We start from the raw sequence: 69,825 nt of genomic DNA, 5'->3' as shown, positions 1-69,825 counted from the left end.
TGGGGGAAAGGACACTGCTCCCGGGACGGGCCAAGTCCTCTCCCCGCCCCCCTTTCCTTCCCTTCCCTCCCCGACCCTGGCCTCCGGATGGAATGCAGCGAGCTCTCCCGCCTTTGTTACTCCAAAGCAATGCCTGGGTGGGAGCCCCGCAGCCTCCAAACATCCGCCCTGGAGGTCTCTCCCGAGCCGCTCATCGCCATCTGTCACCCCCCAGGCCTCCTGAGGGCCACCACCATCCTGCAGTTGCCCAAGCTAAGACTCAGCCAAGACCCCTGCTGCTCCTCCTCCTCCCTCGGCCTCCCCCTGTCCGGGGGCTCACAGGCCCTAGTCCTGGGCTGCACTTCCCCAGCGGCTCCCCCATGCACCCCTGCACTCCCACCCTGGTCCAAGCCGCTGGACTCTGGCACCAAAGGTTTCATCAGCCTCCAAGCTTCTCAGTCCCCTAGAGTCTACAGGGCAGACATCAGAGGAAGGGGTCCTAATGCAGGTCCATCCAGTCCAGGGCCCTGCTTAACATCTCACAGAGGGAGGTAGAGGGAAGGAGGGCAGGACGGAGGGAGGGAGGGAGGGAGGGGAAGAAGGAGGGAGTGGAAGGAGGGAGGGAGGGAGGGAGGGAGTCCCGCCTCCCTGAAACCCCGTTTTCTTTTTGCCTCCCCCAGGGCTGCATGCACAGAATTAGGCACACAGTAGGTTCTCATTAAGTGTTTGTGGGATTGAATTGCACCATCTTATCAAGGAATCGATGAGGAAGCATTTGGGGGAATGGGGGGGGAGCCTCGGGGGTCGGAAATGGTCTTTCAAAGCCTGGAAGATTTGCCTCCAGTCTGCAGGCCGGTTTCTTTTCAGCGCCTGCTCCTGCCTCTCTCCGATGGGCCAATTATTTCTGACTGTATTTTACTTAATTCTGTCTTCTCTCCATGAGTGGCGGGCAACAGCCTTTGCTGTCTGTGGCCAGCAACAGGGTCCCATTGATCCAGGCAGGCTGAGGAGGGGACCCTGCAGGCACATTCTCACCCTGGTTGGTTTTTCCCTGTTATCTAGAGAAGATGGGAGGAACAATCTCGCATTTGTTGTTTTCTCTGTATTTTCTCTCCATGAGGCGGGCGCAGGGAGGAGGGAAGGGGCACGGAGGGCGGGTGGCGGGTGAGCTTGGGCAACTGGCTCAGGCTCCCAGGCCTCTGTTTATTCCCCTTGGGGCTGCAGGCTGGCCGGAGGGCCCTGCCCAGCGCTGGCCCTTGGGCAGCATGCTGGGTCACGCGATGGCACCCGGAGGGCGGAGGTGGTACAGAGCCAGAGCCGTCCAGGTGCCTAAACCGGCCCTCTGGCCCGCGCGCCCCAGGCCTGCCGCAGCTTGATCCCACACCCACAGTTCGCTCCTGGCATCTGTGCCCAGGCTTGGTCTCCCCGCTCGACAGCTTGAGTTAACAAGGAGCCATAACCGGAGGGCTGAGGAGGCTCGTGGTGTTCAGGCAGAGGCCCAACAGGGAGCAGATGGCACTTACGAGATGGCTAATTCCGGGGAGAGTCTAATAAAGGGCTATTTACAGAGACGTGGGTGGGGCGTGAGGAACCAGAGGGGCAACAGCAGGCCCAGGCGCCCCATGGGCCCGAGGGGCGAGGGCCGTGTGCTGCCGCCTGAGCCGGAAGCGGAGCGAGCTGGCGGAGAAGCTGTGGCTGAGCCAGCCTTCAGCGGAGGGGGCTCCGGGCCACGGCGACCCTCGTCCCCTGACATCTTGGGGCCTCGCCCAGCTGGGGGCCAAGGGCACGGAGCCAGCTGCTGTGGACGTCTGGGTGGGCCTCCCGGTGCACAGAGCAGGGGCGGAGGACAAAAGAGCCCGCACAGCCTAGGGCATCACCAGACCCCACTGCCCCTTCTCAGTGGGGGACACTGAGCCAAGAAAGCCTCTTTGGGGCAGAGCTGGGGTTAGAACCCAGGTCTCCGGGCTGGAGCCCAGGCCTCGTGCCCCGGGTGGCCCTCCTACTGCTCTGGGGCGTGTACCAGCTCAGAGCAGTGCCCAGCTGATGGCCTCCTGTCCTAGAAGGACCCCACTGGGCCACGAATGTGGGGAGCACCACCATGTGAGCTGAGACACACACGGCACAGATGTCAGCTGGAGCGCGCAGGCAGCTCAGTGGGGGCCTCTGCCACCGGTGGTGGCAGGCCTGGGTGGTGGAGGGTAGAGGGGTGACCCATGCAGAAGGGGGGTCGAGAGAGTCAGTGAGGAACGAAAGCCACCAACAAAGCAGCGGAAGAAGCCGTGAAAGGCGGGAGGGGGCGAGAGGCCGCAGTGTCTTCTCGCCTGGTCACCCCACTGCCCTCCCGCAGTCTCCAGCTCCTTGGCCCCAGCGGCTCCTTCCTGGACACCCCTAGACACTCTCACATTCCTCATCCTTATAAAAGCAGGGAGAAATCCCAGAAGCCAAGGAGACAGGAGAGTGGGAAAGGCAGTGACCGCCGGTCCCAAGGACCGCAGGGACATCACGGTGGAGGAGTCACGGGCTGGGTTCCCTAGAGCCAAGGAGCCAGGCAGCAGAGGGCGGTGGAGAGGAGGTGAGGCGTCGGAGGTGACGAGTCACGGCTGTGAGCAGGGAGAGAGGGGAAAGGGCTTATCGTGCGTGTGTGTGCGTGTGCGTGCGCGTGCGTGCGCGTGTGCGTGTGCGTGCATGTGTGCAGCATGTGCATGTGGCGTACATGTGCATGTGCTGCAGTGTCTGCGTCGCGCATGTGCACGTGTGCTGCACAGTAATACGCGTGTGCTGGCATGTGTGCATAACTGTGTCAGCGATGCACATGGCTGCACAAGACTAATGCGCAGACCATGTGGAATCACATGCAGTGCTGATGCCTGCGTGCACAAATGCTATGTGTGCATGGTAATAGTGTGTATTATTAAATAAATGCGCGGTTGCATGCACGTCTTTGTGTATGCGCGGTAATGCGCACGTGTACGTGTGCATGTGTACGCTGCATGTGCGTACGCAGTGCATGTGCGTGTGCATGCGCTGCGCGATATATGCATGCGTGCTTAAATAGTGTCGTGCATGTGCATGTGTGTGCGTGTGTGTGCGTGAAGATGGGAGATGCTCCAGGGCGTCTACAGGCAGAGAGGCTACAGGCTCTGGGTGAGGCGTAATTGATTAATTGAATTAGGAGAGTGGTCTCTCCTCCCCGAGTTCCTGGTCTGCTGGCGAGACGGGGATTTGAACCAGCACCTCCACTAATGAGACAGACTGTAATTGAATTTCCGGCCCCACAGCCCGTCTGGGGCTTTGTCAGGGCTCTGCGCCCCCGGCCACCACGGGCGAAGGGAAAAGACACCTGGGCGCAGGTACACTCAGTAACTGTGCTTACAGGAGGATCATGCGCTAATTGTGCTTTTAACTTTCAAAGCGGTCTCACATTTAATTTATTTCCTCCTCAGAACCCAGCTTTTGTCACGCTTTGCCTTAAATGCCACTGAGTCACTTGATGTGGCAGGAGGTTGCAGGAAGGTTCCGGAGGCCACAGTGCAATGTCTGGCCCTCCTCTGTGCCCTGGCCGTGTAGGAACTTAGGCCCGGGGAGTGTTTGTTGAGGGAATGTGTGATGGATGATGGATGGATGGGTGGACGAGTGCATGGGCTACTGGATGAATGGAGAGACGGCGCCTCGGAACGTTCCATGGGAAAGCAACCTCTTCCTTCACACAGACACACTGGGGACTGGCCACCAGGGTGATACGTGGCACAGTGCCCAGCATCGGAGGCACTAATCCTTGTCCCCCTACGACAGTGTGGCTTCTGGCAGGCGTCGGTCACCTAGTGTCCCCCAAAGAGGCGTGGGAGCCCTCCTCCTCTTCGCTCCCCCTGAGGAAGATGACGGGGCTGCAGGGCTGGGCTCCGTGTCTCCCACTTGCGGACCTGTTGACTCTGGAACCCTCCTGGGGGCCCAGGAGAGGCGGGGCCCGGTCCTGGCAGGGCACTGAGGGCCGTATGCTCTGGTGCCTCCCCGAGTACTGTCTGTCACCGCCTCGTGCCCGTGGCATGAAGGCCAGTGCCTCATCTTGGCCACAAAGACCTGTCCACGAGCAGGGCACTCATGCGGCATCCACGCTCTCTGACCTCTGCACCCTGGCTCACCTGGGCCTCGCTAGAAACGCCCACCCTGGCCCCGCCCTCAGGCCCATCTCATGCCGAGTGCCACCCCTTCCAGGCAGCTTCTGTGAACACCTGCTAGGCCCTTGCCCTATACGACCCCGATAGCTCCTGTTATTGGGGCTGGCGGCAAGTCGACCGCGTGTTTCGGACACCACACAGAGTCCCCATGGACCGGAAGCTCCTGGAGGGGAGGGCTGGGGTGGGGGCCGCTTCTCACCCCTGCCTGTGCCTTTTCGGCGCCCGGGGGTGTGAAGCCCGGTCTTGCGCTTGGGATGGGCGCAGCTGCGGGTGGCCGCCCACCTCCTCGTGCTGGGCGACAGACAGGACGTGGACAGGGAGGGATCCCTCAGAAGTCTCACTCCAGCTTCCTCGCAGGCCCCTTGGCCTGCACATCCATCTCGCTGACATTTTGAACTTGGCTGGGCGTTTAATAGACCCGCCGTGTACGAGGAGCAGTAAACAATGATTTGAGAACTCGGCTAATTAAAACGCTCTCTGGCAACAGAGAGCAGCCTCCCACCCCGGGCCGGGGCCCTTCCCTCCTGGGGCTGCCTCAGGCGGCCTCCGCTCCGCAACTGCAGGACGCAATGTGTCTGGCCCAGGAACCCCAGGCCAGGGAGTCCACGGCCCCCAGGGGGCTGCAGCGGGGAGCGCCCCCCACCCCTACACCTCTTTGCAGCCTGGCCTTGTCTCAGACCTCACCGCCTCCTCCAGGCAGCCCCTACTGCTCTCCCATGTGCAGTGCCTGGCGGGGTGCGGGGTGCCGATTCTCATCTTCCCCTGTAGCAGCTGCTCATGGCTTCCCCTCTGGGTGCTCAGCCCCTGATCTCAACCGGTCCCTTGCCCCGTCTCTGCTCTCTCTTGGTCCCGTGAGGCCCCAGTCCACCTCCCGTCTCTCCACTCCTTAGCTCGAGGGCACCCTACCCACTCATAGGCCCCGGGGGAAGTAAGCAGGGGCTCTGGCCCTCAGCCTCTCTCTCTACTCCACAGTCTCCTGTCTCTTCTCTGAGTGTGGCCCATCTCTGCGGCCCCCTGGGGGACCTGTCCACACCGCTCTGCTCTCCACTGGACACAGAGAGGAGGCCCCTCCTTCTCCTGCTGTGCCTCCTCTCTCCTGATAATTCAAGCTTCGGCCCGAACCCCCAGGCTCCCAACAGCCTCTGCTGGGCCTCCTCCTGGTCACAGAGCCCTGGCTCTTTCCTGTTTCCCAGCTCCCCTGGGATTTGGACACTCAGGGACCGGCAGTTCCTTGGCACAGGGGATGCTTCTTGGGGACAAGGGTCCTCCCCTTATCTGTGGGAATCTGTGGGGAAGACCCTTCAGTAAGCTGCAGAGGGTCCCACGAAGGCAAACAATAGGAGCTCAGTAAATGTCAGGGAAAAGGTAGCAGCCAGGCCTCCTTGGGCAGGGTTGGTTTTGCAATCTCGGGGCCACCCCCAACCCTAAAAATACCTACTCCCCACTGGACCGACGCTTACGACAAGCTTCACTTCCTCGCTCAGCACCCAGTCCCACCCACCACTGCCCGCCTGGCGCCTGCGAGCTGCTGTCTGGAGCCCCACCGAATTTCAGGGTCCACATCCATGACAGGTGAAGCCAAGGCCCCCTACCCTGAGTGCCCCGTCCCGAGCTCTGGCAAGGCCGCGGGGCGGGGCTCGGCAGGAGAGCTGGGAGCAGTGAGCCAGGCTCAGACACCACTAATACTGATTATCGTTAGCACGTTGGTTAGGAACGCGCCCCGTGACCTCAGGGGTGACGGAGCCTCTCCCAGGGGCACTGAGAGGGGTTCCCCACAGGCGCCTCGCTCCGCAGAGCCCGGCCACCTGCTTGGGAGTGGCCAGGCGTGACTGGCCAGAGGGACAGCGTGTGGGTACCCCGGGCCCCCCGACTGTCACGTGACGAGGACACCGCCTCCAGCAGAGCGCTGGGCGTGTTCCCGTCTTCACAGCCGCCTGCCTCCTCTCAGTCTCCCTTGCTTGTCGAGACAGAAGCTGGCAGGGAGGGGTCTGCGAACACGAGTCGTGGCATTTCTTCATCTGTTCCCTGGCCCCGACTTCATCAGAACATCTGCGGGGACTCTTCCTCGAGAGGAGGGATTCCTCTCCCTCGGAGCTGCAGGGGAAGAAGCAAAACCACGCGCTGGAAAGAGGGTCACGTGACCAAGACGGCCCATCTCTCCTGGCCTGTAGTTACAGGCTATTAGCAAGTCTGAGGACCGTGACAGCAAGGTGGCCCGCATGCTGCTAGGTTCCTTCACGTTGTCCCCACGGCCCAGGGGGCAGGGACACAGGCCGGGGACAGGCCACCAGGAGCCCGCGGGCCGGCCGGCGACGGGCCTGTGCAGATACAGGGTGTACTGAGCCGCAGCGTGCCGGCCCATTCCCGCCCCCCTCCCAGCCCAGGCCTCCGTTTCCCGCTCCGTGCAAAACCCAAAGAGCGTCCGGATCCTGCAGCCCACTCCCCCCGGGGACCCAGTCCTAGCTCCTGCGTCACACCTGCCTCCCGGCTGCCCACACGAAACCCGCCTCCAGGCCTCAGGTTTGCTGTTCCCTCCACCTGAGGCCACTTCCTCAACTCTGTCACATGTCAACAGCACAAGCCCATCCTGCAACACGAGACGCTACACAGACGCAGGGCCGACCCTCTCTCCCCGGCCCCGAGGAGGAGCCGGCCAGCGCGCTCGCGGGCGGAGCAGCGACTGGGGGTCGCGGAGACCACCACCGAACGTGCGTCTGCCCCCAGGAGCCCCGCGTGACAAGCCGGGACCCCACTACCGGTCACACCCCGCTGCGTCTTCCTTCGGTGCAGCCCCCAGGGAGAAGGCCGGGATTTTGGACAGGGAGGGTGGCTGTGGAGAAGACCGCGGACCGACAGAATGGCCGACTGTGGGGTCCGGCCAGCGGTGGACACTGCTAAGCCCCAGAGTCCTGACCTCCAAGCTGGACATGGTGTCAGGAGCCGCCTCCGGGTCCACCGTACCCATGGCAGCCAGCAGTGCTCAGCAGCGGGGGAACAAGCAGGCACTTCTGACCCGAAGGCCCCAGCGCGGCACAGCGCTGAGCTGGACAGGAACCCCTCGCCCCTGGCAGAGCTGCCAGAGCGCCCGAGGCAGCCCAGGCCGGGCCTGAGAGCCTTTGGAAGGCTTCCCAGTGGAGGTGACCTTGAGGATGGGCCTCAAAGGGCACAAATGAGTTTGCCAAATGCAGGGGAGGGGGAGGCCTTGTCGGCAGGACAAGCCCGCGCCAGGGAAGGCCAGGGCGCCGGTATGCCTGGCTATTCTGGGAGCCTTGTCAGAGACCCGCGGAGTGAGGGGAGCAGCTGTCTCTGAGGCTGACGGTCGGAGGGGCTGCCCGGCCGGGGTCCCGAATGCCAGGCGCTGGGCGGTGTCTGGAGGAGCCTCGGACAGGCTCTCAGAAGGGGAAGGACGGGGGTCACAGCTTTCAGAAGCTTCAGTGATCACCCAGCGGCCGTGGGGGAGGAAAGGGTGTGGGGACAGTGGGGACAGCAATGAGGCCACCGCTAGGCCTGGCTGGGAGGCCGGGAGGACAGAGATGGGCCTGGGGCCTGAGGGCCAGGAGGAGGGGGCTGGAGGCAGCAGCCCAGAGTTGGAAGTGGGCGGGAGGTTCAGGCAATTGCCCCCACCTCCCTGCCTTTCTTCTGCTCAAGGTGAAACACACAGGAAGAAGGTCTGCGTTTGGCGGGAGCTCGGCCCCGCCAGGGGGGCCCCAGGAAGTGGCCAGGGCCTGGAAGTCTCCAGACAGCCGCCTCTCCTCCCCGCACGTCCCCCGGCCCCCGGAAGGTCGGGACAACGGCCCTGGCCTGGCCACCGCCCAGCTCTCGGCGAGCCCGCTGCGCCCCCTGCCGGCCCGGCGTGGAGAAGGAGGGGGCCGGGGCCGGGGGTCCGCTCTCCTCCCTGGCTCATGCGCATTTCTTAAAAGAAGGGGACGTGTGGCCGGGAGATAAGCGCCACCGTTACTAATGGCAACAGGTGAAGGGGAGATACTCATTATCGTTCTCGGCCTAATGAAGCCTGTCGAAGGCCCTTTCCGGGGTGATAAATCCTTCCACCTGAGCTCTCCCAGCCATGTCATAACTCATGTCCCAGGGGTCACACCACGTCCCCCGGGTCTCCTCAACTCCCCCTGCCCGGAGGACGAGGGGCGTGGCCAAGAACAACTTTTGGAAACACAGAATTTCACACTCCATTGTGTGAGCATTAAGGTGGCAATGCATTGGGTTATTGCCTCTTGCTTGCCTGTCCCTATCGGCGGTGGCGGATGGGGGAGGCCGGGCCGAGGGGAGACTGGAGGCCAGGGAGGAGCCGATCAGCCCTGTGGGCCCCAGAGTGGGATTGGAGGGTGTGGCCCAGGGCTCGTTAGGCCCCAGCGGTGACCCCGAGGCCCAGGAGGGGGACGGTGACAACACAGGTCTCTGTCTCACGGAGCTGAGCGGTCATGTGCGGCGGGAAGGCGCCCAGCGCCGGCTGAGCTGCTCTCCCCCTACTAGGCCCCATGGAGGCCACAGCCTTCCAGTTACTGCGACCGTTGACCGTCGTTCCCAGCAGCTCAGCCAGGTGGCTGGGTGTTCTCACCCCTCCTGGGAGTGCTCACAGACAGCTGCCTCAGACAAGATCCAGACTTCGGGGCCCGGTCAATAAAACTTCCCATCACGCCCCTGCAGAGCCCAGCCAAGCAGCAACCCTGGCGTCACGACGGCCGAGGCCTGGTCGCTGGGCTGGAGGGCCGCACCGGAGGGGCGCCCAGGCCCGTCTCAGAGGCGCTCGGATGTGTGGGAGGGCAGAGTGGGGGAGACTGGGAGAAGCCAGAGGCCACCCCACTGTGTGAGACAGGGAGGGACGGGAGGCGGAGGGAGTGAGGGACCCCTGCCCAGTGCCCCACACGGTCTGTGGTCAGCCTCACCCTCCCCCCCACCCGCCCCCTCCCCGTGTGTACCTGATCTCCTGCCTTCATCCCGCCCCCCAGGTGACACGTGGCCCAGATCTTTGACTTTCTCTACTCTAAAGTGAGCGTATTAAAAGCATATTTCTGTTCCCAACATCAAGTTTTTGGGATGCACATGGCTTATTCCCCGCCCACCCCCCCATACCTTGACTAGAAGGAGGAGGACCTCCCAGCCTCTCAGCTGCTGCCAGCAGGAGGGACAGACATTCCAAGAAGGAGCCAGCTGGGAGGGGTAAGAAGCAGGGCAGGGACATTTTCCAGCCTAGGGCAGGTGGAGCCACCCAGAGGCCTTGGCCAGTAACTGACGGCCACTCTCACCTGGGGCGGCACCGGACCAGGTGACCAGGTGAGAGCAGAGAAGGGGGCCAGCCTGGGCTCTCCCAGGGGCACTCCTGGGCCCTGAACCTTCCACTGTATCTCTGGGCCTGCCCGGCGTGGTGGTCCCCCGGACCGAAGCTCCCTGAGGGCTTGAAGGATGTTTCCTGACCTCCCCTCCCCCACCCCTGCCCCCATTGTACCTGCAGCAGGACAAGACACATTGGGACAGGAATTAAGGTGTTCTGTGAGGAAGCTCACCTTTTACTGGGCTTCGAAGCCTGAGTAGGATTTTAAAATGAAAGCAACTTGGAGTTGTTTTCTCTTCTGAAAAAATACACGCTGTTTCGAGGAAATGTTAGGGAAGGCTGCAAATTTAAGGAGGAAAAAATCAACTGTGGTTCCTCTCCACAGAAAACCTTGACAGGATGCATTTCCTTCTAGTCTTTTTTCTGGCCATTTTCTTCCGGTTTGTTTTGCACGCAGAGACCCGGCTTCATCTGCAATCTTGTTTCTACTCGGTTCCCAGACAGAAATATTTCCCTCTGTTTATATAAATTCAACGGAGACAAAGTATCCATGGCTACACAATAGCTCATTGAGTGGTTTGCACCACAGTTGGAAGGTAATGTTTATTTAGAACATTTATGATTGAAATCGTACTGTTTTCAGTAGAGGCAGTCTGTACGGTGTCATCGTGTCTAATGGTTTTCTCCTGTTGCAGATGAATTGCTTTCAATTGTTCCTCAGTAGTAGAATCTCTGTATCTAAGATGATGGAAATCTTTTAAAGGGAAAAAATATGGTTTTTCTTCTGGTTGATACGAGTAACATGCATTTATTTTAGACAACTTAGAGATACATATAAGAAGACACAGTCACCGATAACCTCGTGAATATTTATATCCTTATGACCCAGAGGGGAGTGTGCGCGTGTGTGCGTGTGTGTGCGCGTGTGTGTGCATGCCCACACGCATTTATGAGAGGAGAAGACCATCTCCAGCTTCCTCGGCCTGCATCTCATCCGCCATGCGTCCCACGGCTTTCTGGAAGGCTGGGCCCTCTGGGCACCTGTGCCCCCAGCGTGGATGCAGCTCTCTCCCTCCTTAGGCCCTGAGACCTCTCGCCTTTCTTCAGCCTGACAACTCTTCTTAGTTTGGGGGCTGGGGGTTGGGGGTGCAAAGTCCAGTCCTGAGGGCCACTGTCGCCTGGGAAGCAGGAGGTGGACTCGGCCCAGCTCAGCCACCACCGCAACCGTACCACCCCCTGGTCGCTTTCTCAGGCTCACAAGGTGAGTGCCAGCTCCACGCTCCCATCGCTCAGGCCGGTACCCGGGGGCATCCTGGTCACTGTCCTTCTCTCATACCCCACATCAAAGCCATCGGCAAGTCCCGTCGGCTTTATTTTCAAAACGTGCCCAGAATCCAGTCACTTCTCTCCCCTTCTGTGCCACCACCTGTCTGAGCCTTCATGATGACAACCTCCTGGCTGCTCCTCCAGCTTCTCCCCTGCGGGGTGAGCCTATGAAAGCCAAACCACTCCCGCCTTGTGACGGGCCATTAACCACAGCCCGTGTCATCCAGCTCTACCCCCACCTGCTCTGGAGCCCCCGCCTGGCACCTGACAGCCCTCTCTCCTCTCTCCCCCTGCTCCAGCCACACCGGCCCCCTCAAGCTTGCCCAGACACCAGAGGGGCCCCTTTCCCCAGGGCCTGGGCACGGCTGTCTCCTCTGAGAGCGCGCTCTGCCCAGACCCCGCACAACTCGCTGCTTCACCTCCTCGGGTGTCAGTCGAATCCGCCTTGTCCGTGACCTGCCTTGTTTTCCCAAGCACTTCTAGTTTACCAGATGACTGACTCGTTCATTTAGCACTTTACTGCCCATAAAACCTCTCAGCTCATCAGATGCAGGGCAGGAGTTCGCTCCCACCTTCCACAAGGAGGAGGGGACCTGATGTGGCTGGGTGCCCGCCAAGTGCAAAGCCGTGGCTCTCTTGGTCCCCATGCAGCCTCAGAGGAAAGAGATTCCCACTTGGCTCTCCCAGAACCCCAGGAACTCTGGAGGACCGGGGTGGCCACTCCCCGACAGGTTCCGCAGACAATATTCCGAAGCTCCCCCTCGTCCCTCCCCGGGGACAGTGTGGGCCCCTGAGCTCTGGGGACTGACAGAGAGCTAGCAGGCACCTCGGACGCCCTGGGCCCCATCTCGGCCCCTTTACACAGACTCGACCCACCGTGTGGTTTCGCGCTGTGGTGGGGGGATCCCCATGTGGGCGCAGACCCCCGAAACCCACCGGACCACCCTCCTCCATCATGTCGCCCGTCTCGCATCTGCTTCGGGATTTCCGGCTCCTCAGCCCGGGTCGGCGTCCCCATGGGTCGGATCTGCCCGCCTGCCCCCCAGCTCCCCCACACCTGGGCTCCAGGTGGCCCGTGTGCTTGGCGGCCCTGCCCTCTTTGTTTCTTGGAAGTGCATTGGTGGCATCAGAAGAGGGCCACCCACTGCAGGGGACGCCCAGGGGGACAGGTGCCACAGGGCTGGCATCAGCTCCCCGCTGGAGTTCCGTGTCCATCCCCCGACCCTCGGCCTCTGTCCCCGGTGTGGAGTCTGGCTCTGTCAGGTCCTTCTTCTCCCGAAGACCCACGCAGACCCCTTCCCCGCTGTCAACCCAACACCAGACTCTCGTACTTGAAGTTGGTGGCCTCCCAGGCCATGTCCACGGAGCATTCGCCACCCTCTCACTTTGTGCCTGGCAGTAAGTATGTGGGGGCTTCGCCCGCACTGGCGCACATCACCTGACACCTGCCCTCACCACATAGCAGGTCCCACGCGTCCAATGACAAAAGATTCAGAGAGGTCAAGGGCACACAGCCAGTCAGGGGAGCAGCCAGGACTGACGCCCACAGCTATGGGCAGAGTGAGTCCCTCAACAGCTCCTCTTTCAAAGTCACCCCAACAGCCAGAGAGACAGTGGAGCCTCACCAAACCCCAACCCTGAGGCCAGGCCTCCTGGGGTCTTCAGAGCAGCCTTGCAGTCCACTCCTCCAGCCTGGCCTCCCCTGGGCTCTGTGTGCAGTGGTGCATCGAGAGAAATCGACCCAGAACTAGGCAGACGGGACCCTATGTCCAGGCACAGAGCTGGCGGGTGCAAGGGCTGGCCAGGCGGGGAGGGCAGGGGGCAGGAGCAAGGTCCCCGCTGACCCTGCTGACCCCGCCTTGCACCTTGCCCCTCGGAGCGCAGTGCCCTCCTCGCTGAGGGAGCTGAGCAGACTGTGGGCCCCACCCTTGTGGTGACTCATGACTCTCAGAGACCAGACCCCTTATGCCGGGGCTGCTGAAGTCTTGCCATAGTCAACATGGGCCCCAAAGACAGACGGACAGACAGACAGACAGCCTTTATTATCCACCCCCTCCAGACACCTGATTCTACCACTTACCGCCACCAAGGAAGAGGCCACCAGTGCAGGGGCCTGAGACTGCGGCCTCGTTCCAAGTGGCCGGCGTGCAGCTTCCGCCAGCCGCCCGTCAGGCCCCGCACTGCAGGGTCCCTTGTCCGGGCCTCGGCCAGCCGGAGCCATGTTGATCTTGGAGAACCGGTGGGCACTCCAAGGGTTCCAAGCGAGGTGTCCCTCAGCTGCCTATGGAAATTACTTTATGGTCCGTGGAAGACTTGGGCAAGTCCCATCCTGCAAGTATTTCCAGACTCGAAATACCATGGTCACGTTCCACGGCGGAGAACTTTGGGCCCAGTGTGACAGTACGAATCTCAAGCCACGAAGTCAGGCATCCTAGAACTCAGCGCTTCTGAGGATCTGTCCCGTGGGTGGCACAAGGCAGCCCTCAGTTCCCCACCCCTACACTGCCGCACCCGCCCCCCGACGTTGGAAATTCGGGGGGAGGGGGCTGATGTAGCAGACAGTATCCATGCCATGCCCACCTGCCCCCAACTCTCCTTCCAACTTCTTTGGAAATTCAAAAGTCAAGAATTAACTTCTAAACAGTACGATGGTTCCTCAAAAAGTTAAACAGGGAATTACCGTATGATCCAGCAATTCCACTTCTGAATATAGACCCCCCAAAAACTGAAAGCAGCAACTCCAATAAATTTGTTCACCCATGCTCACGACAGCGTTATTCACAAAAGCCAAAAGATGGAACAGCAAGTGTCCATCGGTGGGCCTTAAAAAGGAAGCAGTTTCTTGCACATGCTCCAACGTGGACGAACCTCGAGGACATTACGCTGCGTGAGATGAGCCAGTGACAAATGGACAACTGCGATCCCACGGATCAGGGGTGGCATATTCGTGTGCTGTGCCTGCAGACAGCAGGTTAGACCTGTCATTTAGTAAGTACAGGGCTTCCGTTTGGGAAGATGACGGCGTCCTGGAAATGGGTAACGGTGACCATGGCACATCAACATGAACGTACTTAACGCCCTGACGAGCGCACTCGATAGTGGTTAAGATAGTCAATTTTATGTCGTGTGTATTTTACTATAATAATAAAAAAAAATCACCCCAAATTTTTAACTTCTCTCTTCCCTCTTTTCTTTCTGTCTTCTGGTGTCTGAGCTGGAGACAGTGGGGCTCGACCCAGGCGATCGTGTCCCCTCCCCCACCGAGGGGGACATTGGGCAATGTTTGGAGACATTTCCAGCTGTCATAACTGGGAGTGGGAAAGGATGCTCCCGGCATCCGGTGGGCAGAGACTAGGGGTGCTGCTCAGCACCCTACAATGCGCGGGGCAGTCCCCACAGCAGAGAATGTTCCAGCCCCGACAGAACCAAGGCTGAGAAAGCCTGTTCTGCAGGAAGGACCAAGGGGATCTGAAAACAAAACGCTAGTGCTTCAACAACGTCCAGGTCACCTCCCCTCCTGCGTCCTGCTGAAGAAACTGAACACTTTCTAAGAAAAAACAATTGTATTCTTATTCCTGTGCTGGCTAACCTGACCTGGGGTGACAGGACGAGGGGCATGCGGTATTCTTTTGGGGGCCTCTGGGGACCTTCACCCTGTGGCCTGTGAGGTCTACGGATCAGCACCTGTCTACATTGATCCTTACTACAGCCCCCTCCCCAAAACCCACGCAGGTGGGTCTGACCCATGTGAACACTCGACGGCTTGACGAGGACCACCGTGTCACCCCCATCATCTGTGAAGAGAACCAAGGAGGGACCCCAGACCCCAGGTTCGGGGGGCACAGCTGGCCCCTCCATCGCCCGAAGGCCGCCAGAGGCGTGGATGAGAGAAACAGGAATCAGAGGTCACCTGAAAGTGCCCCCCACACCCCATCCTCATATTTTAGTCTCGTGCGGGCCCGGGTTGTTTCTTCCAATCATGATTTGTGGAAAGCGGTTTGTGAGAACTTTGTCGATCCACTTAACTGAGAGGCCTGGGGAGGACGTCGTGGTGTCAGGCATGGCTGGATCCAGCAGCAGGATGCAGCCGCTGGGCTCTGCTCTATCCCACCGTCTTTCCTCTCCCCGGGCCCTGGCCGGCCCCCTCCCGGGGGTCCTGGAACTCGCGCAGGGCAGTCACCGCCACACAGGACGCCTGCGCACAGCAGCTCCGCTCTCTCCCCGAGTGCGTACAAGCCCAGCCTGGACTCTGACAGGCCTCCCAAGCCACGTCCTCGCCTCTGCGGGCACCACGACTGGCAGAGACAGCCACTCACGGGGACAAAACAGACCATCCTTCCCCATCCAAGGAGCAGATCTGGCCAGCCCAGCAGAGAAAGGGTCCAGCATGAATGCCTTTTTTATCGCAAACATTGCTGTGGCCATATGCCAACGTCCGGCTCGAGGCCCGCTCTGGGCCACAGTCTTAGCCCTCGCTCTGCTTGTATTTCCCACAACCCCGGGACCCTCTTCCTTCTTGCTGCTAGGAAGCTTAGCACGCACCCCACGGCCTGAGCTGGCCTCTGCATGCCCGCTCTGCGCCCACTGCCTACCACCGGCAGCCCAGCCTCCATCTAAGCTAACTTTCTGTGCGGGTGTCACTTTAAGTCACCTTAAGACCATTCAGGAACAAAATGAGGGGAAGAATAAAGCAAGGCCATCAACAGTGACACTGATGTGACAATTGGATTTTCCCTCAATTCCTAAGGTATTAGCTCGGAGGAAAGCCTGAATGCTCCCGGGGTTTGGGGCCGACAGCCTGGAAGGGGTGCTTTCAGGCACCTGGGCCAAGGGCATTAATCAGGAGACTTCTAACAGGGTCAAGGACAGACAGGTCTGAAGAACAAGTTTAGCCCAAGGCCCGTGACCCACAAGAAACCAAGGCCATTGTGGCATCTGAGCAAATATTGAATGAATGAATGAATGAATGAATGTGGCCTCGATTTTCTGCTTCGAATCAGCATGGAGTCTGAGTCCTCTCTGCTCTGCCTGCCCCATCGCCTGCCCTCACCTTGGCCGCTGGCCAGAGCCCCTCTCAGGGCCTGGCCTGGCTCGCACCCAGTCCTCACCAACCGTGTGACCCTGGGCAAATGTGTCCATTTCCTGGAGTGCCATAGCAAAGCACCACAAACCTGGTGGCTGAAAACAATGGAAACTTGTCTCACTTGTTATACTGGAGGCTAGTATAATATCGAGGTGTCAGGAGGAGCTTACTCCCTCCGAAGGCTCTAGGCGAGGGTCCTTCCTGGCCTCTGCCAGCTTCTGGTGGTCCCAGGCATCCCTGACTTATGGCTGTGTCACTCCAATCTCTGCCTATTTCTTCCCACGGGCTTCTCCTTTGTGGGTCTCTTATAAGGACACTGGTGAGAGACCAAACGTACAAAAGGACAATGACCAGAGCGGCCAGGACAACAGAACTCGGGCTCACCGCCCGAGCCCCTGCCCAAGAAGGAGGCCAGCCCCTCGCCTACGGTAACCACGGGAAGCCCGCCGGCTGGGAGTGGGACTCGCAGGGGCCAGGGGCCAGCCCAGGGACAGTCCAGGAAGCTAACAGTGACTCTGCAGCCACTGGCCCCCTGTGGCCAAGCTTGGTCGATGGCCCACAGTGGCCCTAATTTCTGTCCCCGCTTCCAATTTGGGACCAACCAGAGAAACAAAATACACCCTAATGAACCACAGAGACCACCCGCTTCCAGTGGGCAGCCCCTGCCCGCCCCAGCCCCCGGCGCCATCCACGCCCCCTTCCCTCCACGAGGCCGCCCGCCCGCGGGCTCCGCTGGTGGCCGGTGGTGGCGCCGGATCCCCACGCTGGCGGTTCCGCGGAGCCGGCCCTGGCGCTTCTCCATCAGCGGGTGTGCGTTTATTTCCGCCCCTGCCACGGGATTCGGGGCCCACGGGGACAATCGAGGGCGATCTCGTCTCCGGAGCCTTTTCCCAAACGCGGGCACACTCACGGTCCTGGGGGGAAGCCGTGGACAAGCTTTGTGGGGGGCCACCATTCCCCCCGCCACAGCAGGTAGCTCGGCCGCTCTCTGCCTCCGCTTCCCTGGCCGTGAGTGGGAGATGCTAAGGAGACCCGCCCCAGCTGGCAGCCGTGACAGTTAGGTGAGCGGGTCCACGGAAAGCCTTGGAACGGGACGGCAGGGGACGAAGCACTCCCGTGAGTCCCGTGAGTCCCCCGTGATTCTTGGGGCGGGGAGAGCAGCCTCCGGCAGCGAAGATCCGAGAAACCAAATCCAGAGGCACGGGGGCCCTTCTCCCCGATGGGAAGGTTCTAACATTGGATTGTGGCAATGGTCGCGCAGCTCCGCACGCTCATGAAGCACGATCGAATTATAGACTTAAACCGGGGATCGCCATGATGGATAAATTGTCTCAGGGAAGCTGTTGGAGAACAAAGGCAGGCTCCAGACGCTAAAAAGGCTCCGTGTGCCGTCCTAGGCTCCACGCGCCCTCCGCCCGGGCAGGAAGCGCAGTCCGTGGCCGCCGGGCTGCAGGACATACCTTCCGACAGGCACACACGCGAGACTCGTGGGGAGGGAGGCCGTGCACCCCGCTTTCTAAGGGACTGACTCGCAAACGCAGCTACGCTGGTGCCATTTGCTTTTCCATGTCACCCAGTCATGTGCGCTGGCGAAGGCCAGAGGGGTAGGTGACAGCTTCTGTGGGCCGGAGGGCCAGCTCTCGGACTCAGAGACTGCCTAGCCTGCCATAGCTCCAGCTGGGAGCTGGCCTCCTCGTCACACCCCGAGGCTGGCTCGGCTTCTGTTGCCTCTGAAAAATAACTTCGTAATTTGGGGATCTGGGGTGTTTGGGGGCTCTCTCCTTAGATGCCTGGTTCCCACAAGTCCCCTCGATTCCTGCCCAGCTGCCCCGATCCCAGCGTAGGAAATGAGGATGATTTTTAACCATCCACGGTTTCATACCCACCCACCGCCTCCTTTGCTGGGCCTTTCTCCCTGCTCATAGGATGACCCTTCATGTCTCGCTGGGCAAAGTGTCCACCATGAAGGGGCCTGACGTGCCTCCGTCTCCATCACTAACGGTGGACTCCCCGGCCTCCAGCTGGGACAGACACTGGGGCGCAGCCGACGCCTGAGCCCAGGCGTGTGTGGGACAGCCCTGTCACAGCTCCCGCCCTCCCTGCTCAGTCTCCTGGACGCATACGCACATTCCTGTCTGAGGGTCAGGCCGTGGCCCCTGTCACCGAGACGCATAACCGACACAGGAGCAGTGACAAGATGGGATTCGGAGAGTCTGCAAACACCCCTGGTTGACCTTCTAAAGCGCTCAGTCTTTGTGGTGTTTCTACCGGGAACGAAGATCCCGGATTAAAACGGGGAATGAGGAGGGAAGGTTGGTAAGCAGGGGAGCTGTCATGCACGCGATGAGGACGTTCGGACTCATGTGGCCCTGACCCTTCTCCACAGTGACCCCGACACCATGCTCCACGGTCCCATGCAGGCGCGTGAGTCGCCGACCTCCGCGAACTCGGCTTCCTCACCTGTGGAAGGCGGATGATAGGAAATAGCCCCAAAGTAACTTGCGCACCCGTGTTCCCGGCAGCACGCACCACGATCGCCAAAAGCGGGGACAAACCCACTGGCCCTCGACAGGCGGACGGATTCACAGAATGTGGTCTGCCCTCGCGAGGGGATGCCTCAGCCGTGGGAAGGAACGGGGTTCTGACACACGCTGCCCCACGGACGGAGCAAGAGGGGCAGACGGGCGAACGAAGCCGGGCACAAAGGTCACGCAGTGTGTGACCCCGTTTACGTGAAATGCCCAGGATAGGCAAATCCGCAGACAGAAGGTGGCCGCCTGGTCGTCGAGGGGCTGGGGGAGGGGGATGGGAGCGCCTGCTCACGGGGGCTGGGCTTCCCTTGGGGGAGAAAAACGTGTTTTGGGACTAGGTGGAGGAGACGCTGTGTTAACACTGTGAAGGTACTAAATGGCACCGAATCGTTCATTTTAAAATGGCTCGTTTCATGTTATGTGAATTTCACTTCAACAAAAACCACGACCCCTGGCCGATGGGACTCTGGCGACAGCCGGACAAGCCACAGGCGAAGTGCTAGCCCCTGGCCGAGCCGCCGCCCAAGCACAGCCAGAGAGTCAGTCAGCCGCCACCGGAGAGTCCAGCGCCCTCGGACGCTGGTTCAAAATGTGGGTTTCGCCCCTGTGGCAGGAACCCAGCAGCTGGTGAACCCTGGGTGGTTTCTCCGACAAGAAGCCGCGAGGACCCAGCCCCTGGCAGCGGCGTGTTCGAGCCGCTCGGACACGTTCAAAAGAAGCAGCACAGGGCAGAGTGAGCGCCTGGCTCTGATCGGCCCAGCGGACGGCAGGGCCCAACCCGGTCGTCAAGGTCATCAAGGTCGTCAAGGTCGTCAAGGTCGTCCCTGTCACGGCTGGGGAAGATGGCACAACACAGGGGAAGCTTTGAACGTCAGATACGGCCGTTAGTAAGTTAGTTAGTAAGTAAGTAAGTTAGTAAGCTCATTGGTGAGCTAGTTAGTAAGCTAGTTGGTTAGTTAGTAAGCTAGTTAGTAAGGGCAGCCGAGCTGAGAAAGGCTGACCCCATCTCACTCCTACCTGGCGGTCCAGGTGGGATGTCACTGTGGTTCTTGGGGCCTTTCTCTTTGCTCCTTGGATGTTGGTCTCTGGCTGTGTTTATGAAGCCACATGGATTCGAGAGACACGTGGCGGAATTTGGAAGTGTGAGGTTTTTTAAGGGAATGTGGACGGTGTCGTGCTGTGAAAAGGTGAGCCCCTTGCCCTGGCCTCGCCTCCCCGAATCGTCGTTAGCCACTCTGCAGCCACTGTCGGGAAGGGCGCGGGGGCGGGGCGGGGGTGACTAGTCCTGTTGACCTAGAACCCTCATCTTTTAGAAAAGCCCAGAAGGAAGTGGGAAGTAGGGTGGAAAGTCACTCTGCTCTCCAGATGGAAGCTGGGAAGGGGGCGTGGCTCCCTGCCCTTCCACCTCAGGGTCAAGCGGCTATTTTTATTCAGAAACAGTGAGGGGGAACCGCTTTAGAACAAAGGACGAAATATGGATAAGACAAACGAGTTCACTTTTCATCTTAATGATAAAGAGTGACTCACAAAGCCTGTTGACTCGGAGGCCAGTTATTCAAGGCTAAATGCTCTTGCTCAGCAGTTTCCGAGGTCCCCGAAATTCTGCCACAGGCTTTTTTTTTTTCCCCCTTTGGTTTGGAGAACTTTGGGAGACGGAAGAAGAGGGGTGTGGATGGGACACAGTTTCAGCTTCCGGGCCATAGTAGAAAAATCGAGTCTCAGAACAAAGTTCTCGAAGTTTTCCTGGCGACTCTCCGGGCAGACGTGCCTGGGGCTCGGGGCAGACCCGGTGTCCCCCATGCCGAGGCTGGCGGCAGTTCCGTTACTCATCCGTTTCATTCTGCAGAGGCTTTAGGAGGGTTTAGGAAGTGACACCCAGCGCAGCCAGATAAATGAGAAGTGGGCGAGAAAGATGAGCCAGGCTGTGAGTCTGGGCCGAGGGGCGTCTGCGCAGCCCTCCCCGCCCCCTCCCGCCTCCTCCCACCTCCTCCCGCACCCCCTCCCCCGCCACCACCATGAGGTTGAGCTCCAGCCTCCCAAATGGAACAAAGAAGACACATGCCATTTTCCTGCATCAGCTCAGCCAGCCCCATCCTCCTCGCCGTGGGGCCTCAGAGTCACTGGGCCACTCTGTCACCAGGCCGCCTGCTGCCTGCCCTGCTGCCTCTCTAGAGGCCAAACTGCTGACCGGGTGGCAGGGCCCGGACGGGTGAGGTCCGTGTCTGAGTTCTCCCCGAGTCCCCAGGGCCTGGGCGTTCAGTTGGTGTTTGATGAATAAAGGAATGAATGAATGAGTGGGGAGACAAGTATGTGAACAGAGAATTCGCTCCTCCCCGCCGTCAGGCCTATGGGCGAGCCGGGAAGAAGGGAGCCACCTTCCCCGCACCCCAGCACCACGTGCCCAGAGCTCCGTTCTGGTCACCCACCCCCTCGTGCGGGGTCAATTTCACTCATCAAAGCCACAAACACCTGTCGGTCATCTTCTCCCAGGGCCTGGAGCCCTGCTCTTGCATTCCCCGGCTGTGTGACCTTGGCCAGTTTATGGAACCTCTCTGTGCCTTCATTTCCCCACCTGTAACATGGGGAAAATAGCATCTTCCTTCTCCGAGGGGTCCCGGGAGGACTCAGGAGTTTATGGCCATGCAAACGCGCCCGTGGTGAACACAGGGTTGGGGCTGGTCACCCTCGATGTTTTTATGGCTTTGAGCTAAACCCTCTGGGGACGAAGATGAGTGAGGGCTCCCTCCAAGGGCTCCTAGAGCGCATTCAAAATGACGTCCCCATCCTTGGCCCTGCTGTCAGACACGTCTACGTTCCCAGTCCCTCACCCGCACGTGCCCGAGACGCGCTGTATCTGTGCGCTGGGTCCGTGTGGGGCCGGAGGCAGCGGCTGGTGATGGAGAGATTGCTGTGGCTGCTGCCCTGTGGGCCCGGTGAGTTCCAGCTGCCCAGACACCCTCACCCCCACCCAGGAGGTTCTCCGCACCCAGACGCCCTTTCCTGGGCTGTCACAGCGTGGCCACCCGCGAAGTAGACACCGAGCAAGCCTGTTTCTCCTTCCCACCCTCCATCAGAGATGGCCTGTGGCTTGGGGCTCTGGCGTATGGGCCAAGCCTGTCTCCCCTGAGAGGCTGAGGGGAGTCCTGACATCCCTCCAAAGGGGCAGAAGGGGAGACAGGAAAGAGAAGGGAGGAGGGACGGGAAGCAGAGGGGAGGAGGTGAGGGTTCAGAGGAGGAAGAAGGGGAGGTACGGGGCGGGGGGCGGTGACGGAGCAAGGGGCGGGCGGAGTGAGGCGCGTTGGGTAAATGTTTGTTAAGTGGATCAAACTGAATTATATCAACAGGGAAAGCAGGGCACACAGCCTGGAAGCTTCCAGACACGCAGTGCAGGCCCCAAGGCCACAGTGTACTTCTGCTTATCTTAACGGGGTCCCCGAAGTGCATAAGGGATGCCTCATGACTCCCGCAGCACCAGCACGGGCCCCCCTGCCCCACGCTGTGACGCCCGCTGCACCCCACAAGCTCAGTGCCAGCCCTGCCCTCTCCCGCCCAGCACCTGGGAGGGGTGGGTCTGCAGGCTGGACGCACGGGGGCCCCAGATTCCAGGGCGAGGGGCAGAAGGAAGGGGCAAAAGCGTGGCGTGGGGAGGCACTGAGGCTCCCCAGGTTTCCGCCCGGGTCACGGGGTCGGGGCGGATGCTGTCAGAGCAGGCTGGGGGCCGGGGAGAGAGAGGAGATTTTAATGGTGCGTTGCGTTTTCCCAGGAGCAGCTGGGCATTCTTGGGTGTCCAGAGGGCGGGGTGGTTGAAGCGGTGGGGGCATAGTTTCAGGGGGGAAGTGTGGGCAGGGCGGACGTGGCCAAGACGTGGAGGGGGTGGTTGACCGAGACAGTGTCCACGCCCTCCACTATGAGGCCAGAGGCAGCCGCTGGGGCAGGGCAGATGGGGGCCAGCGTCCACCTTGTTGAGAGGGTGTCACCCCCAGCGGAAGAGCCATGACAAGAAGTCCCCCAACAGATCTGGCTCCATGACGAGGGCTGGGGGGAGCGGGCCAGGGCCGGCTCCCTGGGGGGAGAGGCGAGTTTCACTCACCCCCTCATTCATCCGTCCACTGCACACTTCCCGCGTCCCAGGCACCATGTAGGGCAGCGGCCGTGACCACACGGTGACCCCCAACAACACCCTCGCCCCCTGTACATCTTATGTTTTGTTTATAGAGACAGACGGACCGCAGACAAGAGGAACAAGTCAGACGGCTGTTAGGGAGACCACGGAGGGGGAGGCGAGGAGGGAAGCCGCAGGTGGTCCAGGGGAAAAGCAATGGGCAGGGGGCAGGCGCCAAGGCCCTGGGGTGGGAATGTGGCCCGGGTGCAGGTGGTAGCTGCAGGGAAGCCAGGGAGGAAGAGAGTCATGAGGGGCCAGGGAGCCACAGAGGATTTGAGGGGGCTTCATGGGACTTGGGTGGCCCAGGAGCCTTTGGGAGGAGGGAAGGCTTGTGTGGCTCACATGTGCATAGGATTCCGCCAGCTGTCAGGTTGAGACTGGGGGAGGGGCAGGGGTAGAAGCAGGGAGACCAGGCAGGAGGTTCCACAGTCGCCCGGGGACTCTGAGCTTAGGCCAGCCCAGTGCAGCAGTCACAAAGGCCCTGAGACGCTGGCCTCTGGCTGGTCTCAGAGGGCCCCCCATTCTCTGGCCGGAGCGGCCGGAAGAACCTGAGACAGGTCTGGCTGCACTTGGACGTGATGGGTTTACGATGCCCATTTCACATTCCAGTGGACATGGTGAGTGGGCGTTTGGGTAGCAGAGTCTGGGGTTCAGCGGGGAGGGCCTGGCTGCAGCTGCAAAATTCAGGACTCGCCAGGGGGTGAGTGGGGTTTAGGGCCACGTGCAGGGTGAGTGAGCCCAGGCGTTCGTCCCCACATCTCCTCCTCACTCAACTGCGGCCCCTGCAAGCGAGTCCCTGTTTTGGTCGCCCCGTGCCCTTGGCCCCAGCAGGAACCGAGCAGGCCCCCGGTCCTGGCTGGTGTGATAAGTGACTCACTCAAGAGACAAATGCATCAGGAAGTAACTGGGTCTGCGCTGGCCTCAGACCATCAAGGCTCCTCTCCTTCCTGGTGCCCCCTCGCCTGGGCCCTGCCATCCGACCCGAACAGCCTTTATTGCCTGCACCGGTGCTGGGGAAGAGGCCCCTGTGAGGAGCGTGATTATAGAGTTCAAGGAATTGATTGCTTCTTCTGGTGGAGTTGTCTCAGTTAATGAATTTTAAGCAGATCTAGTTTTGAAAGGATGCATTCGAGTCCATCCCTACGGCGACCATATTTCCCAAAGCCAGGGCCAAAGACACTGCCTGACACACGGGCTGATGGATGGCCACGGGATGCGACAGAACATTTGCAGTCGGGGCTGCCTCGCTTCGGTTCCTCCCGCGTGCCGGGCAGGATATTAAGAACTCCCAGGGTCCTGTTATCTCCAGGCGTGTCTGTACTTGTAATGGGTTGACTTCAGTAAACCTGTCTGGGAGGGTGTTATCTCTGGCTTGTGTTTCAGTGGAGGGTGGTGGCAGGCGGGCGGCGGGGGAGGGGGGAGACCGTAGGAAAGTAATATGCTAGTTTCACTAAGTTTTTCAATTTTCTGCCCATCACTCTGTGCCGGAGAGAAAGCTTCTCGGGGAAGGCGAGGTGTCTGCAGAGCGGCAGAGGCTGGCGCCGTAAGGCGGGTGAGCGTGCCCGGGCTGCGTGCCAACGCGGCTGCTCCCCGATCGTCACAGCGAACTCTAATGGAGCACTTTCGAGGTGCCAGGCTCTGCGACGGGCGTCCCCTATGAGCCACCTTGTCAAGACCTCTCAAATTCCCGGGGAAGCGGGGACCACGGTTACCACCGCTTTGCAGACACAGCAGCCAAATCTCAGAAAGGCAGAGCTGCTTGCCCAAAGACACACAGCATATAAGAAAAAAAGCCCGCACAGCGAAGCTTTATCAGGCACTTCCGCCTGCCCGGCCCACCTACTCAGCCTTGGAAGGAGTTACCATGCTCCCTGAAACAGCTCATGCGTGCGGAGAGTAAGGGCCACGTGATAATCAGCTGAGCCGTGATTCCCTCATGCAGGTGGGGAAACCGAGGCACAGAATGTTTGCCCAAAGTCATACAGCGAGCAAAAGGCATATCGCACGCGGCGGCCTGAGCCCAGGGCGTGAGGAATTCATTCTCTGGCCTCGACTGTCTCTGTGGCTTCCCGTCCTGAGGTCAAGTGAGCCAAGGCGTGGGAGGAGGTGGCCGTGGTCCCTCTTCCTGCGGCTCTGGTCAGCCTGAGAAGCTACCCAAGAGGATGCTTGATGCTTTGCCCCAAGCAAGTGGGCAGCCTCGTCCGTGCTACGGGTGGACAATGCCCCCTAGAAAACATGTCTGACGAGAAAGCAAGCTGGAGGGGAGAGGTGGACGGTCCGAAGCAGCTGCCCTGAGGAGACGCGTTGCTCAATCCACACGCACACAGTCCCCTTGTGACGCTGTCCCTCACCTCTCCCCAGTTCGTGCCCGAGTGCCAGTTGGTCGATTTCGGAGGCGTGTCCTGAATCTGAGCATGTCTCGCCCTCCTCGGCCACCACCTGCCTCAGGCCACCTTCTGCTCTCAACCTCCCCTTGTGTTCAGATTTGATGTCTCATCTCCCATAGGACGAAGATCAAAGTAACCCCTCATCTGAAGAGGCCCGGCCCTGTCCGCCTCTGATTCAGGGTGGTGGCCTCGATTAGGAAGGCTGACTGCAGCCAACAGCCTGGGTTGGCTTCCGCACATAGCTGTGCCACCTCAGATGAGTTACCTAACTTCTCTGTGCCTTTAGCCGTCTGTCTGTAAAATGGAGAGATAACCCTCATACAATAAGCCCCATCGTGTGGGAGGAATGCACCCCCTCTTTGCAGCCCCACCCCACAAGAGCAGTGGCGTAGCACAGGTGGACGTGCCAGGAGCCACCTGGGTCTGCAGACCCCCAGCTGGGGCCTCGGTCTGTGTCCCACCCAACGTGCGCGTCTGTGCCACGGGAGAGCCTTTTGGGGATCTATTCTACTAGGTGCTGTCCCCGCTGTCCCAAGGAGGTTAGACTAGCTTAGGTCACAAGGCTGGTGAGAGCTAAGCCGAGACTTGCCACAGTTCCAACCGCGGCTGCCACAGGTGAGCAGATGAAATACTTTTTTTTTTTTTTTTGTTACCGTAAACAGAGACAGTGGCAAAGCCTCTTCCCCTGCAGAAGGAAAGGTCTAGAACAAGGAATAAAATCTCCATCGCTGAGTTTTTAAGATTCACTGAACCTTCTCACTTGCAGCAAAAACAGCTTACTTTCAAATTAGTCAACCAGCGTGTGAGTCATCTCTTTGCAAGCGCCTGTGCGGGGAATACAAATGTGGGCTGCCCGGCGGGTGGGTCTCTGCACAGGCGTCCCCGGGACCCTGCGGGAGCTGGGCAGGGGGCGCCTGCGGCAGTTAGCACCACCCCACTGCCCCGACGCAGCCCCCCTCCCCACGTGCCCCCAGGGTCTTGGGGAAGCAAACGCCTGCTCTTGTCGCCCACCCGTTGGTGCTCGCCAGCCGCCAGCCTCAGCTTCCTCCAGCGAGAGGGTAATTAATCCCGGAGGCAGCGCCCACATAAGTCATGCCCACGCTGACGGGAGGGGGAGACGGCCCGGCCGCCGCCTCGACTGCGTCCATAGATCTGTTTCCGCTGGGAAGAGGGGCCGAAGTGACTCAGACAGGAGGGGCAGTGGCTACAGGCCTTGGGGTGGGAGAGGGGGCAGCCTGCCGGGCCCTCCCACACACCCACATACTCGTTCACGCATTCGTTCGTTCGTTCATTCACTCGTTCGTTCATTCATTTACTTATCGGTCCTTCATTGCTGCTCCTCTGAACTAAACCCGTTTAGACCGGGGAGAGGGTGGCAGCCACATGGGGAGACTTAGCCCACCGTGGATGAGAAATTCTATGAGGAGGTCAGCAGGGAAGGCTTCCTGGAGGAGACGGCAGTAAGCTGAGCCTCAGTAGAGATAGAGGTAGCCAGGCGGGGGAGGCCAGGGAGGGGCTGTGAGGGCCTGAGTAAGCGGGCGGCATGGGGAGCTGCTGGTGCGGCGGGAGGGGTGCGGGCCCGGGTCAAGGGCGCCATGGGGTGGGGCCTGAGGGCCAGAGCCCGAGGCTGCTGGCTGTGTGCAGGGCATAAGCGCGGTCAGAGCAGAGGTCCAGGCAGCTTGCCCGGGCTCAGAGGGGACGTGAGAGGAGGACCAGAGCTTGCTGGCTACCTGGCAGGTGGTACGGTCCAGGCGGGAGAGGATATGGCCTCAACTGGGGCCACGTCCCAAACTCACCTCCCTGCTCTGCGGTCCTCGCATGCACAGTGCAGCCGCCACCTCCCGGGGCCAGGGCGTCCCCACCTGGAGGCAGGGTGACTTGAGTCCCTTGAGACTATGCTTGCAGCGAGTCGGGGGTTTCCTCCTGGGGTCCCCAAAGACACGGGAGAGCTGAGGTCAGCAGAGACAGCCTCTGCCTCTCACCGCCATCCTTAGCAGCCTCCCGGGAAGCGGCCCCGGGTCTCGTCCGTCTCTCTTAGAATTGAAAAGGTGCCACATGTCAGATCCAGGAGGCAGGCCCGACAGAGGGCTCCTGCCTGAGCTCCCCTGTGTGCCAGGGCGAAAGGCATCAGGAGAAATGGGGGGCCTGGGACCCCAGGGCCAGGAGGAGGTAGCTGCCAGCTGGAGGTCCCTTCAGGCCCAGAAAGAGGCACCCAAACCCGCCTCCTGGCAAAGAGCTTGCAGATGTGGGGAGGACAGCGTGGGGGATGTCGATGCCATTGGCATGGCGGGGAGATTGTGGGCGCAGTCAGTCGGGGTGAACCCTGAGCCCCGGAGCAGCCCCCGGCCCCTCCAGCTGGCCGGCTCTTCCTTGCACGGAGATTCCCTGGCTCCTGCCACCCCTCTGCCTCCCTCACATGCTTGATGGGGCCACGGCAGTGAGAGGGTGCTGGGGGCGGGGGGGCGGGCAGCAGGGTTTGGTCCCCTCCAGGCTCTGGGAGGTTCCGGGAGGGATGGGAAGTATGAGCCAACCCCACAAGTCTGAGCACAGACTTCGTGCAACTTTCTTGGTTTTTCACCTTAAAAAGAAGTTATCAGAGCATTAAGCATGAAAGCCAGTTTGGACAAGAGGGAGAAGCCCAGAGCCACGCCCCAGCCACCTCCCCCTTCCCGGCTCCGCCCCGCCTGTCGCCTCTCCGCCGCCGCAGTCAAAGGGAAGCCACGTCTGCTCTCTGCTTTTTGATCTTGTCATGTTTCATGAGCTGTCTCCATTTTCCACTTTCAAAGAAAGTGCACACACACAGGCACACGCAGCTCCGAGCCCCACGTCGCCACTCCGGAGAGGTGCAGGCGACACGTTTCAACAACAGCGCCAACAAGTCCACCTCGCTCTCCCAGGAAACCGTCCCGCGTCAGAGCCACCACGGGTGGCCTTTCGCCAGGGGGCCTGGGCACTGCCTCGCTGCGGGGCGCCTGGCACAGCCCCTCACGTCTGCTCCCTGCGGCTCCTTACCAGTTCCGTGCCACCCCCAGCCCCCCGCCACCCCGTCATTAGGCTCTGGCCGATGCCACGTTCCCAGCGTCTCATCCTACAGCGAGGAGCGGCCGCGTGCAGACACCTTTCTGCTTTTCCTGGGTAATTTTCTGAGGAGCACATTTCCAGAAGCAGGACTGCTTGACTAAAGGGCGCCAACACTTTTATACTCTTCATATGAATTTTCACCTCCGTCTCAAAGGGACCGTATTGTTGCCGAGTCCCCCAGCGCCCTTGTGCCTGTCTCACCGCGGTGCTGGAGATGTCATTAAAAGTGTCTATTCTTCTCGTGCATTAGGTACAAAATGATCTGATGCGATTCTCGCTGATATCATTTCCCCAGAAAATAGATGGCAGGTTTTTTTTTTTTTCCCCCTCCGATATGGTATTTTCACAGTTATTTTGATTAGACAGAACCATATGAAAGCGTCGAGATTTTGGCATATCTGCCCCTGCGGAGCTGGCAATTCCACATGGCTCAACCCAGAACCGAAGGTTTGAGGGGTGGGCTGCGACGGGCCGGCGAGGCAGCCGGGTCCAAATGACCATTTCACCTCCCGCCCTGGCAAGAGATCCTGAGGTCACCGTTCAACATGACAGTCAATTTTAGGAGATTAATTCTATCCCCGATCTGCTGGTTTCTTACAGGCTGGTGTCAGCCAAGCACGGGGGCAGTGGAGGTCTGCAGAGCGTCCGCTGTCGCAGGGGCCAGGAGGGCTGTGACGCTGGCATCTCCAGTAATTTGCCTGTTCTTCTCGAGCCCAGCCGGGTGGGCCCTGTCACAACTTCCCGTGGTTTTCCTGCTGGAAGGGTGTCACCGAGACACCTACCTTCTGCCATCTCTTCCCGAGCCAGGCCCTGCGACCCTCGGGGAGGGTTCTGGCCAGGTCTGGCCAGGTGGCCAGGCTTTGCTCTCAGACCAGCCCCTGTGTGGGGGTGACATGAGGATGGGAGTGAAAAGCAGAGAAGAAAAATGACGGGCGGGCGGCTGGCCAGAGCCCAGCCCGGGGCCGTGAGGCGTGCTGGGTTCTTTTTGGACCACTCCGGTTTAACGAACCCTTGGTGACACACCAATCTTGATTTGTTTTCTAAACGGCCTTAAAACACACACAACGTCACAGAATTTACCGTCACAAAATTTACCGTCGGAACCACTTTCAAGCGCCCACTTCAGCGGCACTCAGCACATCCTCATCGTCGTCTCCGTCATCGCCGTCTGTCCCCAGGACGTTTTCACCGTTCCAAACTGAACCTCTGTCCCCGTTAAATAAGAACACCACGTCCCCCGTCCCCTCGGCCCCTGGCAACCCCACTCCATCGCTGTCCCTATGGGTGTGACCGCTCTAGGACCTCGAGCGAGGGGAATCGCACGGCGTTTGTCCTTTTGCGGCTGGCTCACCTCGTCCGCAGGCCGCCCTCCAGATTCGGTCACGGAGCAGCAAGTGTCCGCATGGCTCTCCTCTCTAAGGCTGAGGATGTTCCCTGGTACAAATGGACCACATCTTGTCCGTCCGTCCATCCATCCATCTATCCAGCCGTGGACGCTGGGCCGCTGTGAATGTGCAAATATGAAGCTCATTTTAAAAATACGCATGACGTTGAGAGCACACTCCAGTCTCTCTCACACCGACCCCTGTCTTTGACCCCAGAGAGAGGTTTCCAGAGGAGAAACTGAGGCACAGTGGGCCGTGACATGCAGAGATGGGGGTGGGGCGTTCTGGCTCTTGCATTTCCCTCCCTCGGGCCGGTTATGCCGGGTCCCGGAGACCATCTCTGAGGCCAGCTGAAGGGAGGCCATCGCATGGGACAAGAGCCGCTGGTGGGCTAAGCATCAGGCAACACACTGCACATCCGTGTAGGCCCCTCCCTCCACAGCCAAGCACCCCAGACCCTTTGACCAAGGTTGGGGGTGCGGACCTCCAGTCCCACTTTCGTGTGGCCAGAGCCCCCCATTTACAGACGGGGCGCTGAGGCAGGTGGCCCCCCTGGAGGCTGGGTCAGCGCCTCCCCGCTCGGCCACTCTGTGAGTGAGAGGCAGGATGCGGCAACCAGCCCCTCGGGGGGTACCAACCACGAGCACGGGGACAGCTGCCAAGAGACTCTGATAATTGATGATCCCTCTGACTTCCGGTGCTTTTAATTTGATTGACCTGGCGCTTAGAGACGGGCTGGATCTGCGTGCGCGAGGGATCGGCCCACAAATCGGGCTCCCGCAGCTGCTCCCCAACCCCAGGAGCACTGAGTCTCCACCCAGGGCTATGAGGGGCCATCGGGGCCCTTCCTGCGGGTACGGGAAAACCCGAGGGGGGTGCTCTCCCATTCTGCAGGGGACAGCAGCACCCCCCTCCGCCGCCCGTATGGCCCCAGCTGCCTCTCAGAAGCTGAAGGAGGCCCTTCTGAGACTCGGACCCCTCACAGACCACCCCTGGCAGTGGGCTTAGGGTCAGGGAGGGGCCAGAGTGACCCCTCCATCCTCAGGCGCTCATGCGAGTACCAGGTTAGGGGGCAGGGGCAATTACCTGCCCCCCCACCCATCCCGTCCCTCTGTACACCCCTGTTGCCACTGCCCTGCCCCCAAGTCTTCTGCCTCCACCCACGGGAGGACACCAACGACCCCAGGTCACTAAATCTGACGGGCAGCCCTCTCACCCCTGTCCTCAGCCATCCTAGGCAGCTGACTGACCCCTCCCCTCCCTGGGCTTCATGCTGTCCTCCAGCCTCTTTGGGACCCTCCCAGACTTTTTCCGTAGGCCTTGCCTCCCGAGGGTCGGCCTGGGCGCCAGGCCCTCTCTTCCTCGCCATGCCCGCTTCGACCATGCTCGCCCTGCATTTAAACCTCACCTGCGTACCTGCGGCTCTCACGCCCCACCTGCTGCCCAGGCCTGAGCCCACACTCAGGGGCCCACCTGCCTCGTGGACCCCCCCCGCCCCCAAATACCGCCAGAATGACGTGTTCAGCACCTGCATCTCCGTATCCCCGACTCTGCGATCGGGGACCAAACCAGGAAGCGCCCACCAGCCTTCACTTACTGCCTCCTCCTCTCCGTGTCCAGGTAACCTCTAGTCTGGGAAATTCTGCACCCGCTCCTGCGGCCCCCTGGTGCCCTCAGCAGCCCCAGCCTCTCCCTCAGATTGCTCCCCAGGGCACTCGGGACCAAATCTTCTGGGCCCTGCGGGCTCCGCCCTGCCTCCCTGCTGGCCCCATAGCCTTCTTCCTGATGCGGAGGACACCGGGGCAGACGTGGGTCAAGAGCTGCTTCCAGACACAGCCTGCAACGCCCAGTGGTCAGGTCCTGTCGTTACCTCTGCATCTCTGATGAAGGATTAGGAAAGGCATTGTGGGAAGAAGGAGCGGCACCCACAAAGGCCTGTGCTCAGCAGGGGAGATCAGGGTGGGTGACAGGCAGCTCCCTGCGGGGAGGCCAGAGGGCCCAGGGGGGCTGGGGAAGGGCGGCTAGTGCTGAGGGCCTCGTTGAGTCACGTGAGCGGGGCAGCCTTTATCTGGACAGCCACAGGGGCTGTGCCAGGTCTGAAGCCTGAGGAAAGATGCCCAAGAGAGACAGGAAGTGGCTTCTGGCCGAGGTCGCCTGTGCCCGGCCTCAGTGCCTTCCGCTTTCCCACAAGGCTGCTGGCCAAGGTTGCTCAGGCCACTGTGCACTTTTTTACGAGCCTGGAGGTTTGTAAAAATTATTAGTTGGTGGAAACTCGAGGGCTGCTGGCCAGCCCTCTGTGGTGGCGGTGGCAGCTTGCCCACGGGACACCCGCATGGCCTCTGGAAGTGGCAGGGATGGGAGCTTCAGGTCCAGAGGCTCCCTATCATGGGACATTTACCTCTGGATGGAGACGCAGTCCCCACGACACTGAGACCTCCAGGGCAGGGACCAGGCTGGTGGCCTTGCAGGAAGGGGCCGCTTCAAAACAGCATGGCCCTTGCCATGGAGACACTGGTGTGACTCGTGGACGCAGGTTTGACTCCCAGGCATGCAAGTACCTAGCCACGTGGCTGGGGACAGTAACAGTGAGACCCAGTGAACACCCGCTGGCCCTGGGCTCTGAGCTGGGCCCTTCCATGAACTAAGTCGCTTGTCAGCAGTGCTGGAAGGCGGGAGCCATGATCATCTGCTGCATCTAGTCACCCCCTCCCCGATGGCGAGAGGAGGGGACGGGGCGCCCACTTCCTCGTGTGGCATAAGAGCAGCGCCCGCCCAGCGCCCTGGCAGGTCAGCGGCCGAGGAAGCCGCGCCGTCTTGCCTCTCCCACCGCGAGCCCCCGGGGCGGGCCGGCTCCTCTCCAGCCTGCCGCCTTCTCTCAGCAGAAAGGAATGTGCAGGCACAGCCATCTCTGGAAACACCCGGGGTCTGCAGAGCGAGCGGGCCGGGGTCAGCTGTGCGGAGCTGTGGCCCCCGGGCCCCCGGGCGCGGCTGGCTCCCTGGAACAGCTAGCAGCACGGGCCGGGGTCCCCTCCCTCTGTGCTCACCCCTGCACCAGTGAGCACGGATCCGAGGGCCAGGGGCCTCATCTTCTCTGGCTTCGCTGAGAGGTTCTCAGGAAATGAGGGAGGATGCAGGGAGGGCGGGGGGAGGGGGATGGAAGTCCATGTCTCTGTCCAGATGGCGGGACCACGTGCAAGGGGGCACGCGGGAGTCGGGAGGCCTCGCTCCCCTCTCGGCCTTGCCACTGACGCCCCTGAGACCTGAGACGGGGCCCCCCCCCTGGGCCTCAGTTTCTCCAAGCCGGATGTGCTGTCCTCCTGCTTCATCCGCCAGAATGACCAACGTCACTCTGTGCGACGGGGCCCTCAGAAAAGGGTGCTGGTGGCCAGGGTTCCCTAGCTCGGTTCAGTGAGAGGTCGACGACAGAGGTCAGAGGGTCAGCTCGCCTCCTCTGGATGCCCTGGGCCCCAACAGTAGTTCTAGAAAGTTCTTTCCCACGGGCTCCCAGTGCGGTAGTGAGCTCTCTAGCCCTGGAGGCGAGCGAGCTTCTGTGTCGACAGACTCTGGGGTTCTGTGTGTGCCCTGCAGCCTGGGCGGCCCTCGGAGGGGCTGAAGGGAGTGAGGTGGCCCTTACGGGGTCGTGAGGCCTGCGCCGTCCACTTGGAGCAGGGACTTTCATGCTCCTGGCGATGGGCCACTCCCCTGACCTCCAGGCTGTGAATGCGGGGGCCTCAGGCCCCTGGTCTTTCCTGCTCCAGCTCGGCCTGTGCCCGAGACCCAGCGTCACCCGCACTCCTCAGAGCGGCCCTCGAGACCTCGACCTTCAGACACCCCCTCAGCATTCCTGCCTCAGTTTCCCTCTTGTACCTGCAACGCCCTCTCCACTCACCCCTTCCCACGTGGCCCGAGTTCTCCCACTGTCCTCAGAGCCACCCCAGGATTCATCAGAACGAGCCCCTCTTTCCCGGCACCGGGATGAGGGTTTGTCAGGCTGTCACCGCCACCTCCAGGACCCCCCGGACGGGCAGGAGGGACCCTCCCCCTTTGCAGACAGGATCCCCCAGGCCCAGAGGCCTGCAGCGCCCTGCCGGAGGCCACGTGGCAAGGCTGAGGCAGAGGGAAGCCAAGCACGCTGGCCCGGGCCCCAGCCCTGGGCCCCAGCTCCCCGGGCCCCGCCCCCGCCCAGCTGCCGGGGCCTAATCCAGGCCTGTGGGAAGAGGACGTGGCTGGCGGGGACGGGAGGCCCCCAGTGCCTCTGGGACGCCTTGATGCTGCAGATGCGGCCCTGGGCCCCTGCCTTGGGCGGGTTCGACGAACTTGCTAAATTGCAATTCTCCGCGGCTTAGGGAGCTGGGCTCCTGCCAGCGCCTGCATTAAACTCAGCAGCTGCAGGCCTCGAGAGCCAAGGGGTGGAGGCCTGGCCAGGCAGGGGGCTCGGGGGCCTCCAGACTTCCAGGCCCTCCGCCCTGGGGCCCAGGAGCTCAGGAAGGGCCTGCAGTTCCTTGGGGGTGCTGATCAGAGCCACATGGGAGGGAGGGGCCCACAGGCCCAGCCAAGTAAGGCCATCCATCCAGAGAATAAACGTCCCCAGGATTCTGTAGACCGGAGTGGGGAGCGAACGCTGTGCGCTCGCCCTGTGTCGAGGGCGGGCAGTGGGGTTTGCCTCCCGCCCCAGGCAGGGGCTATGCCCACCACACTCTGGGCTGGGCTGCCTAGACCCACGTTCCTCCCAGCTGGACACAGCACCTCCTCCACGCCGCCTGTGGGTCCAGCTCGAGGGCGAGGGGCTCCCTTCAGGCAGCAGGCCATGAAGGGGCCTGGGCATGAGACCCCGGCTCTGAGAGGATGGGCCTGTGCTGAGCTCCCCCGGGGACACTCAGCACGGGGCGCTGTGCCAGGCTGAAGGCACACGGGGTCCACAGTTTCGAAGGCCTGCAAACTTCACTTTGCAAACTGAGGGGTCACCGCTCCGTCAACACAGTTGTCCCTGGCATGGGGCAGACAGACCCTGTGGATGTCACTGTCACTGGGCTGCTGGGTGACTTTGGAAAAGTTAGTCCCCCTAAAAGAGCAGAGGCAGTATGAGGGTCGGTGAGGAAGTACGGGGTGTGCTGGACGCACAGTAGGCCTGCGACAGGGGAAGGCTTCTGGGTCGGAGTCTTCCCGCCCCCAGGAGAAGCAGCAGATGTTTCTGGCACAGGAACCTCAGGCCGAATCCTGTGCTCCAGACAATAAATTTCCACACACGTACACAGAGAGCAGTGTCTCTGCTTCCGGCTGCCTCGGCTCCTAGAATAGCTGCCTTTTAATTACATGGAAAGGTCACCAGAAAAAAAAGGAAGAAATGAAAAGCCAGTGTCTTGCTAGAAACTTCTTCCCCAAGCCTAGAACTTTGCAACAAAGTAACAGAGAGCCGAGGAGAGGGTGGAGGCGGGGTGCCACCGGGTGGGATTCGTGGGTGCCCAGGCCTCCGGTTCTCCACCCCTCAAGTGGGTTGGCAGGTCCTGGAGCCTACGGAAGCCTTCCTCCACCGAGGGCGGCCACCGGCTGGCAGCGGGCTGGGCACTGGGGACAGTGAGCAAAGCGGCTCCAGTCCCACGGGCTTACAGTCTAGTGCGGGGGGTGGGTGACACATATGAACCAATAAACACACGGATTTGGCATCTCAGCAGTGGTGAGTGTTGCCGGCCTGGAGCTGCCTCCGTCGGAGAAACCAAGGAAGGCTTCTCGAAGGAAGCTGCACAGGAGCTTAGAGATAGAGTGGGCAGGAGCAGAGGAGAGGAAGGCGTCTGAGCTGGGCACGATGGAAAGCCCAGAAGAACAGCAAACTGTTCCCAACCAGCCGAACCAAGGGCAGCTCGCCCCCCGCCCCTCCTCTGCGGTCCTGCCTCCCACCTTTGCTACGCTGTTCCCCTACCCAGAATGCCTTTCCAGGACAGAGCCGTCACAAGCCCTGGGTCTTTCTCTGCTTTTCCAAGCCACAGAGAACCACAGTCGGAAGGGCGCTTCCTCCTCCAGGGGCTCCGCCCGCCCACTCGGAAGCCCCGGGACCCTCAGCTTCCCCAGAATTGCTGGTGGCGTCATCGGCAACTCCTTCATCCTCAACCGCGCCCCCAGCATCGACCTCAGGTGTGCGTGGAACACATGGTCGCACAGTCCCACGGTCCCACGGCCGATCTCACGAGATTTGGGGAGATGAGTCTATAACGATTTCATCAGAGCCGGATAGACTCCTTTCTCCTCTCTGAAATGGATTTACTGATCCAATTGACCGAATTAATATCATCCCTTCACCCCCACAGCTGAGACTAGTCTCTTACTTAAAAAACACACATTAAAAAGTCACCAAGTCATCTCCGCGGTGGACAAGACCGCCACCCAAACACGTGTGCACAGGCCGGGGCAGGACGGCCCCAGCACAGTCCCAGAGTCTCCGGGCAAGGGCTCGGGGACTTCAGTGTCCTTCTTGGAGCTCTTGCATGTTTCTGCCGATTCCACTGTGAAATGATTTCTCCTACGATCAGGAAAAAAAGATAACATTTTTAATAAAAAGATGATGCATCGATATCACTAATTACAGCTTGGAATTTTAAAAAGCCCCTAGCGTCCCCTCCCGTTCCCACTCCGCAAGTGACAGGGTCCCTGGCCACCCTGGTTCCAGGCGGACCTGTCCGCACACGGCCATGCACGCCTGGGCAGGGCAGCGGGTCTCCTGGTCAGTTCACTTAACGTTACTGATAAGCGTCTCTTTCTTAAGATTTCATAAGGATGGTGGCCGAGGGCCGCGGCATCTTCCTGCAAGCGGCCCTCATTCTTGCTTTAAATGTGGGCAGGGAGCCGCAGCCCGCCGAGCTGTTAGGGGGCCGTGACTGACGGGTCTCTCAGCCTGGCCAGTGTGGCAGCTCGCCCCTGGAGAGCGTATTGGCCTTATTAATCCCGAGTACCTGTCCAGCCTGAGAACTGACTGTGCCCTGTACCCAGAGCTGGCCTCTCCGCCGCTCCTGCTGCTCTCCAAACCCAGTGGGGTGCAGCGCGGAGCCCAGCCAGGGGCCTTGGGTCACGTCCGGGCCCGAGTCCCCCTGGCACTCGGAGTCCTCTCAGCTTGGTCTGCTGCCCACCTCAGGCTGCGTCTACCGTTTTCCCCGTTGGCCTTAGGGGACACCCTCACGGCACGACCCGGGCCCCTGTGCACACGGATGTGCCAGCAGCTCTCTGACCAGCCTCTTCCTCGTTTCCCCAGGACTCCCCTCCCAGGCCAATGGCAGGCCACGCCTTATGCAAGGGACCCCTTGGCCCTGGGACAGAGCCTCCCAAAGAGCTGGAGGCAGGAAGAGACTAGGGCCAACAGGCCAGTTTCTCTTCTTTCCCCAGACCTCGCTCCTCCACCATTTTGTCCCGTCTTATAATAATAGGGCACCAGCATCTATCCTGCGGCCGAGCCGGGTGCCGCGCCTGCACCCCGGCCCCCCCTTGCCTGCTGTGGACGTGAGCCAGCAGCGCAGCAAATGCTTCCTGCATCCTCCACCCTCCCTCCGCCAGGATGGGACCCGCAGCCCGCCTGCTCCCTCATCTCTGCGCTCAGGGGAAGCATGTTAAAATGCCAGCGTGATCACGCCCCACTTCAAAATAAATAGCTTAACATCGCCCTTGGGACAAGGCCCAAGGCCCTCACCACGTCAAACCTGTCCACCCTCTGGCCCTCACCCTCCAGCCTCCATCTCAGAGGTCCGGACGCCCAGTTTCCCCTGCCCAGTGGGCTCCCCCCAGCCAGGCTTTTTCCTGTGAGTCTCAGTGGAGACAGCTCTTCCTTCCTCCAGGAAGCCTGTCCCAGTGCCTTTCCCAGGGCTAGGAGAGGGACCCTCATCAAAATAGGAGCGTTCACAGTGTCATTTCCCAGGGACAGGACCGTCTGCCCTCCAGACCAGCAGCTTCTTAAAAGTCAGTGACCTCCACCAGGGTCCGAGCACCAGTGGGTCCTCAGGACACATCCGAGAAAAGTTGGACAGAGAGAGGGGACGAGGAAGGGAGAGACGGCTTGCCCTGGCTCACAAGGACTAATTGTCAAGCAAGCCTGTGAGTTGGCTGTTGAACCTCGGGCAGCTCGAATCCAGCCGTGGTGGGAGTATTTACACCAGGGAAATTGGCAGATGCTGCAAATCAGGCGTTTTATTTCCCAGAGAACCCGTTTACTAGCTCGCCACCGACTGAATTACCAATTGTGCCCACGCCGGCCCCAATTTCAACGAGGAGTCATGAACTCACAGACTGGAAAGGATCCTGAGGCATCAGCCTCCCCTGCCACCCATCCACGCACCTCACTCAGCCATTCAACAAACAGCGTCTGACCGCCTCCCAGCTCGGGCTCCGTGCTGGGCTGGAGCTTGCAGTCTGACGGGGGGTGCTTTGACCAAGGGATGGCCAAGGTCAAGGGTGGGGCATGGAGGAGGGAGTGTCACTTCTGGGGCACTTCCTGAGGACAGGGAGGGGGAAACCCTGCAATGTTGTTAACATGTTCAGATTTCTCTGTGGACCAGTCCGTGGCCCACACTCAGCCCTTATAAATTAGGACTGAGCCTGCAGGTCAGTTACAGCAAACCCAGCTGACATCGGCTTCCACAAACGAAGCTTTTTCCTCACTTAGCAAGGAGCCTGGAGGCCGGCGGTGCTGGTGTTACATCCTCCTAGGCCTGAGGTCTTTCCATCCCTCTCAGCCCATCAGAGCCTGCGGGAGGGAGTGGAGAGGGGCAGGTGAGCCTGTCTTGTCACCTGTTATTAAGGGTCTTGACTGGGGACGAGCTGCTTCTGAGCCCCAGCCCACCCCTGGGCCAGGCACAGAGTGTTCGTGTGAACTGAACAAATGGCATAGTTATCAGTGGAGCCAGGCGGGGGGGTGCCTGGCAGGGGGAGCCGCGGCTGCCTCTCCGCCTGAGGAGCGAGATAATGCTGCGTCCTCACCTCTCTGCTGCCTAATGAGCTACATCCTTGCTGCCCGAGCTGCTACCTGGCAGTTGGTCGGGAGCTACAGAAGCCCATTAACCTTTTCAGTTCTCTCAAAGAGCACGTTTGCCAGAGGATGAGCGATCTCTGCTCCGGGCAGGCTGGCCCGGGCCCCTTTCTTCATCTCTCGGGCTCTGTTCAGATTCCGCTTCCTCTCGGAGGCTGTCAGGATCGCTCCCTCCGGTTTTACCTCGCTCCGGCCACCCCTTACTACATCATCCTGTCTTACTTTCTCCAAGGCACTGCTCCCCTCACTCTGCGGAGTGACCTTGGGTGTCAACACGCGTATTCTCTGTCTTCTTCTAGAAGAGAAGCTTGAGGAGAGCCAGCTCCTTACCTCCCTTGCTCTACAGCATGCCCTCAGTGCTTGTAAGCGCACAGTAGGGCCTCAAGAAACACTCGTTAAACAAATCGTTGATGGACCTGTCTCTCAGGGTGTCGTGGCTTTCTTGTGACAGTGCACGCTAAGGGCGCCCGGCACATAGTAGGTGCTCAACACAACGCCCGCTCACATGAGGGTGCGTGCAGCATCATTTTCTTGTCCAGCCCCTCCCCCTATTTTCTGAGTAAGGCGACGGCAGCCCAGAGAGGAGCAGGAAGAAGGTCGCACAGCACCCCCTGGCCGGGAGAACCCGGCCTCCTCCGTCTTCATTTCTCCAGCCGTAGCTCACGGCCTGGAAGAGCCAGCCTGGCGGTTTCGAAATAACAGAGGGAGAAGTTACAGCTCTCCTGTCCCTCGGGAAACATTCATTCCAACGCCAGGCACCTGTCCCCAAAGCTTCAGGATCTGGGGATCAAATCACGGTCCCGTCTTCGCCGTCGCCACGCTTCGCTGTCTCAGAGGCAGGTTCTCAGGTAAAGTATTGCCATCGCCATGCACAGCGGCACCCGAGTCATCGCGCTCGACACAGCACAAGCGGGACACGGCGTCGCCCATCAGGGTTTTAAATGAGGACGTTAAGGAAACAAAACGCAGAGCCAGGAAGCGGTCCTGGTGACGGGAGCTCAAAGTAATTGCTTTGCCTCCGAAAGCCAGGCCGCTCCGCCGCTGCGGGGGTGGGGGCGGGGGCAGCCTCCCCACCCCCCTCCCTCATCCCAACACGCGGACTTTTGAATATTAAGTAAAGTTTTATTTATGGTTCTTCTTGCAGGCTTATGACTCTCCAGCGAGACGGGAATAATAACAAACCCTCTCACACCAAAGTTAGGCTATAAAAAAATAATTAAGGAAAAATTTCCCTGCAGTACGGGCGGCTGGGAGGCCAGCCCTCTGCAAACTCTGTGTGGCCTTTCTGATGAAAGCAAATTGCTCCTGGGCTGGAAGGGGCGGCGTGCTGGGCCCCGAAGAGTCAATCTGCTTCTCCCCTTTCTGCCACCGTCCCAAAATGGGCCCCGGGGAGGTGGCAGGGCCGGCTACACCCCAGGAGAGGCCCGGCCCTGGCTGGGTCCTGCCCGCCTCCTTGCCTGTGAGTGAGCCGAAGAGATGGATTTCTTCTCTGCAGAAAGTGAGAAATGAACTTATAACTGATGGCGAGAGGATCACGAGCTGCTCGTGAGCAAGTGGCAGACTGTTCGATCGGCCGCGTTCTGCCAGGCGAGGAACTGGGACAGATCGGTTCCACGCAGCCGAAGAGCAAGATCGGGGTGCCAGGTGCGGGCGGAGCTCTGACTTGGGCCCAGGACCTGAGGCCGGGGTGGCGGAACTGTCGAGGGGCCCGTCGGAGGTCTGCCACCGTCCCAGGAGGAGGCGCGTGTTTGTGCTTCCAGGTGGGTACACTCCGACCTCGACAGGCAGCACCGCTTCCCGGGCCCCGCCCCGTGCCAGGCACCAGGCAAAGCGAATGCCTGCCTGAGTCATCACCACTCATCCTCACAATGACCCTCTCGGGTCGTCGCTGTCCCCACGCAGGCAGCCGAGGCTCAGAGAACCGCAGGGCTCCTCACGAAGCTGTTGTGGGTTACAAGGCTGACCAGGAGCCGCGCTCTGAATTTCTCAGTGAGAAACGGGGTGCTCGACAGAAACGAGGCATTCCCCCTAGATTTCCTCCCTCTCTGATGGCTGTCACGCAATCTTCTGACATCGGCCAGGGTCTCTGTGGATATTCACACTCCTACACGTTCCTAAAATTTCATTTCCTAGATGGTATTGCGCATCTACTTCTGGGTACCGGGTAAATAAATTCAGGCAATAAATATTTACCAGCAGACAGCCCTATGCTCGGCAAGGGGGACGTGCCAGGAGCAAGACAGACACGGTGCACTGCGAAGGACGGCGGCAGAAGTGGGCGTGGAACAGTGTGACAGGCAGAGGGAACAACGCACGCAGAGATCCTGCGTCCGGAAGGAATAGCCCCCCGCGGCTCCTCTTGCACTGGGTAGCGGCCAGCACTTAACATTCTATTTTTGCACGAGTATGTTGTGTGTATGGGGGTGGGGATAACACATTAATATATTCGACTGACATTTATTGAGCCCCATTCCACGCCAGCCTCTGTGCTCGGTGGGAGAAGGCAGCAGTGAACACACCGGAAGCCAGCCCTCCGGAATCACAGCCCTTATCAGACTTAAAAGCCCTCGGTGGGCCTCCCGGATGAAGGCTGCATTCCCAGAGTTCCAGAACTGTGGGTCTGGCTTCCTCCTCACCCTAACATGCAGTTTCCTCCGTGAGGAATGCTCTTTCTCATCTTATTCGACCGTCAGACTTCCCTCTACCCATCCGAAACAAACTCCAACGTACACACAACCCACACAAGAGACACACTCAAGTGACCAGGGAGACTGGGCCCCACAGGGCACCTACTTGCTAAGGCCACGCTACTAAGACCGGGAGATACAGCAGCCCTGCTAACAAATAAGCACAGGGAGGCAGCCAAAATGGGGAGACAAAGAGACATGTCCCAGATGAAGAACAGAATAAAGCTCCAGAAAAAGAACTAAACAAGATGGAGACGAGAGATCTACCGGATGCGGAGTTCAAAACGCCGGTTCTAAGGATGCTCAGTGGACTTAGGGGAAGAGTAGAGGAACTCAGTGAGAACTTTACCAAAGAACTAGAAAACATCAAAAAAAAAAACGGTTGGAAATGAAGAATACGATAACTAAAATGATGAATACATTAGTGGGAATCAACAGTAGCTTAGATGAAGCAGAAGATCAAATCAGGTAGTAGAAAACACCCAGCCAGAGCAGCAACAAGAAAAAATAATCCAAAAAAATGAGGACAGTTTAGAGGGCCTCTGGGACGACATCAGGCGTACCAATATCTGCATCACAGGGTACCAGAAGGAGGAGAGAGAGCGAGGAATTAAAAACCTATTTGAAGAAATAATGACGAAAAACTTCCCTAATCTGATGAAAGGAGTAGACATACAAGCCCTTTACAGCAGCACAGAGTCCCAAACAAGATGAACCCAAAGAGGCCCGCGCCGAGACTCATCATAATTAAAATGCCAAAGGCTAAAGACAAGGAGAGACTATTAAAAACAGCAAGAGAAAAGCAGTTAGCTACCTATGAGAGAGCTCCCATAAGACTGTCAGCTGATTTCTCAACAGAAACTTTGCAGGCCAGAAGGGATTGGCATGAAATATTCGAAGCAGTGAAAATCGAGGACCTACAACCAAGATTACTCTACCCAGCAAAGCTATCATTTAGAATCGAAGGAGGGATAGTTTCCCAGACAGGAAAAAGCTAAAGGAGTTCATCACCACCAAACCAGTATTACAGGAAATGTTGGAGGAACTTCTTTAAGAAGAAGAATTTTAAAAAAAAAGATAAAAAAATGAGAATAATAAAATGGTAGTAACCACGTATCTATCGATAATTACTTTAATGTGAATGGATGAAACGCTCCAATCAAAAGACCTAGAGTGGCTAAATGGATAAGAAAACAAGACCTTACATCTGCTGCCTACGAGAGACCCGCTTCAGATCGAAGGACACGCACAGACTGCAAGCGAAGGAATGGGAAAAGATGCTTCATGAAAACGGAAATGCATGAAGCTGGGAAGCAATACTTACGCCGGACAAAATACTTTCAAACAAAGGCCATAACAAGAGGCAAAGGAGAACCCAGTCATCCCACTTCTGGATATTCATTCGAAGAAACCCAAAATACTACTTCAAAAGGACATATGCACCCACGTGTTCATTCACAGTAGCCACAATGTGGGGGCTACCTGGGTGTCCGGCAATGGACGATGGATAAAGAAGAGGTGGCACAGATATACGATATTCGATAGAATGTTCTTCAGTCATAAAAAAGAATGAAATCTTGCCATGTGCAACCACATAGATAGACCTAGAGGGCACTGTGCTGACTGAAGTTAAGTCAGACCGAGAAAGACAAATTCCATATGATTTCGCTACAAAAGAAACGAACAAACCAGAAACAAACTCACAGATCCTGAGAACGTTTTGATGATCGCCAGACGGGAGTGGGTAAAAAAGGTAAAGGGATTACGAAGTTCAAATTAGTAGTTACAATATAGTCACAGGGATGTAAAGTACAGCACAGGGAACATAGTCGATAATATTGTCATATAGTCGATAATATGGTGTCAACTGGATTCTGGGCTTCAGGGCGATCACTTCATAAGTTATATAAATGCCTAATCACTATGTTGTACACCTGAAACTAATATAATATTGCACATCAAATGTAATCGAAAAATGAAAAAATTCTTTTAAAAAATAGATTAAAAAAAACCCAACGTCACCTCCTCCGGGAAGCCTCCCTTCAATTACTCAGACTAAGCAGTTGCCCCTGCTTCGTCCTCTCCATCTAGCTGAGATGTTTCCATGGCTTCCTCCCCAGGACTGTAGGATAAAGCTGTTTGTAGGTAGAAAAAGAAGACTAAGAATTTGAAGCGGGGACGGAGCCGGAGTCAGGGCAAGGGGGCGCCGTCAGAGGGGCCGGTGTCCCCCAGCAGTGAGCTTGCTCTTGCATCCGCACAGAGCCTGGCGCCTGGCAGGTGTAAATAACTGTTGCTGGGGGTGGGGTAGCTGCATGAGCGAAGACCCCAGAAAGACACCTTTCTCCCAAATGCTTCGCTTTCGGTCACGGACCTCCTGCTGGAAAAACGTTCTTTCACAGGGGACTTTGTGACAAGTCTGGACCTCCGCAGAGGAAAGCCATTAAAGCAGACACAGCCATGGAGGCCTCAGCCCCGGTCTGTGCAGCCCATGACGTAGGGCCAGTTTACGAGACTGAAATTCCAGGAACCAGGCATAGACAGGAAGCTGGCGTGGAGTGACAAGCGGGCTTGGGGCAGCGGTCCCACGCTCGATGACCAGGTCATCTCTCCCTCCTCTCAGGCCCGAGCAAACCGCTGGGACACAGCCAGACCCCTCGGCCAAGACCCCCGCTCACCTGACTCACACGAGGAGTGAGAGCTAGCTCCTCAGAGGCCCTGCAGCCGCCCTACAGTGCCCCCCACAAAGTGCACCGCCCAACAGAGGGAGCTCGGGGGTCAGGGGTGAATTCTGCATGTGCACAACACCCACATGCAAAGTCAGCCTTCTGGAAAAGCTCTCGGCCTGTGGTGGCGGCACCCACTCAGAATCCTCAGGGACGGGCCCACGGGGCACTGGGCCTCCCCAGACCCTCTGCCTGGGTTCTGCCCAGAGCACCCTAGCTTCCCAGGGGTACAGCTGGCACCCGAAAATGCAGCTGAAGGCTCCCACACAGACAGACACCAGGGGCCCGGGGCATCTGGGGATATGAGCAGAGGTCTGAACCCACAGCCCGGGATTGTAGGGTTGAGGAGCCAGGGCAGGACTCTGCAACCCGCACCAACCACCAGCATCTATGGGACTTGGTCCCCAATAGAAGGGGCACCTCCAGGGTCTAGCAAGGAAGTGCGGGGGCTTCTGCCTATGGCTGAGACAATCTTTCCTGCTGGAGGCCACTCCAAGGGGCAGAGAATTCCAGGCCTGGATGTGCAGGGGTGCAGGGCACCCTAGGGGTGTTACGACACTGGGGTCAGGAGACCTGGTGCGCACTAACCGGGCCAAGCGTGGGAGCTGGCACCACGTTGGCCAGCTGGTCGCAGTCTGCATTGTGCTGGAGGGAGGGGAAGGGGCCTGCCAGAGTTCCAGCCCAGATCAGGCAGCCTGGTGACAGGCTTCGTGCCAAGTGGCCATTTCACCTCCCCTTTACGTGACTGAGGTGTCCCCACCCACCATGGCTTTGGACACAGGGCCAAGCCCGTTCCTCCCGGTCATGATCCATGTGTGTGCGAGGGGCAGGAAGGCAGAGCGAGAGGGGGTGCCTGTCAGTGCGAGGGCGTGGAGCGCCCCGTCCCAGCAGGGTGCCGTGAAGAGCTGGTCGTCGCCTGGGGGGCCTCCCCCTCCGAAGCCTGCCTCTAGCAGTCTTTCTCACACCCACTGTCGCCTGCTCCCTTTCGAGCAACCCCCACCCCAGTGACAGCGCTCTCACACGCCTTGCCCTGGAGCCTGCATCGGGGCAGCCAGGAGCCCCCGCCCCCCGCCCAACCCTGCGCCAGGCCCATTGCGGGTGACACCCAGTTGTGGACACAACGGGCCAGGTGTTCAGGGCAGGCTGGATGGGACACGGGAAGATCCGGCAGAGGCACTTCAGGTCCTGAGGGCCAAGGGACCCCACCCGGGGGGGGCCCGGCTGCCTGGCGCTGCCAGCGGTAGAGTTTCTGCGATATGAGACCAGGCATCAGTTTTGGGGCAACAAGGGAGCACTAATCCCAGCCAGGGAACATTCGATCCTTTGGCGAGGAGTGTGGGTACACTTCCTGCCTGCTGGGCATGCCGCGGCTCCCCATCTGCCCGTGGCTAATGGATGCGCCTCGGGAAGGCATGGAGAATCTGGTCTCTGGGCCATGGGTAGGTGACCGGGGACATCTCGGGCAGGGTACCAGGCCACCCCTTCTTAAGAACCATGTGGATGTCCGTGTCCAGCTCAGACCAGGACGGTGAGCCCCGCCCTCCTCATTTCCCACATGGGCCAGGCTCGCCTCTCCCCCCGCCCCGGCTGCTGAACCAATGAGTCTGACTTTAAACCTGGTGGCTTTAAAGCATAATCCTTCGAACATGCTCTCACACACGTGCCTAAAACCCACAAAACAGACCAAAATGGCCCAGGTGGTCTGGGGCCATCCAGGTGACCAGGCGACGTGGAGCCCTGGGTGGGTGCTGGGGATCAGGGCGTTTGCCATCGTCCTTAGATATGTCACTGCATCTCTCAGAGCCTCAGTTTCTTTATCCAGGAAATGGAAATGACATCTTCTTCCTGGTGCAGGTGACATCAATGTCACGCGCACATGCACTTCTCCAGTGTCTCACAAGCGTGACTGTGTCCTTGGCCTCCCCGAGCTTGCTTTTCTCGTCTGTGAGAGCTGCTGGAGAGCTGCTATGCTGTTCGGATCGGTGACGGTGACGGTGACGGTGACAGTGGTCGCTGTCCTTGCAGGCTGCTGGGGGCGGGGGGCACGAGGGGGTAGAGGTGGAGGAGGCGGCCTGGGGCGGCGTGAGAGCACCCTCAGCACCTTCCAGCAGCCCGGCTCTCCTCACGCCCCCTCAGAGCCCTTGAGACCCAGGCCGCGGCGGTCTGTTAGCCGTTGGCACAGTCTCCACTTACTCCCCCAGTTCCTTCCTGTGTCTCACGATGGGAGGCTCAACCCAAGAAAGAGCTTCATACGCCCAAGGCCGCGTCATGGATGGGGGCCATTCTGACCTCGAGCTCTTTTTCTCCAGCAATAACATAAGGAGGACGCCAGCCTGTCTGACCCCAGAATCTATCACCCTGCGATGCCCGCCTGGGTGGCCGTTCTCTTCACCCCAAAACCCAGAGCTGTTGAGATAACGAGACCAACTTGTTAGAGAGAGGCGGGGGAGGGGGAGGCACAGGAATTCTCCATGGCAGGAGCTTGTGGGGAGCATTCTGGTCTCTGGATGGGGGCCAGGGGCACAGCAATTCTCCCCAAGCCTCAGGTCCCCCGTGTGCAGTGGGAGTCCCCGAGGCCCCTAGGAGAAGGCAGAGGAAGGGCTGGGGGCCTCGGGGACTCCCACTGCACACAGTGGGGGCCTCGGCCAAACTGGTTTTATCATGCTCCTTCCCTCCCTCACTGGCTTTGCCCAGCTTGACGGGATCCGAGAGCTTGTGTCACTAAAGCACAAATATTTACAGTCATTTATGAGATGGATGGTCTACACCCGTTGCCCCTGTGTTCCCAGGCATGAGAATCGCCTGGGCAGCTTGTCCCAGACACAGAGGCAGGGTCCTTCCTGCCTCTGCTGCACCAGAATTCCCAGGGCTGGGGCTGGAGCTGGAGCTGGAGGGCGGGAGTCTTTTTTAGTTTCCCAGATGATTCTTCTACAGCCAGTGGGAAGACCCACCCACACACACATACACAGGACCCCCAAGTCTACACTCTACCATAAACCCGGGGAAGAGTAGCAGGGAAACCACAGGCATGGGATCCGGTGTCCTGGACAAGCCCTGGCTGCCCCACAACTTCCTCTCTGGGAGGATTTGGTCGGTCACCTCTCCAGGCCTGGTCCCTCTGCCTCGAGAGCCAGCCCCGTACCACCAGACTACGATGGGACCATCCTTTCTCCCACCTTCCCGCTCTTCCCCTATAGCTCTTTGTCTCTGTACCACGTCAAGGCACTCGGCACCCAGAGGGCTGCTTCCCACGGAACATGAGCCACCGACCGCCACCACCACCAGCTCGCACCTCATCTGCCCCGGATGAGTCTGTAACCTCATTTGATTCCCACTGAACCAGCGCTGAGGCCATCCATCACCCTGCCCACTTTCCCGGTCACTAAACCGAGCCTCACAGGGCCGAAACCTGGCGGAGTTTGCAACTCTGCTCCCCAGACTCCGACAATGTCACCCGCCTGAAGGCAGGTCCCTGACCTCACCGCTCGCCCTCCCTCCACCCTCTCTTCCTCCCACAAACAGTTGTTCAAGGCCGTCTGTGTGCCAGGCATTGTCCCCGGTGCCAGGGGCGTGCAGATGAATCGGACACGGCCTGCCAGGGGAGACAGATGCCGAAGCAAATGCTCGCGGGATAGGGTGGCAGGAGAACAGAAGCAAATTCAGGATATGATTCAGAAGGGGCCGCACAGAGGGACGGGGCACCGCTCCGGCAGTGGGGGCCGGGAGATGCCACGGGAAAGGAAGGAAGGCCGGCTTCCTGCGGCCCCCGGCGCACAGCGGAGCCGCGCGCGGCCCGGAGGACAATGCAAGCTCTCGGAGCCTGTTCCTTTCTCATCTCGCTTTGCTGAAACCCCATAACCCCACGACTCCACCGGGCGCATCTGTTTATGTGCTCATGGAATCTGCACTGACAATATACTTGTTTAATTTCCAGCGAGAGGGGGGAGATTCGTCAGCGTCAGGGCTACGTCTTGCATAAAACATTTTGATTAAACTCCGCTGGCCAGAGAGTTCCGTGCCCCGTCACACTTAGAGAAAGCTCGATGACTCCTAATTGGAGTCACTCTGTCGCAGGCGTGTTCGCCATTTACCGTTCGTTTCTTGCCAGATGTTGCCGGATGTAAATTTCTCCCCCAGAAGAGAACCCAGGGTGTCCCGGGAGAGGCGTTAACTCGCGTGGGCCACGGGAGACCCCTGCACGCACGGCTGGAGGGGAGCCAGTGTCCTACAGGGAGGCCGGGAAGAGACCGTCCTGTCTACAGTGTCCTGGAGGGAATAATTAAAAACATGGGACTGGCAGAGTGCCTCAGCTCCCTCGGCCGCCCCATAGGTGTGGAGGCCCCACTTGGAGCCAGCGACAGCATGCCTGCCAGCAGAGCCTGAGACGCTGAGGTTATTGTGCTAGCCTGCTGAGGGCTGAGGCCATCCTTGGCCTTGCAGGAGGGGCCGGCGGAGGGGACATGGCTAGGAGTGAGCGCGAGGCCTCGCTCAGCCTGTAGATGGGGCAGCAAAATCGCTGGGCGGGCCCGGGATGGAGCTGTGTGCCTCCCGAGAGGGTTTTGGGTGGGAACAGACTTTGCCTGCGTCCTGAGTGGAATGGAAGCGGAGGGCGGGGGCGGGGGTGGGCGCGGCATGGAAAGAGCAGGGAGCCACCTCTTGCTCCACACGTGCTCGCGTCAGCCCCTAACGCACTGCGTCTTTAATCCTCACCAAGTCTGCTACGTACAGGTTATTATGCCCACCTTCCAGATGCGGAAACCGAGGCTCAGACAAGTGCGATGGCTTATCTGGAGTCAGGCAGCCAGAAAGTGGAGGTGCAGGGATCTGGGCCCGGAACCGGGCCGTGTACACGGAGCCTGGCCCAACGCAGGGGGTGAAAAGTGCAGGCGAGCGGAGGAGGGGGAGCTCGCGCAGGGACCCCCGGACGCCCGCCCGCGCGGCTCCCTGTGCCCACCCACGGGGCTGCGGAGGCCGGCGCGGGACCCTGTCCGTCCGCAGACCCGGCCCAGGCCGGTCCGCAGCCCCCTTCCAGGTCGTGGCAGGCATTGCTAATCGATCGCACACCCCGCGCACCGGATCCAGACACTGGCTCTGGGCAGCCGGTGCGCGGTCAGGGCTGAGCCACCAGGTGGGCCGGTCTGCCCTCCCGGGCTACTTCTTTGCTGTTTTGCGTTTCCAGGTGCTAGGGCCGCACTGTCCGAGCCAGCAGCCGCCAGCCGCGGGGGCCACCAGCGCCTGACATGCTCGGAAAGTATGAACGAGGTGCCGGATTTCAAAGACGACCACGAAAAGAAGAAAGTAGAATACGCTCATTAATCGTCCTCATGTTAATTACGAGTCAGAGTGACGTTATTTCGGACAGACTTTTCTTTTTTTCACTTTTTGGGAGCCCGGCTGCATCGGCGGGCGGCGCCGGCCGGGCTCCGGGCCGCTGCGCCGAGCGCCCCTGGCGGCCGGGGCGCGTCAGTGCGCCCCGCCGAGGTGGGTCTTGCTGGCTGTGGCCCAGCGCGCGGCGCCGAGGGGCTCTGCGCCTCGGTGTCCCCACCTGCGAAACGGGAATGTTGACAGTTATCATGTCATAGGACGGTGACTGAGGAATAGACGAACTAACGCACTCAGAGCCCCGGGGCCGCGCCCGGCACCGCGGTTAGTGCTAGGCAACGCCGACTGTATTTTTAACATCTTTCTGCCTGGGAGGCGGAGCCGGGGCCCTTTTCCCTCCTGGGCCTCCCGACCTTGGCCCCGCTCCAGCGCAGCCTCCACGCTCTGCAGGAGTGATGGACGCGATCCAAGGCCCAGCTGGCCCCCAGCAGGAAGAGGGCAGCTTCCTGTCGTGCACCCCCCAAAGGCCCCCCGGTGAGGCCAAAGTCCTCGCTGGATGGAGCCACTTCCTGTGTCACGCCAACCAACCTCCCTGCGACCCCTCGTTTGGGTTCCTGCCTGCCAGGGCCTTGAGCTCTCAAACCCTGAGTCCCAGTTCTCACCCTTGGCTTCCTCAAAGCTCCCCCGACCCCCCATTCTTTTCCCGTTCCCTGACCCTGTTCTCACTACACAGTTGGTGACACTGTCACTTCCAGGGAAGCTGCTTAGCTCAGTTCTACTTCCCAAAGAGCCCTGGATGCATTAAAAACAGTAGCAGCCATGCTTTTTCTGATATAAAGCAAGAGTGGCTAGTTTGGAAGCAAAATGTAGAAAATACAGGAAAAGTATAAGCGGGGAGAGGTGAAAATCCTCTAATTCCACCGCCGAGAGACAGCCATTGTCAGCATCTTCCTAGGCTCCATCCTAAAGCAGTGCTCTCCAGTGGAAATATAACTCAAGCCACAAATGCGAGCCACATGGGTAATTTCAAATTTTCTAGCGGCCACGTATGAAAAGTAAAGCAAGCATGTGAAATTAATTTTAATAGTATATTTTATTTAACCCAATGTACCCCAAATATTATCATCTCAACATGTGATCCGTACAAAAAGTTAGCAGTGAGAGAGTTTACGACCTTCTTTGAAACGCAGTGTGCAGTTAAGCTCACGGCCCGTCTCAGTTCGGACTGACCACATTTCAAGGGCTCCACAGTCCCATGAGGCTCATGGCTGCTGGATCAGACAGCACGGGTCTAAGGTGCTGTTTAAAGCAAATGGGCATGAATGAGTTTGACAGCGTCGGACTGACATGACCTGCAAGGTTTGGGACCCTGCTGGCCCCCCCTTGACCCCAAGCAGCTTTGCAATCACAAAATCTTCTCCTCCCTCAGGGCAGGAGGCTGCTCCAGGCACCCCACATAGAACCCACATATCCTTCTTCAAGAGCTTCACACATCATTCCGGACGTGTGGGATGCCAGGACGAGCCGATGCCAGCAAAGAGCAAAATGGGCTCCCTGGGCTCCGGGTCCACGATGGGGAACCAGGCCTCTGGCAGACCTCCAAGGTTAAGAACCAGGGGGTCCCCAGAACCCCTCGACCGTCCTCACTAGCACTGCCACCACCCCACGTCCACACTTCCTCAAGTCTCCCCGGGTTTGCTCTCTAGGAAGAAGCTCAGGAGATGCCCAGCGCCTTCGCCCTGGCATCCTGCCAACTCGGGCTCCGGGCAGTGGGCTCCCGGTGCTCTCCCAAGATGAAAGACTGTAAAAGAAGATAAAAATAGTCTCAAGGAAAGGGACCGCTTCAGCTGGCCCCGTTTAGAGAGTCCCTGTTTCATCTCTGATGTGAATAATTCATCCCTCCTTAAAATGTTGCCGTTAAGTTAGAAACATCATTATTGCATTTTCTTTGATGAGGCCCTTAAAAAAATCATAAACACCCAGCACGTTAGGAGGAGAGCCTGACGAGCCCTGTTATAAATCATTTGATCCTGCGGCAGCCGTGACCGTGATCCACTGTGACCGGCTCGTTCTCCGAGTCGACATATCAAAGCTGCCTTTGGTTTCCTCCCCAGGTCACACAGGGGTACGACCCCATCTCCCTTGAAGGGTTTGCGAGGTGGACCCCGGAAGGGAAACAACTCGGACTAGAAAGCTGGCAACCGGACGACCGGCTTCGACTCCACCACCAGTGAGGGGGCGGAGGGGGGACCTCCCCTCTTCGGGCCTCTCGTTCTCAATTTCCTCATGAAGATGAGCCCGAGCCCGAGCCCGTGTGCATAACTCCGCAGTGAGGCCGGCTCAGTGTGTGTTCTTGGAGCAGCAGAAGGATGTCCCTCGGGGCCGTGAGGATATTAGCAATGATGTGAATAATGGCAGCCGCCACCACTACCATTAACTGAGTGCTTGCTACACACTCAGCCACCACCCTGAGAACTTAAGATGCATTGTTTCATTTCATCCTTGTGCCTCTGCGAGGAGGTACTCTTAGCTTACCCCGTTTCAGATGAGGAAACCGAGGCCTCTGCAGGGCCGTCTGACCTGCCTGTCCTCCATCTTTTAGGAAAGGGCTACTCGACCCTCATCTCTGACAGTTCCCAGAATCCTAGCTGGAGCCCAGAGATTATAAGTCTGCAAGGAGGTGGGTGACAGCAGACTAAGGGACATCCTAAAACCAGCCATTTCCTACGAAGCCCGGCCACCCGGCCCCATGCAAGCTGCTGGACTCCTGCCCAGATAGTAGATTGGTGCGGGAGGGCTGTGGGTGGCCGCCCTGTGTGGGCACCTGGCCCAGGATTCCAGTACTTTCTTATTCAGAAGCCCAAGACATAGAATAGATTTTCAGGGAGCTGCCTGGTTGAAGAGGGTGAGAGAGGCCCAGAGACCCCCACAGCAGCCCCTGGGCACCCAGAAAACCCTGCCCTGGGCAACTCGGTCCTTTGACGAGCTGGGTGAATCGGGTCTCTGAGCGCCTGCTGTCTGCCCACGGTGCAGAGGCTACGCCATCTGTCCCTCACACCCCTGCGGCTCGGGCTCCCCCAGTTCATCACGCCTGGATTTTGGGGAGCAGAGTGCTGCTGTGGGACGTGAGCGGGGTCACATCCCCAGGCCCACACCCTGGCCACTTGTCGACCTTACTTTCCTCAGCCAGGGGGCCCCTGCCCCCCAATTCTCGCTGACAGCTGATGGGTTCCAGATTTTCTGTTTGAGTTTTGCAGGAAAATGGAGCCCAGAGCTTCGGTTTGGCTCTTCACATGGAAAATCCACCCTGCCTTCGGCCGGCGACGCGCGGGCTGACCTCGGGCCTCCTTTCCAGGACAGGGGAGGCGGGGCGGAGGGGGCCCCGCTGGAGCGGGCTTGGCAGGGCCCACCGTGAGGGGGTCAGCGTGGCAGCTGCCCCCAGCTGCGGCCCGGGGGTGGACTGGACCCAGCTCAGGCCCCATGAGAGGGGGGTGGGGACGGTGGCCCCAGATGAGCTCACTTCCGCTGCCTGCTGGGAGGCGGGGAGCTGTCTCCATCCCCCTAAGTGGAGCCCGGGGCCTGGGGCTGGGCCCCAAGGCTGTGGAATCTCTGTCTTGGCCACACTCCCCCCTCCCTCCCTCTGGGTTGGCCGTCTTCCTCTGAAGGGGCGTCAGCTCTTCCTGCCTCTGGATGGGGCCCTAACCAAGGGGCTGGCTCCTGCTCCCCTCGTGACCCACACCGCAGCAGCCCCAGACTTTCCAGGGGCGCCTGGGGCTCCAGAAGCCTGCCCCCCACCCCGCACTGGCCTCGTGGGGTCCTTCCACCAGGACCTCACCCGCAGCCGGTGAGTGTAACTGCTCCTGGGACAGCTAATCCCTCGGGGACTCCGTTCAGAACCAGAGTGACCACCCCCCCTGATCCATCAAGCTGGAGCCCCCACTGCTTTGGGGTTTGCCTCAAGCAGGGTCCCCGGAAGCTGTGCATGGGGTGAATTTGCTGACAAATCCCCAGGCAAGAAGCTGCCCTGCCACCCGCACTGCCCAGGCCCAGGGACACTGCCCCCACCTGGCCCACCACCCTCCAAGCTTGGACTGAGGCAGGGCAGGCTCCTCCCTGCGCGTGTCGGTTAAGTCCACATGGCGGCCGGTTGCCCTGTGGTCTGATAGGTCCGCAGCCAAGACAGAACAGAGAGTAAAATCCGAGCTGCCTGGACTCAGGGGGGCCCTGCTCCGTGCCCTCTCACCCCTGCAGGGAGCTGCCTGGGGCTCGGGCCTGGGAAGGGGCACACGGGCTGGCTCCAGAGGAAGTCACGAGGGCTGCAGGGGAGGGAAGTTGAAGCAGCCCCCCTGCTCCTAGGCTGCTGTCCAGGGACAAAGACCTTCTGCGGCAGCTGCTGACGGGGAGGGAGGAGGAAGGAGGATGGCGGGCAAAAGGAAGGAGGGGAGGAGGGAGGGGAGAGAGGGGAGCAGGGCGGGGAGGCGGGAAGAGGCAGAAAACCCCCAGAAGCTGTGCTGGGGTCAGAGCAGAGGTGCGAGTTCAGAGCCGGCACTGAGCCTCCCCCCTCTCTCTCCTCCACGACCCACCTACCCCTTCCGGCCTCCGCTCCCTCCTCCCCCTGTACCTGAGCCACGTCTCAAATGGAACCTCGTCACCCCCAAAAGACCCGTCGGCAGCTCCCCACTGCCCGTGGGATCAGCCCCAGCTCGTCCCACAGCGACCCCGCTGGCCATCCTGCTCCCAGGCACTCGGGTGCCCCTGCCACACAGAGCTTGGTGCCAGGGGCTCCCCACTCACCTCCAAGCCTCTGCTAGGTCACGCCCTCTGGAAGTTTCCTCCTCTCGCCTGCTGCCTGGAGGTGGCCCGGCTCAGGCACCTCTCCGTCCCCGGCCTGCCTGCAGCACCCCCCCCACCCCCCGTTCTGTGTCCAGGCCCCACCCTGACCTGAACTTCAGTTGGTCACAAGTCAGCTTAAGCCCCTTCATGGGGCAGTGACAGCCCTGGTTACTTTTCCTGAGGCCAGCACAGGACGTGGCTCAGTGCGTGTTTGTCAAATGAATAAATGACTTAGCACGGGGAGTGGGTTCATCCTTTCACACTAAGAGCAGAAGCATCTGCCCCCTCGGGGGCCATTTTGGTACAATAGCCACCATTGCTGTCCTCTCTCCCGCCCTCACCTCCTGCTCCACCCCCCCCACCCAGTGTCTACCTTGGAAACAGCCTCACCCCAATAAAGCGAACCCCCAGTCAAAGAGGGGCTCATCAGATCCTTGGCTTCTGACCCCTCGCTGCTCCCACAGCTCCCCCGAGAGCCGGGGCACCCCAGGTCCCCTGCCGGCCGCTGGCACAGGGCCCACCTGAGCCAGGATCTGCCAGGGTTCCCGCGAGTGTGGCCTCCGGCGTCTCCCGTGGGGGCTTCAGAGCACAGCCCGGGCCTCATGAGCTGCTTTCCTCTGCTCCTGGCAGGGAACCCCAGAGTCCCCACCTCATGGCTGCATCTGCTTCTCAGGATGTTTCCCCAAATGCTTCAGCATAGTTCTCACTTTTTTCATGAAAACATGATCCCTCTTCCCGGCCCCCCCGCCTGCCTCCGTGGCCACGAGTGCCGCCTTCTGATTAGGGCGCGTGCACCCTCTCCACGCCCCACTTGCCTTCCTCCGTGACGCGGGCCATTCAAGGCCATTCCCTCCGAGTGACTTGCATGCCGCAGACCCCATTAAGCGTTTATCTGCCCGGGGCGGCCGTGCCTCCAGGAACCGGGCAGGGAGGCGGCTTCTGAACACGGTGCCCAGAGGAAATATGTAAATGGCACGGAACCAGGAGACTGCCTCGTCCCCCCCAATTCCGCCCACCCTGCTGCCAAGAGAGAACGTCCCTGTGCCACCCCCACAGGGGCGCTGTGGAGCAGGCAGGGCAGAACCATTTCGAGATGCTCATCCACATCTTTGGTTCATTCCAGTGGCAAAGGAACCCCTTTCCAGGAAACAAGGTGCCTTCAAGGGAGCCGCTTTGCCGGGAAGAGCACTGGAGGAGGAGTCAGACCGCGGGGCTGGGGTCGCTGCCGGGGCCCGGCCACACTGGCATCTGCAGCTCTCGTCAGACTTCACACCTGGGGCATTGGTCATCATTTCTCTTCTGACTATTCATTCCTGACTTGACTTTCAGGGCCCCCAAAATTGTACAAATTGCAATGCCACCTTGCCAGGCCCATCCGGTACGAGCTGCAGCCTCTTGCCACGTGGCCTTGGGCCAGCCACCTCTTTCTGCGAGCCTCAGTTCCTCACCTCTACTTCCTTCAGGGTGTCGAGAGGGTCGAGTCACATCACAAAAGCCACGCCTTCTGTTCCAATGGGGGTGCCTCCGTCTCTGGACACGTTCGCCCCATCCTTGATGTGAACTCCCGTGAGGGCGCTCTGAGATTGGCTGTCTCCCCGTTTCACCAAGATGAGCTGGGGGTGTCAGCACCTGACTGGGACGAGCACCTGGGCGCTGCTTCTCAGAGCAGTCCGTGGCTGGCGAGCGGCCCCGGGTGCCAAGGACGGCCAGCCCCCGCTGCTTCCCTGTGGCCACACCCCCACACCCACCAGGCGGCCGCTCTCCTCCGAGGCCCCAGTGAGGGGAGGACAAGGCCCCATCTCCTTTTGCTGCCTCCAAGCTGGGGAAACTGATCCCTGAGCTGACTGCTCCCAGACACACTCACCTTTCACCCTCCCGGAGGCCCTCACCAGAGCCCCGTTTCACAGGTGGAGAAACCGAGGCCCAGAGAGGCGAGGCATCTTTCCCAGGGCGCACAGCAGCTGGGGTCTTGGCCATCTGGTGGCGAGCTCTCGCTTGGTGACCTGGGGCATGCCTCTCCCGCTCCGCCATTTCGCCTGGGCTGTGTCTGACTAAAGGCTGCTTGCTCTGCTTCGGGGCAGAGGGCTGGCTGGACCACGTGGACTCTGGTTCTGCCCCCCGTCCTCTGCCCCATGCCAACGGACGACTTCGGGTGGGGGTGATGACCCTCCAGTAGGCAGGGGATTCCACTACACACCGGCAGATGTGGCACCACCCTCGGAACCCCTAGAGGGCGCGACCCACCTTCTGCATTCCAGCCCCCTCTCTCTGTCTCACCTGCACCCTCAGTGGGGTCCCCGCCGCCTCTCTTGAAGGAGACAGTCGCCCAGCAACCAGGCGCCCCGCTGAGTGGTGGGGGGTTCCGGAAGCCTCCTGAGGGCGAGGCACTCCAGAAGTGGGCCAAGGGCAGACGCTCCTGCCTCCCAAAAGGCCACCATCCAGTGGAGTCAACATCTTTTACTCAGGGAGGTGCGTTTCTTGGAAAGCAAAGACACGCAGAGGCCCGCGGCAGCTCGTGGCCCCTCCCTCCCGCTCGCTCGGCCAGTCCCAGCACAGTATTCACCTCACAGTTAAATGAGAGGGGTAAACGAAGACACCCCGACTCCTGCGAGGATGACACCGTGCCTCGCAGGCCTCAGAACGCCCAGATGCCTTGGTCACTGCAGCCGGGGCCTCGGGTCAGACAGAGCAGCAGGGCCTGCCGGCGGGGAGGTCGTGAAATGCCGGCCCCTCTCAACCTCAGCGTCCCTTCCTGCGTTGTGGGGGCACACGGGGGCCTCTGGGCGGCTCCCTGGCGGCTCTCGCTGTCACTTCCTGTCTCCCGAGCCAGACCCGGACAGGCAGGCCGGTGTCAGGGTGATCCTGGAGTCTGTCCAACCCCCAGGCCCCAGGGCCAGCCCCTGGGGGAGCCCTGGGCCAGGGCGCCGCCATGGAGGGCCGGGGGCAGGTGGGTGCTGCGGTGCCCTCGGGCCACCAGGGGGCAGAGGCGCCCAGGCGCTGCTCCCTCCTTCGGCTCCAGGGAGCCGGGCCGGCCACCACCAGATGTGTTGGAAGAGGGGACTGGGCGGTGGGCCCCGGCCAGCCGGACTTTGCCGCAGCCTGAAAGGCCCTCAGGCCTCTGCCCCAGTTGCTTCTGGAAAGTTCGTTAGAACTCAGCAGCCCCCCGCCTGCGAACCCCAGCAGAGGGCCCAGGAATGGGGGGTTCCGTACCAGCCCCCGCATTCTGGCGCACGTGAAGTTTAACCACCACTGTTCTAACCCGGTCCCCTCCCGCCCCGTTTCACAAGTGGGGAGCCCAGGCCCAGAGGGGGCCGGGGCTGGGGCGGGGGCTCGGCCGAGACCCTCCCCTGGAGCAGGCCTCCCAGCCCCGGGCAACTTTGCCTTTTGTTGTAATGGGAAAGGCTTCTGCGAATTTCTTAATTCTCTTTTCGCAAAAAGACAGGTTCTGCTTTGTGCAGAAATCGTTATTCAAAAATTACAGACTCCAGTTGTTTCTATGGAAACATTTTTCACCTTATGCAAATGAAGCGAGAAGCATGAAAACAACGCCTTCCTGTTCTGCCCCCCTCCTCCCTGATTTCTCTCTGGAACCCTGAAAAGCAGCCGCTGAAAGTTTAATCCTGGGAAGTGTGGGTGCGAGGCAGCCTCTGACCCCACTAGGGTGCATCGGCTTCATGCACGAGGGGTCTTTGCCCCCCTGAGCTGAGCTGCATCTCGGAGCCCCCAGCCGGTTACCCAGAGGTCCCGCCTCACTCGCTCCCACTCTGGTCATCGGTGAGTGGTGAGTAACAAAGGTCGCTCCAGAGCGTCCCTCCTGCACTTTGAAGTGGACCCCCGCTGCCCACCACACCCCGGCGGCTTCGCCCAAACGCAGCTGACTCCCACCTCCCCACCCCCTCCCGGCTCCCTTGAGCACCTGTGCTTTCCCCACCAAACTGGCATTCTTTTGAGGGGCTTTCCCTTGGCACCCCCTTCAGCACCCAGCTCTGCCTGCGGAAGGAGACTGGGTGCTTGTGGGCTCCCGACCGTGTGGCCTGGAGCGAGTCTCATTCCCTCTCTAAGCCTCGCCTTCTCTCCGGGGGCCCCGCCTCACCCGCCTTGCAGGGCGGGGCAGCGGCACCCACCTTGCAGAGTTGAGGGGAGTGTGAAAGGAAAGCGCCATTGTCAGTACTTAGCACACAGTGGGGACACAATCCGCAGGGTCCCAGTTGCTCCTTGGGAAGGGGGTGCTCGGGGAGCACAGACTCATGAGGATGTGCTGTGTGGGGCGTGAGCTCCCCAGGGAAGCTCACTTTTCGTCACCTGAGAACGCCCCCAGCTGCTCCTGACAGCGGTGGCCACTAGGAGGCAGTGTCTCAGGGAGCAAAGGCACTGAGTTTGGAACCCAGAGACCTGGGTTCAAGTTCTGCCTCAGAGGTGCCCTCACTGCACGATCTGGACACCCAAGCCTCAGTGTCCCCGCCCATCAGGACGCCGTCACCTCCCTGCCCGCCCCACAGGGCCGTATGGGGACCCAATGACTGAAGGCCGTGGGAGGTGGGTGGGCGAGTCAGTGGCTTGGAGGGTCCAGAGGCCGGATGTGACCGCCCGATCTGGGTACGAGCCAGTCCCCCAAGGCTCTGGCTCTGGGGACCCTCGGGACACCCAGCTCTCTCGCTCTGCTGGCTTCTCCCCAAGCCCCTCTTCCGACAGGCCAGCCCAGAACCTCTCTGGCACGCGCTGGACGCCGTTCTGTGTGGTCCACGCACGTCACCCACTTAATACGTAAGTGAGCGTGATGCGTAGGTGCCATAATGCTCCTGCTCCACAGGTGAGAGGTCTGAGGCAGAGAGGCTGAGCAGCTCGCTCACGTCCCACAGCAGGCGAGGGCTGACTGGGATTCGGAGGAGGTGACCGGACACCCAGGGCCACGTGCTGGGCCACCTTGATCCTGTGTGCATTTGGGAGTCTTGTTGGTGTCACACTGGGTGGCTTAAACAGCCACAACGCATCGTCTCGCAGTCTGCCGCCTGGAAGTCCGAGGTCGAGGCGGTCGGCAGGGCTGATTCCTTCCGAGGGTTAAGAGAGAGCCTGTCTCCTTGGCCTGCAGACAACTCTCTTCCTGTCCACGTGGCGATTTCCCCTGTGCGTGTCTCCGTGTTCAGTGTCCACTTCTCATGAGGACATCAGATTAGACCCCACCCTGGTAACTTCATTTTAACTTATTACTTCTGTAAAGACTGTCACAAAATACGATCACAGGCTGAAGTGACCAGACTAGGGGCTAGGACACCAGCATATGAATCTAAGGGGGTGGCAGGGACACAATTCAACCCCAAACAGGAATTCAGAGACCATCGAAGGTACAAGACACAGAGGTTTCAGGGTGGGTGAGGATGGCGAAGAGGCCTTTTCTCTCCTCTCTGAATAAGACCCTAATCTATGGCCATGGTACCCTGAACAAGCCCGATCCCATCTGATCTCGGAAGCTAAGCAGGGTTGGGCCTGGTTAGTACTTGGATGAGAGACCACCTACAAAGACCAGGTGCTGTAGGCGTAAAAAATAAAAAATAAGGGATCGTAAGCTGACAAGGTCCTTGCAATCTGTGAGGTCAACCAAGGGTTGCCTCACCTTAAAAAATAAACAAACAAACAAACAAATAAATAAAAGAATAAGATCTTATCCCACGAAGGCAAAGCAATTAGCCTGAGAGCCTCCGTTTTCTAAGGAAGCCCCCAGAACCAGCCCCACAGGATCCCACCGAGCTGCACGAGTCCACGCATAGGAAAACGCCACAGCTCCCTGAGTGCCGCCCACTGAGCCCAGCCGACCGAGACCCCACCTCTGAGAACATTGTTTAAAGTAAGTAAACCGATAGGAAGAATGAAAAATCATAATACAGTGAACAGAACTCGGGAACGAGGGCAAAGGTGTCGCTGAGCAGACGGCCCGTTTTCAGAGCGGGCCTCACGAGACTCTCTGTGCCAATTACCACCGCGCCGCTGCTCGGCTCCGAGGCCACCCCTTCCTGCCTGCTCCTCGTGCAAGATGAGCATCTTTCCTGGGCCCACTGGCCCTGCTCAGAGCTTCGTCAGCAGAAAGCACTGGAGGACAGTGTGTGCGTGCGTGCGTGTGTGTGTGTATATGTATGTGTAATGTGTGTGTGTGTGTGTCGGGGGATAGTCCTCCACGGTCCTGGCAGGCAGCCTGGGCAGACCCCGCAGGTCGCCTCTCTGGAGTCAGCCCCTGCCACACAGCGCGTGCAGCCAAAAGCTCATCCCAGCGCCCACTCAGGCAGTTTCACAGTGGGCTGTCTCCGACGGGGCACTTCCCCATGGGTGGCTTTCCCCAGTGCCCCAGAGGGCAGATTTCCAGCAAGTTCCCTCTGGTGGTCGGCCAGCAGGGTCTGTCGGCCTGACGCCACAGTGGCCTCTTTGCTGTCCAGTGAAGTACGCCCGCCCCCCATGCGACGACGTCCAGATCTCTGTCCGGGACGAGGGGCATCCTCCTTGGGGCTCCATCTGAGCCCCAGGGCCAGTGGTTGCGCCTCGCATCTGCCACTCCTGCATTTTTTAGAGTTCTCCATACTTCTGATGAGCCGGTCCCTCGTTAATCCAACCCCGTCATAGGCGATACCTCTGCATAAGACTTTCCCTGTTCAAATGGCTGCGTTGTGTCTGTCCCCTGATCGGACCCTGGCTGATGCAAACTCGGTACCAACAGTGGTCTCAGGTGGGAGGTGGGATTTGGGGGTTGACCCTGTCATGCCTCTGGGCTCCCCACTGTCGGAAATGGGGTGTTGGTAAGTAAATCTGTCGTAGCAGTAGCTTCACGACTATCCCCTGCTGTTGACTGTGATTCAGAGGAGGCTAAACTTGACCATCATGGCAGTTGTGATGACCACAAGGCTTTGGGCGAGCTCTGGGTTCTTTTGAGCACACTTGAGAATCTACCCAGAGCAAATGGCAGGCTGGGTTCTGTTAGCTCTCAGCTCGACAGCGGGCTTCCACGCCGCTCTGAGAGAAGGTCTGCATTCTTTTAGCTGCAGGGCCGATATTGCTGAAAATCAAACACCACATTTAATTGTGCAGGTTGCTGAAATACAACAATTGAATGCACAGTCTCAATGAGTTTCTCACGAGACGGTTAAGGCATCGATTGGTCAGGGTGGGGCCCTGAAACTAGCAGAGGAGCCATCAGATCGGACCCGAAGGAGCGGTCAGCCTTGAATTACTCTGAGCCTCCCTTACCGGGCGAAGTCGCTTTCCATCTCATGTGGAAGCAACTAGCCTGCCTCTGCCTGAGAGCAGGTGAACACCCACCTGGGGCCTGAAAGGGGTGCCCGTTCTCCTCAGGACCCAGCACGGCCATCCCTGCAGCCCTCGGACAGACAGCAAGGGTCCGTTCTCCACATACGCCAGCTGGACAGGTGCATGGTTCAACCGTCAAAAGCTTAACCACCAAGAGAATTGCAAGGCTTTGCTAATATAGACGGGCAGAAACCTGGGGAACAGGTGGGAGTAGAGTCTGAGGGTATTAGACCAGGGAGGGAGGAACGCAACGTTCCATCGGGCCAAATGTGACTGGCATAGCTGCGCTCTCTAGAGAGTCTGGATTTAATGTGTTAGCTTATATAACTCTGTATTCATTATGTAACCAATTACTATAAACTTAGAGACTCAAAGTAACACCCTTTCATTATCTCGCAGTTTAGATGGATCAGTAATCTGGACGTGGTCCAGCTGGGTCCTCTGCTTCAAGGTTTCTCACAGGCTACAATCGAGGTGTCCGCCAGCATTGGGGGTCACATTGGAGGCTGGACTGGGGAAGGGTCCGCTTCTGAGCTCCCATGGTTGATGGCAGAATTCAGTTCCCCGCAGGCTGTGGGACTGAGGGCCTCAGCAATAGCTGGCTGCTGGTTGGAGGATGTCCTCATGGACCTCTCCAGTGGGGTCTCTGGCTTCATCAGAGTCTACAAGCTAAGGAGCAATAGAGAGAGTCTGGAGCAAGACAGGAATCTCAATCTTGTGTGACCTAATCACAAAAGCGACATTCTACTGGCTTTGTGATATTCTACTGCTTAGAAGTACGCCACAGGTCCTTCTCATGCTCAAGGAGAGGGAATTATCCCGAAGGGCAGGGTCCCTGAAGGACGCCCTCGAGTCTGCCCACCAGCGGCCGGAAGGGCCTCCGACGGCTCATTTGGTTGGTTGCCTGGAACTTGGACCCGATGGTGGCCAAGATGCCAGGGCGTCCACGGCATGATGCAGAGGAGGGACTGCAAAGTCTCAAGTGGGTGGGAGGGTTGGACTGGATGTAAAATGTGACACCCGCACACCCAGCCCTCAACTCTGCTCTGCCCGGAAGCCCGGAAGGCATCCGCTCGCTAAGCATGGGGACACGTGCCGGTGAGCAGAGCGTCTGCATCCTGGGACACCTCTGTGGTCACTCTGCTTTTTAAGCCAGGCATTGAGCATAGAGGATACTGCCACTGAGGTCAAGCCCTGACGGTGGTGGGTGGACAGGCGGCAAATGGACTCTTAGCTCCGGTCTGACTCACAGCAGGCCCAGCTGGTCCTTGGCCCCACGCTGTGGTGACTTCCCAGTTCTTAAATGTCTAATTGAAACAGACGTGTTTAGCGACTGTCAGGATGCCACACGGGCTCTCTGAGCCACGAGGCGAGGGCCGTCATGGGGGTGGTGCCCTTAGTGGAAGCCCCCAGAACTTCCGTTCCCCCCCCACCCCCGAGATAGTGCACCAGAAGCAGCAGGTCGTCCCCGGGAGAGCTGCAGAGAGGAATGTCACATACAGGAGCAGGGGTGGCGAGACCTGCCACACCCGCGCTTACCCAGCCGTCTGTCCCCTGCGGACGGCAGATGCAACGCTCCCACCAGCAGGCGTCACAGTGGTTTCACTGATTGGGAGATGAGATTACCACCTGGCCAGTCTGAAGCCACTGAACTAACGTGGAGGAAAACCACTCTGCTGGCTGGAGACATCGACCCTGATTGCCAAGGGGAAACTGAGCTGCTGCTACCCAATGGTGACACACAGGACTCCATCCTGGCCCCAGAGGGTTCTCCAGGGCACCTCTTAGCACCGTTACGCCCGACAGTAACGGTCGATGGGAAACTATACCAGCCCAAGAAACGAAGGACGATGGAGGACTCAGAGCCTTCAGGAAGGAAGGTTGGGGTCTCTCCTCTGGTTGAAGACCCCCCTGAGCTTCAGCCGAGGGCAGGGGAAGCGTGGACCGGGCAGTGGAAGGGGGAAGCCACGGATCTCGAGTGCGGCCTCGTGGTCAGACAGAGACACACCCCGCACCGGCTCAGCCGGTTGTGCACCTGCTCAGCCGGTTGTGCACCTGCTGCTCATGCTGACGTGCTGTTTGCTCGGGCTGTTTCCTTCCCTCTCTTTCCTATTTTTATTTTTATACGAGTTTGTGGAAGTGAGCTCTACACGTCAGCCTGTAGGTGAGAAAATTCTCGCCGGGGCTGCTCTGAATTGGGGGAGTAGCTAACACAGTCAGCGATGGCCACAGAGATGGGTGGGACCGCATGTCTTCTCGTTTTGGTCAGAGGGTAAGGACTTTGTCACTTGGAAGATGTGTGGCTGGACCTTGCTAGGTGGAAACACCAGGCTGTTCTATCGTTACGTGGAGGATGAAATGTGTGTAGAAGTGCACAGAGGGACGATGAGGAGCCAAAGGGGACAGTGTGCCAGCTGTCAACTTACTGTCCCTTTACTGCCTGCTGTATGGAAATCGGGCAAGGCCCTTTCAACGTTTTTCCTCCGCCTCTGGGCACCGCGCTAGGCTTTGTCAGCCGGGGCCCTGGAGAGACAGAAGCAGGGTTGTCCTTCCCGTGCCCGGCACGCTGCCGGGCGGGCTCCTGCGTCATGTCGGCTTCGCCTGCACCAGGCTCCTCGCAGTGTGGTTGGCCTCTCCAGCGTCCAGGTGCTCCAGAGCCACGGCCCGCAGCGCCCAGTGGTCAGCAGCTTCCCTTGCCTCCCTCTAGGTGGCTCTGTCGCCCACTGCCTCCGGCGAGATACTATCTCCCCACCGCAGCCTCCTCCAGCCCCCTAAAGGGGGCGTTTCCAGCAGGTTCTGCGGGTGCAGCCCCACAGCCACGCCCTCTGCCAGGAGGTCTGGACCTCAGCCCTGGGTCGTGGCAGGTGGGGAGTGGGGGCGTCTTCTTTGGATGCCCTCAGGGTACTGGCTACCCCTTGTATCTGCCACCCCGATGTCTAAATTTCCCTTCCCTTCTTACTATCTAGTGCCTCGCTACTCCAAACCCCTTTTTACGATCAATCTTTATACTAAACATTCCCTGTTCAAACTACTATGACTTCTACCTCCTGACGAATCCGGCTGACACACTGAATTGAACACTGAGAAGTGACTGTCACAATGATTTCGCCTGCAGCAAGTCCTCATTGAGAGGCTGCCGTGGGCCAGCCGTGCACCCCTCAGTTGCGGGCACACGTGAGCCCCGGTCTCTGTGCTGGTGAGTTTACCGCCTGGGGGGCAGACAGACCTGACGTGCACCCAGACGGAGATACACTAGGATGCTGCAGAGGGCCGTAAGTGCTGGGCCGGGGGCGAGGTCGAAGGCTGACTTCATACCCAGGACCGTGGCTGGGAGTGTGGAGGCGGCCGGGGAAGGGACCATCTCAGCGAGCGGGGAGCTTTGCTCTCCTCCCCTGGAAGAAGCTCCAGGAGAGATGGGACCGGGGCAGGCTCACTTCGGGTGCAGAAACAGCCATTGCAAAGGCCCTGGGGTGAGCATCGATTTCGTATTTTTGTGCAGCAGAAAGAAGACCAGGCATTGCAGGTGGACAAGAGGAGGAAGCGGTGGGAAAGGTCCGAACGGAGGCAGGGGACAGAGGGTGCCGACCCTGTGGGGCCAGCTCTCTGAGGTCAGCAGGAAGCCCCTGGAGGGTTTTAATCAGAGGCATAAGTAGCTGTTTTTAAATGCAAAGGGTATCCCCGGGGGACCGGAGGGGGCGCAGGACAGCTCTGCTGCCCGCTTCGCGGCGTCTTGCACCATGTGACCCTCACTGCCCTCGCTGTTGCCAGTGCCATCACCATGGCACGTTTCCCTGGAGCGTTGCCCCCGACAGCCTCCCCGGCCCCCCGTCTGCTCTCTGGCTACCATCACCATGGCATCGCTTCCTGGAGCGCTGTTCTGATAGCCTCCCCGGCCCCCCGTCTGCTCTCCCAGCGCAGGCCCTGGGCCTGGCATGAGCCCCGAGCACATCTCCGTCCACAGGACGAAGCCCTGTCTCCTGGCCAGCCCGCTGCCCCCCACTCCGCCTTCCCCACGGGGACACCGCCCACGCTGTGAGGACCGCGGGGTCCGGCCCAGCTGAGGTCGAAAGACTGAGTGAGGACGGCCGATCCTGTGCTGTGCACCGCGAGATGCTCAGAGGCGCTCAGCCGAAGCAGCACAGGTCAAACCCAGCAAGAGGGCCAGGGCGGGAAGCTCTCCCGACCCTGCTTCAGAGCAAGGCCGAGGCCCAGAGAGGCGAGCGACTCGCGCGGGGTCACACGGCTCCCTCAGATTCCCTGCCACGTGGCCCGGCCTCTCTGCAGCCCCCGTGAGGGGAAAGGTAGCGGGCAGGGCCAGGGCATACAGTTCTCCTGCTGGTCAGCTAGGGAAACTGAGGCCCGAGACCTAGATCGCCCAGCAAGGGGGAAGCGTGTGCCTCTCACGCTCCAGTCAGCCTGACCAGGAGTGACCGAGAGATGGCTGGACGGCCAGGGATGGGGGAGCCCAGCTCTTGCTGGTCAAGAGGGAGCGAAGCTAGAAAACTCATTCCGGGCGGATGAATTATTCACGTCGACCTCCGCGGGCCAGGACAACAGGGAGCGCGCGGAACAGCCCTGCGCATCCTATTACCCACGCGTAATGGCCTCTTTTTCTCTGTCTCAGAAGAAAGAGATTCAACCCTATCAAATATTAACGTGGGGCGGCTGCCACAGTGGCCGCTCACACACTGCTGCTCCAAGCTGCCCCAGAGGTCAGGGACGACGCCAACCCGTGGGGACCAGGTGAGCGTGCCTTCCCGCCGGAGCCCACCCTGATCTCCACGCACCAGACAGGCTGCACTTTGTTTTCCCAAAATGGAGATTAATGTTAATTAGCTTTGCACACCATTCCCATCTCAGTTGGTTTAGGGTCCCCGGGGCTGCATCTCTGTCCCAAGGTCCTCCTGGGGCGAAGGATTGGGAGGGGTCTTGGGGTCCATATTAGTGTCCTGTGGTCACCATCACAGATGACCACAAACTGGGAGGCTTAAAACAACAGAAATGTATTCTCTCCAAGTTGTGGAGGCCACAGGTCCGAGAGCCAGAGTCAGGGGCTGCAGCCCCCATGGAGGCTGGGAAGGTCCTTCCCGCCCTGTCCCCAGTTCTGCCGGGGCTGGCAGAACCGGGCTCCCAGCCGCCGCATTCCAACCTCTGCCTCCGCCTCCACAGGGCGCCCTCCCGGCTTTCTCCTCGTCTCTCCGTGTCCGCTTCTCGTGCGGGCACCCGCCATTGGCGTTATAGCCACTCTGTTCCCAAACGACCTCAGCTTAATTTAATCCCGTCTGCAGCGACCCAAGCGAGGGCACACGCTGAGGTTCTAGACTGATGTAAATTTGGGGGAACACAGTTCGACCCATTCGAGGACCCGTGCTGACCCTCACAGAGGTGGCCACCGGCTACCTGGCCTCTGGTTTTAGGTCCACCCAAGTGGCACAGGTGTCCTGACCCCATTGCTCTGGGTTTCTCCTTCCTCTCTCGGCCACATCCATACCTCTCCCACTGTTTCTGCAGCCCCCCTGGGGACGTGGAAAGCTCCAAGAGGTCGTCCGAGGCTCTTCTTTCTGGGTGTACCTCACCTCACCCCCACATCAGTCTCCGGCCCCTGCCGGGGGGCGGGGTAGGGGGCTTCTGTTCTAAGTGGAGGCAATGCTGTCGATGCCCCTCCCACATCCTCTCGGAGACCCCACAGACTCCAACCGTGTGCGCCCTGACCCTCACCCGCAGCTCTTCCGGAGCAGAGGGCACCCAGCTGCAGCGTGGGGCGGCCCAGCGGCCAGGAAGTCCACGTTCCTCCTGCCGGATCGGCCCTCGGCGAGCGACGCCAGCCCCCTCGCGCCTTGGGTGGCCAGCTCTGCTGCCTGTTCCGCCCTATACCCCAGAGACCCCCGCAGGACTAGGCTCCACACTCCCTTCCTGCAGCAACCTCCTCGGACAAGCTCCCTTGGCCGCCTCCCTTCCCTCCCGTCCCAGTTCCTCAGCCACCGTCTCCCGAATAAGCGTCTCACGTTCACAGCTTTGCAAGGTCTGCCACTGCGAACACCCACAGTGACCTGAGCCCTACAGCCTCCCCTTGGTGCGGCCAGCCCCCTTCCCAGGATCCTCCATGTCTCGGCTCTCTTCCTGCCAGATCGCATCTCCTACCTCACCGGCAAGAGGGTGAAGCTCGCCAGCACCCCAAACCAGGCTGCTCACCCTGCTTCCAGCTCACCACAGCGCCGGTGCTCTGGGCGGGAGCCTCCGAAGGGCAGGGCACAGTCTCCCCCTTGGGATCTCCTCCAGGTGACCTTAGCCGCAGTCTGGCATGAGCCATTCTCCGATCTTACCTATTTGGTCAACAATCATCCCTGTATTTAACAGAAGTTGGTTGGGTGCACGTGAGGAACAGGTGTCCCTCCAGAGACTGGCATGGATGAGACAGACCCAGGTCCAGTGGGTGAGCCAGAAATAAACAAGTCGTCACACAAGTCGCTAATCGATGACACCGCATTGAGAGCCAGGGAGACGGTGGAGGGGCAGGGCAGCCTGCACCGGCTTCTCACCAGGGAGAGTCCAGAAGACTCTTGGGGGCCAGAAGCCCCTAGAAGGAGGGTGACCAGAGAGATGGCTGGGCAGGGGGTGCAGCTCGAGGTAGGAAGGGGCCCTTCTGTTTTCGCTCGGAGTGTCAGCGGCGTCCTGACAGGCCATCGCTGGGTGTGTTTGCTCTTGCACTCCGCGGATGTTTATTGAGGTGCGACTGTGCTGCTTCCGCCCTAGTCCCTGGGGACATGCAGGTGACCCCCCCAGCTTCTGCCTTCGAAGAAGGCCCCACGCCATAATGAGAAGACAGACACTTCTGAAATGTTCCCCGAAGCGTCTCCCACCTCCCCTCCTCCCCACGCGCCCCTTCTCCACGTGGCTTACCTGAGGATTCCAGCTTTGGGAAGGGGTGGGGACCACTGAGAACACGGACCTCCTGGGGGCTGGGAGATGGAACCCCGACCTAGGGAACTTCCCATCTGATGGGAAGAGGAAGCCAGTGGGAAGCGGGACAGAGGGATGAAGTTCCCTGAAACCCCCGGATAATTCTAGAGGTGCTGCCAGAGCCTGGGAAAGCGCCCGGGAGCTGCTCAGACAGGGTCTGCGAATGGCAGAGGGACTGCCTCCAGCAACCCCCTGCACATCGTTCCCCACCCAGACCCTGCGACACCCTCTCGTTCCCCACCCAGACCCTGCGACACCCTCTCACCGCTCTGCCCACCAACACTTGGCCGACCCGTCCTCCATCCCGAAGCCCGGGGAGCTGTTAAAAATCAAACCCCAGACTTCCAATCTCCAGCCTGGCATGTAAGAAAGTTGGAAGTTGCCCCTCGGCCCTAACAACTAGTAAAAAACTGAGCGAGCTGAAAAATCAATAACTCTTCTTAAATCTGTAAGAAAAGTAAGGTCACTACAAACTACTGTCCTCGTAATTGGAAACACTGACAGGTGACCAGAGAGAGCGACAATTTACAGGAGCAGGAGGCTTCGCAGGAACGTGAACTGTAATCGACGAAGTGCCGGAGGCTCCGCGGGGACGAGTCTGGGAGTTGGAACCCGGACCCAGCCACGGGCTCTCGCACCTCTGCGAGTGTTACCTGCAGGAGATCAATCTGGTTCTCACAAGTGAAGATTGGAGTGAAAAAACTCGCCTGCTTCCTGGGGGTGAGGTGGGAAGGGGGCGGGGACCATCGTGAAACACAGCAGAGCCCCTCAGGGGACACTAGGTAGCCAGAGCCTAACCTGCTAGAATTTGGTCAGAACCTAACTGACCCACTGGGAGGGAAATATGCATCTCCTGCCCACTTCAGCCTTCCTGCCCCGTTTAAGGGGGCAGTACCGAGAGAAAATTGTGAGGTTCACAGTCCAGAGGCACAGGCTCATTAAAACACTGAGACACCTTCGCGGGGCTGCAGGATGCTTCCCCGCCCCCACACCTCACCACCGCGTTACTAAAGGCTCTCTACAGCCGTTCCATCCACCCACGACATCACGTCCGGCCATCGAGAAAAAATTACAAAGAATACTAAAAAGCAAAAAATACCGTTCGAAGAGTCAGAGCCAGCATCAGAACCAGGTTCAGACACGGCAGCGGTGTTGGAATTAGCAGACCGGGAATTTAAAACGACCAGAATCGATATGCTGAGGGCTTTCGTGGATAAAGTCGACAGCATGCAAGAACAGGTGGGCGCTACACACAGAGATAGGAATCTTAAGGAAGAACCAAAAAGAAACGCTAGAGATCAAACGCACAGTAACCCGAATGAAGAAGGCCTCTGATGGGTTTATCGGTCGACCACACGTGATTTAGAAGAGAATCTCTGAGCTTGAGGATATAGCAACAGAGTCTCATGAAACTGAAAAACAGAACAAGGACTGAAAAAAAAAAACAGAAGCAGAGTAGCCAAAGTCTGGGATAACTACCAAATGAATTACGCATCGTGGGAATAGCAGGAGGCGAAGGGAAAGAAAAAGGAGCAAAAGAAATATCCGAAACGATAATGACTGAGAATCTTCCAGTTGATGTCAGACACCAGAACAGAGCTCCAAGAAGC

At 59.6% G+C, this 69,825-nt stretch overlaps 1 long non-coding RNA gene and 1 pseudogene across 1 annotated transcript; one reads left to right on the top strand and one right to left on the bottom strand.

The window, feature by feature from the left end:
• Positions 1 to 26,847: 26,847 nt before the first annotated feature.
• LOC120619698 (uncharacterized) lies at positions 26,848 to 32,481 on the bottom strand. The gene is made up of 3 exons (XR_005657607.1): positions 30,925 to 32,481; positions 29,363 to 29,515; positions 26,848 to 28,889 (listed from the first exon to the last, which is right to left on the bottom strand). It is a non-coding gene; the product is annotated as an uncharacterized LOC120619698 (long non-coding RNA).
• Positions 32,482 to 59,382: 26,901 nt separating this feature from the next.
• On the top strand, positions 59,383 to 59,501 carry LOC120619847 (uncharacterized; annotated as a pseudogene).
• The last annotated feature ends 10,324 nt before the right edge of the window (positions 59,502 to 69,825 follow it).

This window comes from Pteropus medius, unplaced genomic scaffold, assembly GCF_902729225.1.
Source record: "Pteropus medius unplaced genomic scaffold, Ma_sr-lr_union100, whole genome shotgun sequence".
Classification (NCBI taxonomy): Eukaryota; Metazoa; Chordata; class Mammalia; order Chiroptera; family Pteropodidae; genus Pteropus; species Pteropus medius.
The sequence above is the reverse complement of the archived record's forward strand: the minus strand, read 5'-3'. Positions and strand labels throughout refer to the sequence as shown.